Source organism: Ruditapes philippinarum, unplaced genomic scaffold (assembly GCF_026571515.1).
Source record: "Ruditapes philippinarum isolate M1 unplaced genomic scaffold, ASM2657151v2 ctg4244_1_1_1_1, whole genome shotgun sequence".
Lineage (NCBI taxonomy): Eukaryota > Metazoa > Mollusca > Bivalvia > Venerida > Veneridae > Ruditapes > Ruditapes philippinarum.
In genome coordinates, this window is record NW_026854973.1 from 130,746 (window position 1) to 202,834 (window position 72,089).

The 72,089-nt window shown below is 32.3% G+C and overlaps 2 protein-coding genes across 3 annotated transcripts; both read left to right on the forward strand.

The window, feature by feature from the left end:
• Positions 1-13,713: 13,713 nt before the first annotated feature.
• LOC132741665 (uncharacterized) lies at positions 13,714-23,190 on the forward strand. 2 transcript variants are annotated; one of them, XM_060729886.1, is made up of 2 exons: positions 13,714-15,141; positions 22,332-23,190. In XM_060729886.1, exons 1-2 carry the CDS (start codon positions 14,544-14,546, stop codon positions 22,412-22,414), a joined length of 681 nt encoding a protein of 226 aa, XP_060585869.1. In that variant the 5' UTR covers positions 13,714-14,543; the 3' UTR covers positions 22,415-23,190. The 2 variants fall into 2 exon arrangements, with proteins under 2 accessions (XP_060585869.1, XP_060585868.1); XM_060729885.1 differs by lacking the exon at positions 22,332-23,190 and adding an exon at positions 18,457-19,239.
• Positions 23,191-32,320: 9,130 nt separating this feature from the next.
• Positions 32,321-36,250, forward strand: LOC132741666 (heavy metal-binding protein HIP-like). Its single transcript, XM_060729887.1, has 3 exons — positions 32,321-32,479; positions 33,469-33,538; positions 35,289-36,250. The coding sequence occupies exons 1-3, from the start codon at positions 32,369-32,371 to the stop codon at positions 35,681-35,683; spliced, it is 576 nt and encodes a 191-aa protein (XP_060585870.1). The 5' UTR covers positions 32,321-32,368; the 3' UTR covers positions 35,684-36,250.
• The last annotated feature ends 35,839 nt before the right edge of the window (positions 36,251-72,089 follow it).

Below are 72,089 nucleotides of genomic sequence, written 5' to 3' on the forward strand. Positions count from 1 at the left end.
TTAAACCAAAAAAGTTCATTCCTTCACCCGGAAAAACATAAAAAAAATTGTTTGGGATAAAAGTTGGTTTTACAAATTGATTTGGGAAAAAGTTTTTTTTTCTTTTTAGGGAACATTGTCTGATTTTATATTTTTTCATCAAAAAATAGAAAAGGGGCCATTTATGGAGTAATGGGGACAAAAAAATCATTTTTTTCCCTTTTAAATTTTTTGGCATAATGGTGTTCTGTAAATAATGTAAAACACTCATTTCACTTACACAACAAGTAATGAACCGGTTATCTATCGTGGTTCACAATATAAAAAAAGAACAGTTTATCTTTATATTCTTCATATTCAAAAATCTAAAATTTACATTTTAAAACTCGATTCCCACTGCAAATCACCAGATAACACTATTAGCACGTCATGGAGAAAATACAATAACAGAAGAATGCGGCCTATATCGGAGCTGATTTTTTTTTGAAAAACAGATATGTCAAGTGCTTTCCTGTGTGCCTTGTTTTAAGCATGTGCTTCCCACGTTCATAAAGCTGTTGGAATGACATTACAAAGTAAATTACATTCAGCAGTTTGAACTATTTGAAGCACATAGACATTCATTTTGGTTAAATAATCACAATGCTTTTACCTAGCCAAGGCGGCTTTTATGTCCTCATTTAACTAATAAAAGATTTGGGGAAAGATGAGTTTTATTTAAGGTTTTGGAAATGAAGTTTATATTCTTTATTTTGTTTTGTTTAATGTTTTAATAAAAAGCGTATATCCTTTATTTTTTTTTTTAAAAAAACACCGACGGTCATTGTTATTTTCTTTTTAAATGGGTGGAAAAACATATAAAGGCGAAAAAAGTGGGAACGTTTAAGGGTGAAAGCGTAACCCGGGAAAATTTTAATTCAAAGGAAAGCCCGTCAAAGGGAAAAAATTTTAACAAAAAAAATTTTCCCATTCCCTTTAAAGGGATTTTTTTGTTAGGTTTCCCAAAATTTAAAATAAAAATGTTGATCAACACCAAGCGCTTTAAAAAAGGGAAAGAAAAACCAAAAAAAAAACAACAAAAACCCAAAAAAAAAAGAACCCAAAAAATTTTTTTTTACGACAAGGTGTGTAATATTGCCCGTATATTTTCAATCGAATGGTTAAAAAATACCATTTTAATAAATTTTTACTCAATTTTTGTATTTTTTTCATAATTTAAAAAACAATTTTTCGATTTTTTAAATCCCTTTTCACAAAAATTTTTTAAAAATTTCAACCAAAAAAATTTTGGGAAAAAAAAAGGGTCAAACTTTTTTTCCCAAAAAAATTAAAATTTAAAAAGTGTTTTCACAGATGGGGCCATCTTTAAAATAAAAAAGTTTTAAAAAAAATATTTAAAAATTCTTTTTAAAAAACCCCCAAATTAAGTGCAATTTCCTTTTTTGAAATACATATTCACGTTAAAAACTCAATTTTTTTAAAAAGGAAATTCAATTTTTAAAAATTATTTGGGGTTCGTTTATTTTACCTAAAGTACATGATTATTGCCAAAAAGTTCCGGATTTGATTACGCCAAACAATGTTGTAATAGGTAAATTTCCTTTATTGGCAATATTTGTCGTACGGGATAAAGTTTCGTTTTTCGGAACATTCTCATCGAAATTGTATTTGTTTAAAAAAAAAACGAAAATACAAATGTTTATTCTATATTTATTTTTACACAAAAATACGCTTATGTTATTTTGGGGGTTACAAAATTTAAGTATAAAAGTATATATAATTGGTTATGCTTTTGTCCAAAATTGTGAAACAGCTCATGCAAATAGATTATATTCAAATATATGCCTTGCACTTTTTTTTAGGAAAAACTTTATTACCCCACAGGACGGTTGTACAGATTAGCGACCCTTGTATAAAGATATCACTCGCTCAAAAAGCTTAATTTATCAAAAAAATCTGACGTTGAGGGATTCTGTTTTTCACTATATCATTTGTTTTGTAATATTTCATTTTTTGTTTTGTAATGTCGCTACGACTTTTTTATCATTTTGTTAATTAAAATGTTATATTCAATGGTGAATGTTTGTTTAGTATCCTTTTAAAAAGATCTGAATTGTAATATGTAAAACATATATGAAACTTTTTGCCAATGACATTATCTATTTTGACAACGGTATTTTATACCTGATATTGGTGTGATATAAATTTTTTACCGAACCGTTTTGATATATTGAGAAAGAGTTCAATTTCAGTTGACATGAGGCATTGAAATAGAAAATACTAACAAATCAAAGCAATATTAACAAAACATGTTAACACGATTAACTAAAAAGCAAAGCAAAACAATATCAGAATATGTCAAAAAATGTCTGAAAGATATTGGTAGAAACGTTACATTGTCTTTCATGAAGTCCAAACATGTTTCTTATTATTTAACTTTAATTACACATTCAAATATCAGTAACATTCTAAGAATCAATAATGATTTGTAATAATTAAATATTTGTCTATTTTTGTTATTTTAATCTAAGTTTTCACATGGTCTTACGTGCTTGTACATATCCGCTCTTTTTGTCTTTTAGGTATCATGGCATATATATCATTTCTCGTTAAAACTCTCATGGATCCGTCTAACTTTAAACTTTGAGATATATCATGCAACATCTGGCCTTTTGTGAAATCAGTTAATACTAAGCATGATGATGAGGACTTCGACGTACATTCATTACGTTCCCTATAAAGATATTTCCAAGTATGTGCTGCTCTGGCGCTGTACTTCAAGGAATGTAAATGATTGAAATCGAGCCCTTTCTTTTCCATACTTGCATTAATATACATCATAAACGGAGATGTTTACATCTTCCTTGTATTCTACTATCATTGCGGTTAAAAGTTAAATCTTGGTGTACCTTTGGTCGAAGAGCGTAGTTTTTGTTGAACCATATCGAGGGCACCGCAATCATGTCCGTCAAACCTTCCGTACCTCATACATACTATTAACTATTTGCAATCTACTAGGTTTTGCTGCCGGAAATCGTTCATATGTATCTTGTTTTTATGAGCGTACATTGTATCTAATGACACTTTATGCGTACTCCTAGTTACTATGAATCGGATGTTCGTTGCAGTCGTTTTACGTTGCTCCATTTTCTCCAACATTTACATTGTTAAATTAGACATTAATCACACTTACTCATATTGCATTATCATTTAAACTCAAGTCACAAGATATTTGCAGTGTAACAACATACAACATCTATCAAGAATCAAAGTGCCTTTAATCTCACACAAATGAATATGAAAATAACCTACTTTAACTTAAGTAAAGGAAATCTATCCCTGTTGAATTGTGTTTAGTTGTGTTGGTAGAAATAATGTTTGAAAGTACATATGAGAATGAGATATAATTAAATCACCAATTATAATATAATGCTAAAGACAGTGTCATAATAGATGATATAATCAAGCAATAAATTAAATAACATTATTGTTGACAATACAAAACAATTCTTAGTCAAACGTATGTTAGAAAGAAGCCGTAGATTATCGACAAGGCTCGATAAAAGTCATCCAATAACACATAATAAACTCGTACAGCTTTTAAGCCCCCCCTAACGCTTGGATATTTTTATGGTTTATTTTCGCACACACAGGCGTTAAAAAATAGCGAATGGGGGATTGCCTCAAGAAATATATACTAATTTTAAAAAAGATGACATAACACAATCAAAAAACCCTCAACGTATTTTAGATGTTTTTAAAAGATTGTGGGATGTTCTATTAATAGTCCGATAACTAAGCAAAACATTTTATGTTATGAAAAACTGAAAGAGTTCTTATAGTGTAAGGGCGGTTATTAACCCATTTCTCTGGAAGGCCCTTAACATTCATTAAATTTAATTCAGTATTAAAGGGACTTAGAACTTGATAGGTCAGAAAGAAATGGTTTCAAAAGAAACTCTTTTCGAATCGGCGGGGGTTCTAATAAGTACCCAGGATGTCGAAATATCAATGATACCAAATGCCGAGGCTGATCAAACGCTTACAAATTGTATATTTGTCCTGTTTGTGTTTTTAAGGGGGACATTTTTAAGGATCTACCAAAATGTCAAATGGCTGTAATGTGAATGCCGGTGATCTGAAATTTGTCAATTCTAACCAAAATGTTCATACCGTCACCAGGTCTTAATACACATAAAATAAATTGTTTGTATACAGTTGATGACATAATTGATCTGGCATAATGTTTTTATTTTCTTTGCTATTGGAAGCATTTTGTGCTGATTTTATATTAAGCATCAAATATATAGAAGGGCCATTTATGCAGTATATGGAGACAAAATATCATATTTTTCCGTTTAAATTATTGGCATAATGTGTCTGTAATAATGTAAAACACTCATTTCACTTACACAACAAGTAATGAACCGGTTATCTATCGTGGTTCACAATATAAAAAAAGAACAGTTTATCTTTATATCTTCATATCAAAATCTAAAATTTACATTTTAAACTCGATTCCCACTGCAAATCACCAGATAACACTATTAGCACGTCATGGAGAAAATACAATAACAGAAGAATGCGGCCTATATCGGAGCTGATTTTTTTTTGAAAAACAGATATGTCAAGTGCTTTCCTGTGTGCCTTGTGTTTAAGCATGTGCTTCCACGTTCATAAAGCTGTTGGAATGACATTACAAGTAAATACATTCAGCAGTTTGAACTATTTGAAGCACATAGACATTCATTTGGTTAAATAATCACAATGCTTTTACCTAGCCAAGGCGGCTTTTATGTCAACTCATTTAACTAATAAAGATCTGGAGAAAGAGTGAGTACTATTAAGTGTTTTGAACTGAAGTTTCATATTCTTTATTTCGTAAGTTGCAATGTTTGAATAAATGTCGTATATCCTGATGTATTTTTTAAAATATTCACCGACAGTCATTGTTATTTCTTTGAAGTGATGAACACATATGAAAGGAACGAAAACTGTGTAACGTGAAGATGATGCAGTAACAGTAAATATATATTCAAAGTAAAAGCCTTGTCAAAGACAAAATCTAACAAAGAAATGCCCATTCCATCAAAGGTATTTTGTGTTAGGTTTCAAATTTCAAAATAAACATGTTGCATCAACACCAAGCGCTAAAAAGCAACAGAAAAACACAAACAAAACAACGAAAACCAAAACAAAAGAACAATAATTTATTTTACGTACAAGAGTGTGATAATATTGCTGTATATTTGCAGTCGAATGGTACAATACCATTCAATAATTCACTCAATTTTAGTATTTTATCATAAGTGAAAGCAATTTATCGATTATACTCCATTGCATCAGAACTTTATTAAAAATGCAACCAAAAATTCAATAGGAAATGATAAACAGGATCACAACTTTTTTGTACAAGAATTATATGTCAATATTATAGTGTTTTCACAGATAGGTGCCATCTTGAAAATAAATAAACGTTTGAACAAATATTAACATACTTCTTTAAATACACCGCAAATTAAGTGCAATCCTTATGAAATACATATTACACGTAACACGTCAATATTTATAAATAGGAAATTCAATTAAACATTATGGAGTTCGTTTATTTTACCTAAGTACATGTATATGCCAGGTTCCGGATTTGATTACGCAACAATGTTGTATAGGTTATTTCCCTTTATTGGCAATTTTGTCGTACGGGATAAAGTTTCGTTTTTCGGAACATTCTCATCGAAATTGTATTTGTTAAAAAAAACGAAAATACCAATGTTTATTCTATATTTATTATTTTACACAAAAATACGTATGTTATTTTGGGGTTACAAAATTTAAGTATAAAAGTATATATAAGTGGTTATGCTTTGTCCAAAATTGTGAACATGCTCATGCAAATAGATTATATTCAAATATATGCCTGCACTTTTTAGGAAAAACTTTATTACCCACAGACGGTTGTACAGATTAGCGACCTTGTATAAGATATCACTCAGCTCAAAAAGCTAAATTTATCAAAAATCTGACGTTGAGGGATTCTGTTTTTCACTATATCATTTTGTTTTGTAAATATTCATTTTGTTTGTAATGTCGCTACGACTTTTTATCATTTTGTTAATTAAATGTATATCAATGGTGAATGTTTGTTTAGTATCCTTTAAAAGATCTGAATTGTAATATGTAAAACACAATGAACTTTTGCCAATGACATTATCTATTTTGACAACGGTATTTTATACCTGATATTGGTGTGATATAAATTTTTTACCGAACCGTTTTGATATATTGAGAAAGAGTTCAATTTCAGTTGACATGAGGCATTGAAATAGAAAATACTAACAAATCAAAGCAATATTAACAAAACATGTTAACACGATTAACTAAAAAGCAAAGCAAAACAATATCAGAATATGTCAAAAAATGTCTGAAAGATATTGGTAGAAACGTTACATTGTCTTTCATGAAGTCCAAACATGTTTCTTATTATTTAACTTTAATTACACATTCAAATATCAGTAACATTCTAAGAATCAATAATGATTTGTAATAATTAAATATTTGTCTATTTTTGTTATTTTAATCTAAGTTTTCACATGGTCTTACGTGCTTGTACATATCCGCTCTTTTTGTCTTTTAGGTATCATGGCATATATATCATTTCTCGTTAAAACTCTCATGGATCCGTCTAACTTTAAACTTTGAGATATATCATGCAACATCTGGCCTTTTGTGAAATCAGTTAATACTAAGCATGAATGATGAGGACTTCGACGTACATTCATTACGTTCCCTATAAAGATATTTCCAAGTATGTGCTGCTCTGGCGCTGTACTTCAAGGAATGTAAATGATTGAAATCGAGCCCTTTTTTTTCCATACTTGCATTAATATACATCATAAACGGAGATGTTTACATCTTCCTTGTATTCTACTATCATTGCGGTTAAAAGTTAAATCTTGGTGTACCTTTGGTCGAAGAGCGTAGTTTTTGTTGAACCATATCGAGGGCACCGCAATCATGTCCGTCAAACCTTCCGTACCTCATACATACTATTAACTATTTGCAATCTACTAGGTTTTGCTGCCGGAAATCGTTCATATGTATCTTGTTTTTATGAGCGTACATTGTATCTAATGACACTTTATGCGTACTCCTAGTTACTATGAATCGGATGTTCGTTGCAGTCGTTTTACGTTGCTCCATTTCTCCAAACATTTACATTGTTAAATTAGACATTAATCACACTTACTCATATTGCATTATCATTTAAACTCAAGTCACAAGATATTTGCCAGTGTAAAAAACATACAACATCTATCAAGAATCAAAGTGCCTTTAATCTCACACAAATGAATATGAAAATAACCTACTTTAACTTAAGTAAAGGAAATCTATCCCTGTTGAATTGTGTTTAGTTGTGTTGTTAGAAATAATGTTGAAATACAATATGAGAATGAGATATAATTAAATCACCAATTATAAATATATGCTAAAGACAGTGTCATAATGGATGATATAATCATTCAAAAAAGACAAGTAATTAAAAACAATTATTATAGAGAGAAAGCATTTCAACACTTCACAAATACATTTATGAATACAGAATATGATCGGATTATGAATACAATCGTTCATATTAATAATAATATCTGCCATATTTTGCGGTTCGGATCGAAATATCCGTCCCGAGGTGACCCGCCCCATTGGGCGGTAACGAGGCTTGCCGAGTTACCGCCAATGGGCGGGTGACCGAGGGACGGATATTCCGATCCGAACCGCAAACATATGTCAGATATTTTTTCTTGCATATTCTACCATATTCCATTATATTCTAAATTCTTTATCTTTATTTTCAATGAAAATTTATTTCATTACAACCGTAACTACTTTCATTCATTCAACAGCGTATGAATTACAAAATAATTCATAACGGTAAAATGACGTCATCTTTATCGTGCCATTGTACAGCACGCGACTCATCTGGAACTAACGGAAACGCCAGTCTTATATGCAAGAAAATCTATTCTAACTATTCACATTTTTTCTTATTGTTGTGAGTAAAAAACATGACCATGTTTCATGCAGTGATGAACATTATGATAAATATAATTGGCATTTAGTAGTATAGAAATAAGTTTGAAATTATTATGAATCAATCTTTATTTACAAGCAACTGCGTTGACATAGCGATTTAGTTCATAGAACACACTCATAAAACACTCAGTTAAATATGTTGAAATAATACAAATGTTTGATCGTATCTGTAATGTATTTTGTATGGAGATAAACTTTCAATGTATTATGATATATATATATATATATATAATATTCTAAAACAACCAATATTGGAGGGTCATTTTTTTAACATACATACTTCGTAATACATCTCTAAAATAGAAACAAAATATGAAAACAGTCACTCCTTGGTTGTTAGTTAGAAAATTCAAACGAAAATTATACTCGCAATTAAATGAAGCAATGCCATCTTTGATATGTCACTGAAAAGAAAACAACACCTTTCACCACTGTTTTTTGTTTGACAATTTATAACTTTATTTCAATTCTTAAATTTTTCTTAACTTCATCGGACTATTAAGGATTGCTTATCACGTGGATTAAAACCTCGACAGGGGACCAGCCGTTGGTGCCCATGATTCAGAAACTTTGGCTCACTGCTTTGAACTGGCTTGTTCCAGGAGCATATTAAAGTGTTTCAATAAAAAATATAGCTATCAGCAGAATAAACTTAATCAAATTGTATCAACTGACTTCTGATGACTTATAAATATAAAAATGTCATTGGAAAATATCAGTTGTATCTACAATAACTACCAACCTCCGCATCGATGTGCGTGTACTATGTTTTAAATTTATGTTTATGGTTCACCAAGCAATATGATAACATTGTGACACATTGTATGCGAAATTAAAATTAATAACACCTTCTAAAATTGTCATTTGACATTCACACAAACATTACATTCAAATCAAATCTATCATAATCGTTTAATTGATTCTGATAGACTATATACAATGTTCGTCTGCTTAGATTGATTTCTTATATCGAAAATCGAATGACCAAAAAAGATGGGCCGGATATTGGGGGCCACCAAAAAACGATAACTCGCTTTTTAATTTCCATTTTTAACTAAAAAATGTGCGTCGTTTGTTTTTTTTATTCATTTTCAAAATCACAGGAAAAAATAATGACGGTGCTTCTGTTTATTGCATTCTTCCCCCAAGATTTAAGCAAAAAAGATTAAAATGTACCATTTTTTAAACAAAAACAAAATTTTATAAAACAAATTTTTTCATGCCGAAAAATTTTAAAAATAAACCCCAATTTTTAAAAATTTAAACATAAAAGATAGAATTTTAAAAAACGCTTTAAAAATTGTTCTTCCCAAATGACATAGCTTTTTTTTTTCGAGATATTTAAAACCAATTTCATGACTTCGGCATATAAATATCGTTTTGTATATCAATACACAGGGTTTTAATTTTAACCCGGAAATGAATTTTAAAAGAAGTTTAATTTAGTATAAATTTAAAAAAATTTAAAAAATTCAAAACCCCCTCAAGAAAAACTAAATTGTTTTGGAATACCGACCAGAAACCCCAAATAAATACAAAAATGTTATACAATATAAACAAAGAAATGACGAAAGTAACATTAAAAAAGAGAAAAGTTCAAATTCCAAACTAGCTTTTAAAAATACCCTTCACAAAAGGGACAATAATTTTTAATAACAACAAAAACCACCATAAAAAGAAAGATTTATAAAAATGAATTTATTCCTTTCCGGAAAATTTTAAAATGTTTGAAATCTAAAAGTGGGTTTTTGAAACTTTGATCAAAACTACTAAAATTAAAAAGCAAAACCCAGTCACACTTTCCCTTAAAAAATTTAAAGACAGCGTATAAATCCTAAGCAAAAAAAAATCCACAAAAAGCTTTAAGATTTTTGGACACCAAAGGACCAAAAAACAACTATAATGATCACAAAAGTCTTGAAAAGGGTAAAAAAGGGGGGCGGAAAACGTCGAGCTGCCAAAGAAAAATATGCCAATTCGGTAGTGATCCTCCTGACAATGTTTTGACAAGAACTCGTTTGCGAGCATAGCATGCAAAAGAGGAAGCATTTATTCACAGGAATGTCTATACCAACGTATCAGCGAGATACTAAAATTTTTAAAACATACATTGTATGTTAATTATATACAAAAAATTGTAAAACGTTTGTAATATAGAGGAAATTTAGTTTTCAGCATCCTTTTAATAAAAAATGCATTTTCTCAAGTATGTCGTTATTTAAACTTATACATAAGCTTTCAACATAACAGGTTCGCCATATTAAAAAGAATATTTGATAGTGAGCTAAGCTTTTCTTTTCGTTTGATTAACAAAATGGTACTTAGTGAAGCATTGCCTTTTATTAACCAGCAAAACTGTTTTTATGGTTTATCATATCAAAATGTCCGGATAGATTGGCATAAAGAACTTTTTTTCCACACGTACTTTTATTGTAAATTGAATTTAAATTGCGTTTTTGCGACGTCTATTGATTTTCATGTGAATCATTCATTTAAAAGTTTAAAATATGACTCATATTTGCTACTTGTTTTTTTGGCCTTGTTTTGTTATTGCTCCGCGCCTATTTGTGTTTACTTTTTTTTTTCGTCCATGGGCACGGATTTGATCATTTAATCCCTTCGATTTACAGCTAAAAATAAATCCGCATTCAAGAACTCCTTTCGATTTCTATATTGGTTTTCCCTTCGGTGATTCGCAACATGTCATATTAATGAATCAGAACAGGTAAGTAGTTCTGCTGTACATGAATTCGAAAGCTATAAATAGCTCTAAATGTTCTGATTTTTGAAACTTAGGTTATACATTTGTTATTTCCCTTTTTTAGTAGTACATGAAATTATAATTTGTTACATTTTGAATTAATTTACTCACAGCAAACCAAGTATACTATTAATGATTGAATTTGTCAATATAAAAAAGATTTCATGAATAAAACTTTAATAATTTTGCTTTTGATAATTATTCTTAATTTATATTTATGAAATTAAATGTTTGATAATAACATGTTGATATATTGGTTGTTTTGAAAAAATGAAACTTTAGTATATAAAGTTACATTTCATTGGAGACGGAGCGTGCACGTCGCTGAGAAGGCACAGGGCATCGGCAGATGATGGAAGTTCGAGTTATAATCGTTTAAGGCGGCTGCTTCGTTAAGTTACCTGCCGGTGTCCTGACTAATGCCGAGGTGAGTGGCCCTACAAAGTAGGCTGAGACGGCGAGGATGGTGTACTAGGGTGCGTGAGCCCCTAGTACAGATAGACGGCTTGTAAGGCAGGCCTATAGCTGGCACCAACAGCCCTTTTCAGGGCTAAACACCTTTCCTATTGTCACAGGTTACTGTACATTTAGGTTCTCATTGACCGCCGTACAGTGACCTACTTTTGGCTCAAAATTCATATCTTTGGCTAATACTCCGTGGAAATTGCATGGAGGTAAATTATTACCATTTTGTGCTTCAAAATTAACTCTTTAAGGACATGACTGGTGACATGTCCGGGGTCCGTACTCGACAGCGCAAGCTGCATTTTGTGCCCGAAAGGGCGGATGGACCCTCATTAAGCATTAACTAGAAGAAGAAGCGACAGTGATATAGCACACCACTTTGTGCTACAAAAATAACTCATTTGGCCACTATTCCAATGGTACGAGACCCGCATCCGTGTCCGGTGTATGTCCGTGAGTATTATTCCACGTGTACGTTATTTTCTTATAGAATAGCGAACAGAGGCTAATTATTTTTAGAAATGATATAATTTCATTTAAATACCAAATCCAGTCGTAACATCAAAGAATTAGGTAAAAAGAAAAAGGAAAAAGATTGAATACCAGTTAGGTTTTTGAATAACATCTCTTTAGCAACCGAAGACCAGATGTTGTTGTTTTAATCTGTCATTGGTGCATCATAAACTTATGGGTTCCAACACTATTTTGGTGAGCTTCTTAGTATTTTCTTTCGAAAACGATAAATTATTTAATTTCGTTCGAGGCATTTTGTCGTGACGCGACCTGTCCGTGACTGTGCGCGTCCGTGAAAAATAGTTCGTCCTGCGAAGGGTATGCCACAGCGAAACCTGTATTTTGTGGCCTTACGAGCGGATGGACCCTCATTAAGCATAGGCTATAGATAGATAGCATCATTGATTTGATCTGCATTTTGAACATGAAATGTTATGTTTTTTATGAATGGGTTTAAAGCAATTCAACAATTAAGTAGATTGATCTCCAAATAAATCAATTAACAAAAGATTGTTGTTAATATATATCACCAATGTCAAATAGCTTCTATATCTTTGACTCGCACGAACATGATGTTAGTCAATTTCCTCATACCTGACTAAAATTAAGGTAACAGTCTTCTATTATATTAATAAATACTGTATCACCATGTTACGCGTGTATAACAAACAAAAAATTCCTGAATTTGGTTTTTTTGAAATTCATCCCATTTTTACATTCCAGAGTGTATTCTACTTTCAGTATTGAAAGAAACCATTTTTTTTAATTTGACATGAAAAAAATGTATGTTATATTAGTATATTATAATATAAGTCCCTTTTGTTACTATTTGTATATTTGTTACAATTATAATAATACAAAAAAAAAACAGACCTTGATATTTTTATCATCTTATGCTACTGACTACAGTAGTGACACAAACAGAACATAGTACAGTCATGTCACATAACATTTACAAGTCTTGTAAGACTTGTTTGTATTCAATGGAATTACTTTCCTTACGAGGTAGGCATCAGTGAAAGCATTTTTTTATATTAAATATCTTTCCCCTCTTTTTAATTATGGACAGTGCATAAGATAAGTATAATTATGCAAAAAATGGTTTACAAAACATTCGTAAAAAATCTACAATAGTACTTAATCTGAATATAACATGACCTGTGCGTAGGAATAATTTGGTAAGGTATCTGTAATGAGCGCATTTTTTGTGCGGAGCTTCTCAATTGCTGCATTGCAGCAACATTTGTACTTGTATGTGTCATATTAAATTGCGATTATTTTGCATTGACATTACGTATTTTAATTGATCGATACCATTGTTTAAGAATTTAGCTATAGAAAAATTGTGTCACATAATTTTGTCAATAACTGTAATTTCATGGTTGTTTTTTTATTTTTAATGAATTGATTCATTTGCCTGATCTGATTAAACAGCGTGCATGTTGTCAAAATATATATGCAGAATTTCATTGTGTAATATCACATCGCGTTCCTGAACCATTTTTTTTTGTTTTGTAAATATTACCATTCATAATCTTAAATCATAAAAACCATAAAATTTGAATTTCTTGCAAAAAGTCTACAATATTATATAGGAATACACAAACCTACAATTGAACTAAAAATTACTATTATTTTTTTTGGGGGGGGGGAAGGGGGTTCTAAGTCTGATTTGAGTAAAAAAAAACAACGCTTTTTTCTTCTTTTTATTTTCGTAATTCAACATATGATTATCCTGAAAAAAAAATAATACAGTGAACGGTTGATCTTAAATTTTGTATACACGTTTCTGTCCGGACATCCATCAAATGGTTGCAATTTTCGAAGAAAAAAACAAAACAAAAACAAAACAAACAAAAAAAACCAAAAACATTTTAAGTCCTTTCCATTTTGACCACCAGCATAAATTTCCTGTCATTTCAAGCGTGTCTTTAAATGATAGTAGTTATCACCAAGGGCGACAAATCTTCAGACCTTATTTCAATTACGCACATGGTGGCCGCATGGTACTTGTGACGTCATTATGAATTTCGTCATAGCGTAGCCAAAAGCTGAGAACGGGGTTCTTTTTCGTTTGGACATAGAAGAGAAAGGTTGGAGAAAAATATTTTATTTTTATTTCTATTTGTTTTAAATTTCTGTAAAAAAAGAAGCTAAATTTACTTTCTTTAGATAAAAATGTTTTGTGCTTTGTCAGGAAAAGACTATAGTTCATCAGATTTAGCTGGAATGTAAGATCTACATTAAAATAAAAATAAAAAAATTTGGCCTCGTGCTTAGCAATGGAGGCAGATCTAAATGAATGTTGACTGAAGAAATAGACACGGTTTGATAAAAACCTATTAAATGGGTGTAAGTATAATGAAATATTTAGCTGGACAAATAATTTGAGATTATTCCAGCTTGTCTTATGTAGTCTATAGGTCAAAGAAAGTTAAAGTGATGCTGAAGCAGGTTTGCCGGCAGGGTTTTCGGACCTGGTAATTTTCAGGCCGTATGTTATCGCATTGGCAATTAGTATAAGATCTACGAAAAGGCGCATAAAATTTTTATAGCTGAAAACTGTTAACATTTATACAGTAGATCTACTGAAGTTTATACAAAATAGATTCAGACTTGCCTAAACCAAATTCGATATAGTTCTATGATGAATTTGCTGTTTTTGGTGTAAATTTACAGTCTATCTTTTATTTTTTCATATATCCTTCTGAATGGTTTTGTATTTGACTGAAAAATGCCACGGAAAAGAGCACTATTGGCGACTCAAGTCAACCAGAAAAGGGCAAAACGTATTAGATCTAATAGTAATACAGCAGGTATGCAGCAGAATTCTTTCGGTGTACAGTGCTCTATGGTCACAGACAATTCTCTAAATAGCACTATACAAAATCAGACATTGTCATCGGAAACAAATCCAGTCACCAGTCAGAACATGTCTTGTTCTACAGAACAACAACATGGAACATGTAGTTCATTCTCAGGTGGTCCTTCATTCACAGGTGTTGATAACCAGGGTATAACACCCAATGTGCACTGTATCACATCTCCTTATTTGGGCACATCTACAAGGGACTATGGATACCAATATAACCTTGGTTACGAACAAAATATTGGCACAACTCAGTACCTGGACACAACAGGTTATTATTATCCACAACATCAGACACAGACAACACATGTTAATTATGGTCCAGTATGCCAAGATGGAATGTACACCTATCCCCAGGCTCAGATAGCACCTACATATTGTCCAGGTGGTAATCCAATACAACAACATACCTTGTGGCAACCACAGGCTCAGACTGCATCAGCTGACCAGACTGCTATATCGGGTAATAGTTTTAATAATAATTCGATAAGTAATACTAACTCGCCTTTCAATTCTGTTTGTAATGATTTGTCACTTCATATTCCCAAAAAACTTAAAGAACAAATATGGCAGGGGGAATTCATTGATTTATCTATTCTCTTGCAAAAAGAAGAAGATGGACAACAATCCATCAAATTAGTGAATGGCGAGTTGGTGCTATCTAATGCCATTAAGAAAAATACAGTTTTAAATATCGAAAGGTGGACTGATGCCTTTTTGATTTACATACATATTATGGTTACAAAAAGTCCATTATTAGCTAAACATTTATTGCAGTACTTAAATACAATACGTTTAGCTGCTAAAAGGAACCCATCTGGTTGGGCGCAATATGACAAAATGTTTAGAAGAAATATTGCGCAACATCCGGGGACGCCTTGGTCAGTAATTGATGCTGAGCTTTGGCTCATTACAATGACAGCAAATCATAATGCTTTTGTACCACAGTATACCCAAAATATATGTTTTGATTACAATACAAAAGGCTTTTGTAACAAACCAGGTTGTTTTTATCAGCACAAGTGTAAAAAATGCAGGGGCAATCATCCTTCGTATGTATGTCGTGCACCCTCCATTCGACCAGACCTGGGTCGGGGTTCAACCAGTATAACAAATTCTTTCAGACCAAGATTATTCAGACCGGAGATCCAGCCAAGATTCCAACCTAATCAAAAACCTTTTGGTATTAGGTCAAACACCAATAGACACGAGCTCCCTAAGTAAATGGCTCAGTAATTATGATCAAGAAAAAGCATGCTTTTTATTAGATGGTTTCAAAAAAGGTTTCAAACTCCAATATTTTGGACCGCATTATTCTGTTTTTTCAAAAAACCTTAAATCAGCTTCCATGCACCATGATGTTTTGCTACAAAAATTGAGAAAGGAAGTAGAATTAGGAAGAATGTTGGGACCTTTTAATAGCCCTCCATTTTCTAATCTGAGGGTAAATCCACTTGGTCTTGTTCCAAAGAATTCTGGCGGTTGGCGGCTAATCACGCATTTGTCTCACCCTGAAGGCTTAGGAGTAAATGATTTTATAGATCCAAATTTATGTTCAGTGAATTATTCAAGTTTTGACAAGGCAATTGACATAGTACACAGGCTCGGAAAGGGGGCTTTAATGGGAAAAAGAGATATAAAATCAGCATTCAATCTATGTCCAATACACCCTGATGATTTTGATTTGCTTGGTATATATTTTGATAATAGATTTTGGGTTCAAAAGATGTTACCACAAGGTGCATCAATTAGTTGTGCTATTTTTGAAGAATTTTCAACATTTGTACAATGGGCCACACAAACATTCAGTCATAACTCTAACATAGATCATTATTTGGATGACTTTTTCTTTGCGGGTAAAGCATATTCAAATGATTGTTTAACACTCATGTCTAATTTTGAATATGTTTGCAAGGATATGAATATCCCTATAAATGAAGAAAAATCTGAAGGCCCGTCAACAGTTCTAACCTATTTAGGTCTTGAAATTGATAGCCAAAAAATGACTGTCCGCTTACCATCAGAGAAAATAGTTAAAGCTCAATCTCTTATATTAGATGCTATAGGTTCTAAAAAAATAAGGCTGAAGGAACTGCAGTCTATAGTGGGGATTCTAAATTTCTTTACAAAGGCTATCCCATCAGGCAGGGCATTTAATTGTAGGTTATATCAGGCTATGGCTCATGCAAAAAGACCACACCATTTTATTCGTGTCAATAACCAAATGCGGGAGGATTTAAATATGTGGTTGTATTTTTTGAAAAATTTTAACGGGATAACAATATTTAGTGATATAGATTGGGTTACAGACACCGACCTAAATCTTTTTACTGATGCGGCAGGTAATAAGTCATTAGGCTGTGGTGCATATCTGGACGGTCAGTGGCTATGTCTTAGATGGCCAGATTTTTGGGGAGAGGAAATCTTAAGAGATATTACATTTCTCGAGTTAATACCTATAGTGTTGAGTTTTGTAACATGGACTGGACAATTTAAGGGAAAAAAGATCATAGTTCATTGTGATAATGAAAGTTTGGTTCATATTATTAATAAGAAATCATCAAAAAACCCAAAAGTTATGTTCTTAATTCGGAAATTAGTGTTAACACTTCTTTTCAACAATATTCAAATTAAGGCAATGCATATACCATCTGCCAAAAATGAAATATGTGATGCAATTAGTAGATTTCAAATGTCAAGACTATTCAAATTGCTTCCCCCTGAAGCATCAAAAACACCTGTAAAAATTCCTGTTGAATTTCAGATACTTTTCAACAGGAAGTGTACAGCTTGGTGAATGGGTCCCTTGCATTGAACACAAACAGAAATTATAATACAGCTATTTCTTCATTTGAAAGATTTAGGGTTGGAATGAGATATACACATGTTTGGCCGCCAACTTTACAGCACATTATAGAATATATTGCCTTTATGTCTCAATTGGGATATGCATATAAAACTGTAAACTGCCATATTTCAGCTATCAGTTTCAAAAACAAAATAAACAGCATGGTTGACATGACTAAGGTTTTTATAGTAAGAAAAATGTTGGATGGAATGAAAAAGATACAGATGAAAAAAAGGAATATTGTCAAGAATTGTTTATAGCTTGTCACATATATGCATGTCCCAATATGAGGTGATATTATTTAAGTTGGCTTTCCTGATGGCTTTCTTTTGTCTGCTCAGAGTAAGTGAAATTAAATTCAATGCAAGTGACCTCCAAATTGTACAAGGTCATTTAGTTATTTATTTCAGGCACTCTAAAACAGATCAGTATGGAATAGGTACTTCTGTTAATATAAATTTGAATAACTGTTCCTTTGATAATATTTCTCTTGCCGAAACCCTGTGGTCATATAAAAGACTAAGACCAAACACAAGTGTGCAATTTCTTTGTCACATTGATGGTACACCACTGACTCCTTATCAGTTCAGATATATGCTAAATAAGTCACTTTCATTTATTGGGGAATCAACACATCAATTGAAATCTCACTCCTTTAGAATAGGGGGTGCCACATATTTATATTCTAAGGGTGTCTCTGAGCAGAGAATAAAGGAAATAGGCAGATGGAAATCACCTGCTTTTAAAGGCTATATTCGCCCTTAATCTGTATGGTGCATTGGAAATTGGAACAATTTTAAGTTATTTGACAAAATAATTTACAAACAAAAAATAAAGATCATATAAGAATATAATGATGATATATACTTTAAACCTTATTATTACTATTTTGAAATACTTAAAAGTTTAACCTAAATGTTTCTTTATTAGGAATAAGTAACACACATGTGTGGATTATTGGTTCATCTATTATAAGGGATGCCTTCTATCATGCCAAACAAAGGTATGGGAAGGACCTCGGTCTAGAAAATACAATTATTACCTGGAAATTTAAGCCTGGTTTGCTGACTGAAGGCCTACTTCACGAGTTTAATACAATGTTGAATCGTAATAAATTACCGTTTGCCATAATTATACATTGTGGAGGCAATAATATTGGGAAAACCCCTTTAGACTATTGTAAATGGCTGCTTACAAATAATTTTGCCACTGTATTATCTAGTATTCCTGGAGTACGTATTGTCTGGTCCGGGGTTCTTCCAAGATTATATTATAGAGGAGAAAATAACCACAAAAAGTTGGATAAGGCTAGAAAAAGATTAAATAGTTCTTTGGCTAAATTCTGTATTACAAACGGTGGTGGATATATTAGGTATCCAGATATTCAAGAGTCTCAGGAATTCTTTAGAGACAATGTTCATTTATCTGTTAAGGGTCTTGACATTATGGTTGACACTCTCAGGAATGGGATTTACAATATCATCTTTACAGGCAGTAACTGTTTTCCGTAGCATATTTAAATCCGGCTGACAGTGACAGCTTCCGAATCATCACCCCCATACGGTTAGTTTCTTATGGCGGGGCTTGCTCTTTGTTGGCTACTTTCCAGCCAAATGAGCTGCGCCTTTGGCTTAATGTCGATTCGTACTGTCACTTATAACATTACATTATGTTTATGTATAACACATTTCATATATATTTCATACAATCGCAGGGTAAATATTAAGCTTTATCATCATTGATGAATTTTCAATACATTAATGCAGTGTAATTTTAATTACTTCCGATATTCCGGTGTTCGGCATCCGATTTTCCGGAGTAATATTACAAGCTTCCGATAGTCCAGAGCCAGTTCTTCTCCCGATTTTCTGGAGTAATGTGATCGCTTTATAGCCTTTCTTATAAGGAAGCGCGATTCACATCTTATGTTTAGCTCACGATGTTCCGGAGCTACTCTACTATCTAAACGTACTTCCGATTGATCCGGAGTTACTACTTTACGACTACACTGCAGTTTCTGAAATCTAAGTTTAAATAGTTTCCGATATTTGAATCTTACATACACTGCGATTGTATTTTTAGTATCATGTTTTAGAATTTATGTCAGCCATGGCCATGTCTTGCCAAAATATCATTAAACATAAATAAGTTAAACATCTTTGTTTTTTGTTCCTCTTGTGATAAATTTCATGTCATTTCAATCGTGTCTTTAAATGATAGTAGTTATCACCAAGGGCGACAAATCTTCAGACCGTATTTCAATTACGCACATGGTGGCCGCATGGTACTTGTGTATGGAGGCTATTCGTTGCCAAAAATCCAGTCTTGTTGATCTGAGTTGAACAGTTTGTTAATGGAAAAAATACAATTGTATTTCTTTGTATGTAAACTCCAATGTTGCATACTTCGATTGAGTTTGCCGATTTAACATTGTAAACATGCATTTCAACAAAATACATTTTGTTAAACGACAAAACATTAACTGATAGTAGCAATACCAAGTGTTCGAATACTCAAAACAGAAGTTACATTCTTAGCTTTACATTGTCGAACCATCATGATTCAGATCAGCATAATCCAGCTTTACACGTTTTTCAATAGGAGATAAAATAAGCTCCGCCCATTTCCCCGCCCACTAAATCATCGTAAATAAACGTATTTTCCGCTCATTTTCGGTATTTACCGTCGGCGACAAGAAGCGGCGTAGTTTCCGTTTATCATACATTTTAGGTGTTTAGTTCTACAATCAACATCAGCGGACTTTAAAGGAATATAGGCATATACGTTTTAAAACGTTGTAGACACCACATTTCCTGGAAAAAGAAACTTAAACCCCCCCCCAAAAAAAAACAACAAAAAAACACCAGGTTACATACTGTCTGAGGTTAAATATTTTTCAAGGAAGTGAAAACTATTGAAAAGACTATATTCAACGACAAATAGATTTTACTGATGGTATTCCAATTTGCATAGGAATGAGTAACATTTACAGTTAAGCTGCTACCTTACCACTTTCAAATTTTCATGTCAACATCTGATAGAGATTTTGATACGACTAATTACTAATACAGACCAAATTCTGGCTGTTGTCTTTCCTAGTAGTACTATTATATTAGTAGCCTTATTTCTAGCGTATGACTTGACAAGAAAAAAACTTTTAACAAAAGTAAAATTATAACCAAAGTTGTATGTACCCTTTCGTACATAACTTTTTATTTTTACCATATATTTTCCCATTTTTCCCATTTTGTTTTTCAATAAGTAAAATTTAAATGAGTCCAAATGTATGTATGTTGATTATCAATTTATGTATACCTTGTTTATTTTATCTCTTAGAAAGCCATCACCTACAAAACTTAATAAATATTCTGTGTAGTATTTCATGTACATAACAGTAGTTCTCTGTTTTTGATTATATAGACAGAAAATCTAGACAGCAAATCTAGGTAACAGCTAATGACAGCATGTAGCATGTATACACATATTTTAGAGGTGCTATTGATTCAGCACAATGCATGAAAAGACCTTAACCTACGCCAGCTTACAAATATTTAACAATAAAAGGCTAAATCACATCCTATGACTCAAAATACCTCCCAATGGAGGTTAACAGAGTTGCCAGGATACACTGAATATTTATTTCAACATTAAAATGGGACAAATTCACAAGTTTTGGTTATACAACGGAATTATCGATAGTAAACTTTGCATTGTTTCGTGGTTATACACTTGGTCACTACAATCCAACATAGCCCTTTAAAGAAAGAAGGCACATGCTTATTGTTCAGTTCTCTTTATTCGTGTTGCCAAAAGTGCCTTCCATGTATCGCATTCTAGTACTATTTGCTGAAGGTAAAAAAAATAGATATGCTAAAGAGTATTGCCGTGGCTCACAAAACCCTATTGTTGATATCAATGAACAGTGATGTATGTCATTATATATGGGAAACATTTCCTTATGTTATTGCACCAACTTTAGTTTTTGCATATTATTATGCTCATTATCAGTATATACGTTGTTACTTTTTTACATTATATCTTAACCAATTTTGCATTACTTGAATATCCTGTACTAGAATACGTTTTAACAAAATCAGAGGATGTTCAAAGTCAAGATTGATGTAACAATTTCTATATAATTTGAAATATTTTTGTACCAGCAAGAGTTACCTCTCTTTATATTCTGCTTTCGTGAAATTGGCTCCGCCTATTAATTTTCGTCTATTTCCGTGATAATTCCATATATGGAAGTTGCAAAATCGTTTACAAATGTTAATCGCGTTAGAATGTAAAGTGTGGTGTTGTAAACCTGAGTGTGTCAAGTTGATGCAGTTACATTCTCAACGTCATGATGCACAGCATTAAACGTATTGTGTACGTTCTATCGTTTACATTTCTACATGTCGCAAAGTTGAAAGTATACATTTATAAATACAGTTTGCAATTTATCTAAGTTGCATGTTAACTGCTTTCATTTTATCAAATCGAGATAATCAAAATGCTTAATACCAGTGCAGTATGTAACTCTCGGATCGACAATTAGATTTTTAATAATCTGTTTAGTAGAACCGAAGTATGCATTGTCAAGTTTCAAAGGCTAGATTTTTGGCAACGAATAGCCTCTATACTTGTGACGTCATTATGAATTTCATCATAGCGTAGCCAAAAGCTGAGAACGGGGTTCTTTTTCGTTTGGACATAGAAGAGAAAGGTTGGAGAAAAATATTTTATTTCCTACCCATCCAACCCATATTATATGCAATTTTATGAACAAACTTCTCTCTGCCTCTAATTTTATTTTTCAGAATTTGCTGCACAAGTCAACTACGTTTATATATGTGCATGTTGCATCAACATTGTCATGGCTGACGTTGGAGGGGCTTTTTGAGATCTGATGTCTTGTTCGTGAATATAGGACATTACTGCAAAGGAACATTCATTGTCATGTTGCTGAAGTTATATAATCATAATGTGTTAAGTGCATGTTTTACATACATTATAAGAATTTCATCAGATCACCCTCTAAAAGAATTATAGTGAGATTTACGTTATTATGAAATAGACATATGCATGGACATATACAGTGAACTTATAACTACGGCTTAATGTCGTGTCGGCTTAATGTCGATTCGTACTGTCACTTATAACATTACATTATGTTTATGTATAACACATTTCATATATATTTCATACAATCGCAGGGTAAATATTAAGCTTTATCATCATTGATGAATTTTAAATACATTAATGCAGTGTAATTTTAATTACTTCCGATATTCCGGTGTTCGGCATCCGATTTTCCGGAGTAATATTACAAGCTTCCGATAGTCCGGAGCCAGTTCTTCTCCCGATTTTCCGGAGTAATGTGATCGCCATATAGCCTTTCTTATAAGGAAGCGCGATTCACATCTTATGTTTAGCTCACGATGTTCCGGAGCTACTCTACTATCTAAACGTACTTCCGATTGATCCAGAGTTACTTCTTTACGACTACACTGCAGTTTCTGAAATCTAAGTTTAAATAGTTCCCGATATTTGAATCTTACATACACTGCGATTGTATTTTTAGTATCATGTTTTAGAATTTATGTCAGCCATGGCCATATCTTGCCAAAATATCATTAAACATAAATAAGTTAAACATCTTTGTTTTTTGTCCCTCTTGTGATAAAGTTTATTATCAAGTTGTTTAAACATTTCTTTATAAATGACAATAATTTGTTTCAAAAAGAGGAATTTTTGATTATTGAAAAAATTTATACGAACATGTAATTTGTCTTGTTATGATTCGTTTTTGAATTGAATATATTCGTATAAAATAACTTACTTAGAGATACTTGCTGCTCACAGGCGTGGTTTCCAATCACGGCTGTTTATCTAAAAGACACATAAAAATCCGCACATGGTCTTAACTGTGTCGCAAGAAGTTCAAACACAATTCTAATGCCATTTAATGTCAATTTACCTTACCGCCGTACAGTATCTAAATTATTTGTATAGTAACGCACATGACTTTTTGTTACCTCTTTTTGAGTACTTAAATGATGAATTTTAACCATTGTTTGTCCTGATGAAGATCATTGTAATAATCAAAACTAGTAGACTTCATTAAATAAATTCAACCTATTAGGTGGTGATGTGGTTTCTCTAAGTTCTTCTCTGCCTTCAATGTCTAAATCAGTTCAAAATGAATTTATGATTTTAACCTTTTGTGTAACTTTGACATTGGAGAAAGTCGAACTTGCATGTGTGGCAGTTATTATTTAACACTATCATCTTCGATTCATGATCAACCACACACATTGAGCATGGAGCAGTTTTAATTTTGTGTGACAATTGATACTAGTTAACATACAGTGCAATATAAGCTTTATAAAGCGATCACGACGATTAAATGTTTTCTTTAATTGTTCATTGAAATGCTAAGGCAGATGATTATCCTTTCTCATCCTTTGCTTAAGATATTTATAGCTCATGATCACTCAATATAACAACCAAATTCTAAAAGAAAACTTCAAAACAAAGAGAAAAATCAACAACAACACCCCAAAACAAAACTGTTCTGGATCTTTCAAGGTTATTTTTATGTTTAATATTTTCATCAACTCATACGCAGTTTTAAAACTTTATATCAACATAACAAAATAATCTATTTATTTAAAAGAATGTATAAAGAGCAAACTATCAATTTAGTTTGAAAAAATGTAATTTTTATTCTTTTGAAGCATTGAATTTTTTATGAATAATTAATTTAACACGGTTCAACAGTCGTTTTGCCAATCGATCAATTTTCATTTTCTAAATGTTTAAGAGTCGAAAATATTTTCTTTTGTGTAAACTTTTAATAAGAGTCTACAAAACCAGACATATAAATGATTAATAGTTTTAAAAAAATTAAAATATTTGTCTATGATAATATCATTGTACACAAGTTCCAAAATCTGTTTAAAATCAAATACTTATGCTCACAGTTTACAATTTCGTTTTGTGTACACATTTGTTAGTAATGATTATAAAAAAGTACGAAAAAAGTACGAGATGTAGTGTAATGCAAACCATTTAGAAATTTACTGGAAAAATATTTCTAAAATCTATATTACTTGTGTGTAAAGTAATACATGCATTGATAACTGAAAATGTTACGTTGTGTGTGACTAAATGGATAAACTCTAATAATAAAAAAAAATGACATCTAAACTGTCAACAATAAATTAAGTGTGTATGATAGAAAATCTACAAATGTTTTCATAAAGGTAGGAGAGAACACAAATCTACAAATGCTTTCCTAAAGGACATCCCATCTACCTATCATCGACTTATTGTTCTACAAGAATAACGTTTACATGAAATTTTAGAAGCAACACCTCGATGGTCTTTATCACGAACACTTTACTCGGAAAGTACAAAAATATTTAAATGCATCGTTTTATTTTTAATCGTAGTGCAGACGCAAGTATGAAAAAAGGACTTAACTCGTTATCCATTTGTTACAAATAGTAAGTCATATTTAGAAAAGTAAGGACACACACGTAAATGACTTTTTTATATATTGGTTTAAGACTGAGACACCGGGACACGTATTGTAATGCCCTAGAAATTTTACCTTTTGTGATTTCACTATTAGATCTACTTATACTTTCATTTGTGAAGCTTTTACAGGTGAATCTAGTTGTGTTCTATTTAAAAGTATCATGAATAAAGTAATATTTGAAATATTTTTTTTTTACTCTTTCCTAGTTACTGTAGCACAAAAGCGCTGGAAATTGTTTACTCGAACGGCTTTCATCGTTATTCTTTTCGCCGATGAATAGCCGTCGATGTCATCATCAAAAAGAGGTGAACGGCTGATGACGTTATTAAAATTTTGATGACACTCAAACTTAAATACCCTATAACTTTAACAGAAAAAACATTTTTGAAGGTATGGTTTTGAATATTCAATGACGAAATGTTGACGTTTACGAATCGTATGATAAAAGGATTTATAATCTTGAGAAAATATAAGTTTTTGCGACTTAAAAATAAAAATGCCGCATCTCATCGGGTAGTGTGATTATTTTCACTCAAAATTCCCGTGAAGTAAAGCTTGCACAGGGCCAGAAATTTGTTAGTATGCTCCTTTGGATGATGACTATGAATCCATAACATTGATTTACTCGAACACGGTGGAGATATGTTAAAAATAGATGAATACTTACCGTCAGTCAATTGTGTTTCGTGCGCCGACATGAACATACTAGTACAGCTATCGACGATTGAACTGCTGTCTGCCCATTTGATTGTACGGTGTTCAAAGGACATCAACTTAAATCTACGTATTGTGCCAGAACTTTAATCCTTTCTGAATCCAGAAGCTTTTCCCTAAATTTTATTCATGGTAGAATCATGTGGTTTCGTGACTTCTGTCAAAATAGTTTATTGTACTATTGCACATCCTAGATGTTAAAGTTTGATTGTATATGATGCAGCCTCATTTAATATGTGTAGATGAATCCATCTGGATATAATTGAAAACACTGTATATTTACGAAATTTGTAATGTATATTTTCCATGTTGGCCATGTTGGACTGTTTCGTTGACTTACGTATTGAATGCATTGGATAGTACTTTACTCCTTTCTGATGATTTGTTTACTAATAGTGTAATTAAGAGATGTGATATTGAGATATATTTATTCTTATTACAAGTTATACTTTATGCATTTTGCTGATTAGGTGCCTATTTCGGCGAAAGTAGATACCCCACTTAACTATTTAGTAGGAGCCTACGGAAAATATTTAGGGGTCTCACAGAAAAAAAATTGTGAAGCAGTCACCCCCCCCCCCCCCCGAAAAAAAAATAAAAAACGCGGAGTCTACAAAATATTTGTCGAGAGTTCTTTTCCACAAAGTTGTGGATAGTGTGGGGACTGTGGCATATAAATAGCCAGCTCTCCTTCATTTGGGAGTTTCAACATCCAAAATTTCACTTTGTGCACCATTTTGGCTTTTGTACACTTACGCATTTATTTGAAATTATTGTGGTGCACAACATTTTATTAATTTATCTTTGGGATTTTACGAGTTTAAATGATCTGACATTTTAATGTCAAATAACAAAATGTACAAAGATTTTACCATTGGAGTTCATCTATCGTTTGCTTTAAATATGTATACCTGCATGTTTTATGCAATAAATATATTGAATTGAATTTAATTTAAAATTGTACGCCCCCCAGACTAGCCAAAGTAAATTAAAAAAATAACTAAGATTTTAAGAAAAGTTAAACCTTTTTATATAATTCAAGCAATACTTTACATGTTACATGCAAAGATATGACTGATTTTGCAGTATTTATCATCATATTCTTTCTACGTGACTAACCCAGTAAGTTATTTAAGTCTGAATTTTTTTAATTTATTTGGTAATTTACGTGGATTGAAAGTGACGTTTGCAATGTGTTAATTACATTCCTTTTTTCACGTGAAAATAATTAACTTTTTTAATATTTTTTTTTGCATTTTCATGAAAAAAGCATAAATCTGGTGCCAAGATTATGTAAGCATTTGAGTGATGTATCCACCAATTGATGAAAGTCGTGTAGATGAAATAGGTCAAATTGCCTTCAGTTTTGATACAACGTTTTATTGTCCAATAAGCAATCGGTTTGCATTAAATGTTCATATTTACTGGTCCTAAGCATCATTTCTAGACCAATTAAACATATTTATTTGTGTTGTTGTGTTATTCTGTTAAATATTGGGCAAATTGAAAATCATTGTATTTCTTTAATTAAAGTTGAGTAACTTATCATTTTAACAGATTAAAATTTACAATTAGCTATCCATAAAACATTATTCTATTTATTTAACAGGTGGCAACAACATATTCTTTCTGATCTTAAATTACCATTATGCCACATATATTCCACGTTTAACTGTGAAATCCGAAATTGAACGGTTTTTCCATTTATAAAAAACAATGTATATTTGTTATTGAAATGTATAGATATAGATATATTCAGTCTACCAATTAGTCGGAAATATGTCTAAGAAGACAAGATATATTACATATTTAAGACTTTTTGTCTTGATTCGTCTAGATATAGCCATACCCGTATCTAAACAACTGTTGGCGTACATTCGTATCCCCCAACGTTTTATTGTAACTTTAATATTTTGTAACATCCTCCTGGGCACCGTATTTAATTAAGTTTATACATTCTCTATTTAATTTGCATGCCGTATTTTGTTGTTATGTTTATCCACATCATTTCCCTCAAATATTTCAATCTAGCTGATGACACTTATTTAAAAGAAAAGTAGTTTTAAAATATTCAGCCGGATATTTCAAACTGAATTATTATCATATTTTTTTTTGAATATAAAATTTTAATGTTTACTTATTTTCTCTTACAAAATTATTCAAAGAGCAATCTTGCATTATAACTTGAACAATTGTTAGATGTTATTCATTTGACGCACTGAAAACTTTATAAAATGAATTTGAAAGAGTTAAGCTTTTTTTTCATTTTATATTATACTAAATATTATAAAGTAAAATGCAATTGCTTGACGAGTAAAGCTCTTTCAGAATATTTTTAATGACAAACGAGACACGATACATAGATAATAAACTGGAAAACTTGTTTACATAAGTTTTGAGTGTGTGCTTATAATTGCATAAGTTTTTGTACATTTGAATTGTTATGTGAAAGCTCGTATTTTAATGTAATGTTAATTGTCCATATGCAAATAAATGCATTTATATACTATTTATATGATTATTAATATGCTACTAACGTCGCGACAACTTGTATGTAGATTAACTTTTAAAGCTGCATGCCTGAAGATGAGCAAAAATATTTCAAGAAAATCAAACATAAGAAAAGTACTAAGATTGCAAGAAAAGGAAAAAAGTTTCAAGGTTCACGTAATAATTAACATGTTATATGTGGTTAATGACTGATTTTGCAGTATTATCCATTGCATTCCTAACACAGTAAGGGCTATTTGTGCATTTGTACGTGGATTTTAAGCTCCGTTTGTAATAGGTTATTCACTTTACATAGATCTCCTTACAATATTTTGCTTTTAAATACATTTTCAAAACTTTCATGAAAATAATCATTAATCTAGAGGCATGTTGCTTCAAGATCTTATGGCATCCTAACCTGGCAGTTTTAAATAAAGCTCTTCATTAATTATCATTTAGAGATCTTGTACAAAAATAACATGTATTCAGGCTAACCATCTAATCAATGGGAAGGGAATGGGGTATATCAGGTGTTCGGATTCCTCTTCTGTCCGTTAAAAGAGACCTACGGATTCATCAGGATAATGGGCCTATGAGTATATTATGAAATTATCTCATGACAATTTGTAACGATTTAATATATGCCAGTTATGTCAAAAGTATCGTCAGGTTGTTTGTCTAAGAACTTTAAATTCGATGACAACGTAAACCTCGAAATGTTTTTTTCTGTATGCTTTCAAAAGGGGCAATAGTAAACAGTGAAAGGGTAGTCACAAAAGTGAATTAGTCGGTTTTATTTGATTTATAAACTTCATCATTATTAGTATTCTGACTTATAATCCCAAAACGAGAGGGGGTCTAATGTTTTGACATTTGGAAATGATAGGTTGTAATCGCTGTGTTAGAATCGAATGCGTCGCATCTTGTGGCCAATGGAAGTCTCTGTTTCTGTAAGTTAGTACATTAATAGTCGAGATTTTAACGTAGCGACAAAAAATGAACTGCACCCGACCAGAAAGTAAAGGTAAGGGTCATGAATGTGATTGAAATACTGTGGACCCATGAATCTGAGAGTTAGGAATATTAATAAAAGACGATACACGATAAAATAATCATAACTTTGACGCCACAAACAACATTTGCTTGGCCTTTATTTTACAATAGTTTTGCAACAGAAGAAAAATCAAGAAATTCGAAAATGCATGTCTATGTGCGTGCAAAGTGAATGAGAACATTTAAGCTAACGCGCCGGATTTTTTTTTCAATTTCTATCTACTGCGTGGGAACGTTAAGCGAACTGATCAGTCCGAGCTGATCAAATGAGATATAGAGGATATTTGTTTGTTTGTGTGTAAGATGAAATTTTATTTCATCGAGTGGGTTTTAAAACAGTATTCTCACGAGTGGCGTAGCCACGAGTGAGAATACTGTTTTTAAAGTTCACGAGATGAAATAAAATTACATCTTACACAACAAACAAACAAATTTTCTTATTATTTAATGCTAAAAAACAAGTTTAAACGAAATTTCCATAATATTAACATAAATATTAAAATCTGTTTCCCCATAGAGAGCCCCATTTAGTTCGAATTTCTCATTGAAAACAATAAGTCTTGAGCTGAAAAATAAGTCCGACAATCAACGTTAAATGACAGTGATATTATTTATTTTGTTTAAAAAATATGAATGATCGCTTGTTTTAATAATAAAAACAAACAATTCTTGTAGGAGGAAATTCCAACCATCTATCCATATTTCTGTTACTTACTGCGAATTTATATTAGACCTGGCTTTGTTAAATGTAAGCGGCAGCCATTTTTTAAAGTTATGTATTTCACGGGAGGAAAATAATTGTGTTTGATTCAGAGGGATATCATTTGGATTTGTTAGTCATACACCTTTTTAAAAGAAAGAAAACATATTTGAGGATTGAAACAGACAAAAAATAAGTGTTGACAGATGTGAAAACATGAAAAAAAGCAGCTATGAAAATGGAAGACTTGGAACTTGCTCGGAACGCTGGGTGGTTTACTTGTTCTACGAGCTGTAGCTGTCATTGCTTTTCAATTTTTCATAAAAAGCATACGGCAGTTATTACTCGTAGGATACTTTAATATGCCCGAATGTCATCAAGAGCAGTTTGCATGTGGAAGGAATGTATTTTTCAGACTGTAAAAATGAAACAAAAAATTTAGAGACGAAATTTAGTGATTGGAATTTGAATGAATAGTTTTCTTCTTCTTATTACTTTTGATATTTAAGTTATTTATCAATTTCAGCTTTGCGTTTTCTTTAAACAGCCTGACATTGTCAGAATTGTCAGCAAAAATAAAATTGAGGTACCACATGGGAAAAATCTTAAAAAAGTAGTTTCTTCATTGAAAAGTGTAAAATTATATTTTGATAACTTCCACTGTGAAATTATCAAACATAGTTTTCACGGATAAATCAGAAATCCACTGAAAAGCATAAAATAAAAAGGTATATTTTCAACTGACGCGCCGTTAAATTTATAATAACTTTTTGTTGTTTAATTTCTGTTTTTTTTTTACTGTATTCGGTTGGGAAGCTAGCGCATTTCAATTTGTTTTTTTTGTGGGGTGGGGGGTGGGGTGGGTGGGTGGAAGTTTCGTTTCACCTATACAGAAGAGGTCATATTGTTACTTTCCAGCTTAAATGGCGAGGAAGACCTCATATGTCCCTCTTTACATTACTTCAGGCACAAACGGACACCTGAGTGGAACTGTCAACGTTCCTAAATCATTGGATAGCTTTCTTACATGAAAGAATATGACGTTCTTTCAGAGATTCGAACCCATTATTTGTGGGAACAAGTGATATCTCCTTGGAGATTTTGGTTGATCAAATATCATTTATAAGAAAAAGTACAGAAGGATGGTTAAAATGGTTTTGATGATGTTCTGAGATATCATTAATTTAAAACAGCGTATCTACCGTCAACTGTTATATATATTCATTGTTAACTGTTATAGATTTTCCATGTCAATAGTTGTGTAGGTATTCCCTGTCAACTGTTAAAGATATTCACTGTCAACTGTTATCGATATTTCATATCAATTGTTAAAGAAATTCACTGTCAACTGTTAAAGATATTCCACGTTAATTGTTGTAGGTATTACCTGTCAATTGTTTCAGATATTCCATGTCAATTATTATAGACATTTAGTGTCAACTGTTATAGATATTCACTGTCAACTGTTATAGATATTCACTGCCAATTGTTAAAGATATTCCCTGTCAACTGTTATAAATTTTAGCTGTCAACTGTTATAGATATTAACTGTCAACAGTTATATATATGCATTGTCAATTGTTGAAGATATTCACTGTAAACCGTTTGGCGCTTTGTCATGCTATCGCTAGCGACAGCACGACTCACATAAGCGTCCCAAATCAGCCATCATATATATCTCTTCATCTACAACGTCTACAGATATTAAAACAAAACGTTTTACCAAGAAATTAGCAAAATGACTGCAAATTTTTAATCATGCTTCAATGACTTCCATGAATTAAGCAAATATTAATTGGTCGCGAAAATTTGCAGGTTTACAGTATTATCTTGGTAGGTTTTTATCGCTTGCTTGAAGATGTTTTGGATTCCGCTTGCATGGTGCAGTGCGTGTTTGCACGTTTGCCTGTGTGAAGGTGTGTGGCTGTGTATTTTCTTAATATGGAGACTACGATTGCTAAGCAAATTTAGCCAATTTATTAAAAAATAATATCCGGATAAAATTTCGACATCCATGACAATGTCTGACATTTTTATAACAGATATCCGGGATAGATCTTTTTAATATACTGAAAGCGTGGGATTGAGGGTTACCATAAAAGACATGTGCGAGCGGCGGCTTTCAACCATTTGGTATTGCGCAGTTATAGTGCATCGTATGTGTGTGTGTTTTTTTTAATATGGAGACTACTATTGTTAAGCAAATTTCGCAGATGCATAAAACATCTAATATTCAAATATTATTACTATCCGGGACTTTAGAACTTCGTAATAATGTCAAAATAATTTATATGATTTTGCATAATACATAGATCCGGGATGGATCTCTTTGATATACTGAAAGCGTGGGATGGATGGTTAGTTTAAAAGACCTGTGCGAGCAGCAGCGTTCGAACATTTTGGTATTTCGCAGTATCCAAAGCATGACAGGAGCTACTATGATTGTTACGCTGTTTGCAGTCTTGGTAATTAAAACATTTAATTTATTACTTTTCATTTTATTTTATTTAATTTACGTTATCATTATAATTCAATGTTATTATGCTTTAGGTAGACAAAAGTTTATACGTTATGTTCATGTATATTTATGCTGTTAGTTTGCAGAAAGCCATACGATATTATTTTTATTTTTTTAAGTTGTTTTGAAAAGAAGAATATTTTGACAAAATAACTGTGTTCTCTAATTTTCATCATTTGACATGTTTAAGGATTTGTGTATTAAGTTCGCGTTTGCTCTAACAACATAGTGCATTGATGATTTATTTTGCTTGATATTGCGATAAAGTAGTGATTTATCTTATGTGCATACCTTTTGAAATTAGTAATTTGTTATTTGTCACAAATCATTGAAATAAAATCAATTCTTAGATATACCTTTGTGTATTAGGAAGTAGAAAGGAGACCGATCGTTAAAATTTTAAGATCTTTAAACCGGTCCTAGCGCTTGTCATTATTTCATAAACCTGTTGCTTATATTTATATTTACATGTTAATCTGTAAAGTCTGATTTTACTAATTACCAGTCTTGATTATCTTGTCAGAGAACTCGTCTAAACATCTATAATTGAAATTTTGAAAAAATGTTCCAACGGTCATTGCAGTACTTTAAGATCAAATAATTAATAACATGACATGAAAGTATCTAATAACCTGGTGGGACTCGACCAACAGTGGTGTAGGGCAAGTGACTTAAAGTCAACGAGCTTAAGCAATCATTCACGGACGGCACTATAATTATATAATATTGATGCATTTTAAAACACTCTCTTTAGCTATCATCATAAGAAGATGAAAATAGAGCGATTGAACAATGTTTAAAATTCTACAAGTATAATACACCTGTTAGAGCTTTAGAATTTTTATACACAATTTAAATCTATCTATTCTTTTATTCTAATTATCAATTATCTATCCGTATTTTAGTGACTTACTTATTTTCGTAATCTGTTTTCAGGGGCTATTTGCCTCGTTTGCGAGCTGTGACATTACCAAAGAAGACGTTGTTGCCCGGGGAATCGAAAGCAGTAAGTATTTGTTAAGTCATAAGCACAAGAGCTTTCACACTTGTTGCCAGTAAAATGATTGCCAACTAATAAAACTGAAGACTGCAATTCATAATGAAATCAATGTTGATTTTCCATCACATTTTTATTACCTTAACTCTGCTATATTCTAAAATTGACTTGTTCATCTTCCATTTTTGAACTGTCCATTATCATCTTTAAGAATATGAAGATGAAAATTTTATTTTGACCTGCCAACATTATTGAGCTTGGTTAGAGTGACCCAACCCTATATTGATCGCAAAGGATAGTCACTTACGTTTCAAGTAGTGTAAAGGTTCTACATGTAGGAATGTGTCTGACCTGGTTTAAATTGAAAGTGAATGCCATCAAAATTCCTACTGGTAGGTTACCTACACTTATTGCTACGTTTAAAGTTTTTTTTGCGCTGCGTTTTAATTTAGATTAAGCATGACTCGTATGCAGAAATTTCAAATGAGCAACAACAATGTTCTGGTGACTCACAAGCATTTGTTGACAAGATAAGAAGTATACTTGTACCTGTTATATTTCGAAAAGGAACCTGAAATTACAACTTCAAACTTCCTCAATTTATTTACTATATTATTGTGATTACCATATAATCACGATTATAGAATAAACTATCTATACGGTCAATTATCGATCGCATTAAAGCCATTTTATTTTATGTTTTTTTAGTTTTTGAGTGGATTACATACATATGAATCAATTATATATTTAACAATTTCGCAGACGCGGTTTCTTTATTAATATACAACAACTCCTTTTTGAAAAACGATGTAGGATAATCCTTGCGCTACTTAAATGCAATAAACAACTTAATGAAAAGATAAGTAATACGATGCCATATTAAAAGTCAATACAGTTATTAATGACTCTTTCACGATGCGTAGATTTGATTTAATAAAATTACTTTATATAAAATTATAGGATTAGACCTTAGTGCATTCTAAAAATGATCAATTATAATATTTCGACTTTTTCGATTTTACGACCATGGCAAATACGTATTAATAAAGCAGTTGAATAATTGTCAGATATACCTAACTCTTTAGATAATCTATTTAATAATGTTGTAAAGTTATATGATCACTGAAATCAATTTCAAATACATTATTCTCATGTTGAATTTTCATAAGTGTTTAAACCTTAGTTGTCTAGGAACGGAAGTAACTAGCCTTTGCCACCTGACTGTATAGAGACAGGCCAATCCCTACATCCGCATGGTCTGATCAGATTCTTTATAGCTGGCAGACCTCATTTCCATCTTGATGTCCCCAAAATTAAAAATGGATTATTCTTAACATGCAAACTGGACATTATATACACACCGGTTTCTCAGTTATTAACACACACATAGAATGTTTTAGGGGGTAAAATTGAAAATTGAAAATTGAAACCGATTGTTTGATCAGTCAGATATGCGGCTTCAAGACACTTAAACTATTTCTTTTTTTTCAAGGCAACTCTCTTTGTTAAAGTTGAGAATGACAGGCTCTAGCTTATATTCCGTTAAAACTAACAAAATATTAAAAATAATTTTGGCCGATAGTTAATTCTCAATACTTTATTGAAACTTAGCAAAACGTCACGTGGTATAGGCGCCATATACATGCAATAGAGCAAAAATATATAGCAAATATTAGATATTACAGTGTTTGAAACACTGATGTTGATACTTTCGATAAAGTTGTATCATTCAATCATGAATATATTTTTTTCTCTTCAGGGCCGATTGCGTTTCAGGCTCAATTGAGATACAAGCAAGCATTTTTCCCCTTAAACGTGCCACTGGTTTTTCCCGTGTGTACATTGAACGAAGGCAATGGCTATAATGCGAAGACTGGTGCATTCACAGCACCTGTAGCTGGTCTCTACACGTTTAGTGCTCATCTATGTAGCAAACCTGGCAAACATATGAGGTTTGCCATGGTGAAAGGCCCCGCTATATTAGCAACTTCGGGTACCTATGAGAATACCGCCGTTGGATGTGCTTTTGTCAACACCATCGTTAGGCTTAAGAGGGGAGATAGTGTTAGGGTAGTGGCAAAATGGATCAACAGCCACTTATGGGCAGACATTTACCGTTGGAATTCATTTACTGGCTACCTTATAAACGCTTAGATTAAGCTTTAATTTCTTGTTTAAAGAAGTGCTCTGTGGCTTAAATGCATATTCACATTCCAATTAAAACCTGTTTTTAATAAGTAAAACAAAACAATTGAAAACACTTATAAAAAAACGCTTGGAGTGATAAATAACACAGTTACATTTTACAATTATTTTCATTACATGGATATTTTACAGAATTAGAAAAAATGTATATAAGTGTACATACTTGCAACATTTAGTAAATTTATAGATCGAAAACAACTACATTTTAAATCAATAATACGTATGCAATTAGTATACAAAAATACGTTTATATTGGACTTCATGAAAACTTACACTATTAATGTTACATAATTCGCATGCAATGAAAGGAACCATGAAAGGAAAAAAAGTAAAATATAACCAATAACTTATAAGAAAGTTGCCGGTTGAGTATGCTTATTTTATATTTCTACACCCGATTTCTTTTTATGTTGTTGTTGTTGTTGCTATTTTCAGTTTTTACTTATCTTGGAGCGTCTTTTTTGCTTTTGTACTGATATAATTACCCAGAATCCTAATAAACAGATTTCGTTACAATTTATGTTTTTATAATTTTTTTATAAAAACATCACATAAATCGCACAAATACCGGACACATCCTATATCACTCTAACCTTATACACATTACAAATACCACATGCATCACATATCGCTCATAACTCACAGACATCACACACGCGTAAACCATAAAAATCAGATCACATAAACCTTATAAATCAGATACACCACATACATTTAATATCCATCATACCTAAGATATATCACTTATACAAACACATCATAACTCTAATACATCACATACATCGAATACATCACATATCTAATACATGTCACATACAACACATTTCTCATAAACGTCACACATACCACAAACCACATATTCATCATAAACATTGTTAATGCAATACTTTACAAATAACTAGCGGTAGCGTGTAAGGAAATAAATTTTGTCGTGCATGTCAAGATACAATACAGTAATCGCCTTGTCCGTCAGTTCTTAATGGCATCCGGTGTCACACAATTAAGTGACTTTCAAAGAAAACTTACACCTCATTTATTATACTATGATATTTCTATCAAACCTACGTGATGTTGAACATTCGACCATTTTAAGCGTTGCTTGAAAGGACACTATTGACATTTTTAGTTTGACTATACGAAATATATAGTGCTGTCCTACTCATCCCAACACTGGCGCCTGCGTCCTCGGTCAGATTTCAGATTAAAGTGTTTGTGCAGTTAAATATTTTTAATATATAGCTTATATTTCTTAAGATATCAACTTTAAACGCAATTCTAACACTCACATGGTATTGTCACTATAGACAAAGAAGGAAAAAACTGGTGTTAAACTGCCAATAAACACCGGTTAGGGACTACTTGTATATGCGCTGTTATGTTTTAACCCTCGATTGTATAGTTTACAAAGCATTTTAAAGCGACAATAAAAAGCATTTTTATTTATATTTTCAGATCGTATAATGTTTTCTTTTCATACAATACCGAAATAACATCTCACATACACTAACACCACATATTAGATCCATATCAGTTAATAAATATTTTGACAAAACGGCGCCAATCCGTAAGCAGCGTAATGACGTCATCCTAAGTAAACAACTCATTCGTAAACAAGCTGACGTTATTTCATACATACAAGAATTATAAATGGGGCACTGATGTAAACACAATACGACGTAAGTTTTGATTGATGAAAACTTGACAAAATAACGTTTTTGACTTAATATTTCTTTTGTTTGATAATTTCTATATCTTCGCAACAGTAGGGTGCGAATATCGAACAGCGTTATACGGAAATCGGCACCGGAAGTTATTTCCGCTTGAAAAAATAACATTAGTGATTTTCCTTATTTTATCGTGTTAGAATCGAAATAACATCGGCCTGAGGGGTGTATATCGGCTATTTAACACCGGTTTTGTCGTTTTGATGCGACAAAATTAACTACTCAGGCCTACGGCCTTTGTGGTCAATTCCTACGCATCAAAACTCCAAACCGGTGTTAAATAGCCGATATACACCTCTCAGGCCGATGTTATTTCTTAAATATATGTTTCTATAATCAAGCAAATCATATGCGACAAGGGGCATAACTCTAAAAACAAAAATTTGACAATTAACGTCCCTTGAACTATAAAGATATCACTTATAACTCTTACTTCTTTATATTGTAAGGGATAAACTCCAAACTGCAAATATATAATCAACTTCATCATATGTAACAAAGTTCATAACTCGAGACGCAATATTTTCAGTATAATCCCCTTTGAACTATAATTTTCCTTGACATGTTATGTGACAAGATTCTTAACTCGATCAATAACACTTCAAGAATTATCTCCCCATGAACTTAAAATTTCCTTTTAACTGTAACTTCTATATTTCAAACGTGATTTACTTAAAACTTCACATATATGCTCCTTATCATCAACCATATCATATGAAAGGGTTCATTTATCTAGCATCAATATTTTCAGGAATATCTCCCTTGAACCTTAAAAAATGTTTTTTACTCTTACTTCATTATTTAATCATAATGGATTTACTTCAAACTATAAGTGTACGTTTGATATAATTTCTGTATCATATGTTTATAACGCTAGTGTGAATATTTCTATAATGATCTCCCCTTAAACTTAGAATTTTCCTTATTTTCTGTTACTTAATTATTTCTTCAGGTATTCAATTCGAACTTCAAAAATATGATTGATATCATTTTCTACATCATATGTTATAAGATTTATACATCTAAAATTATCTCCATTTTGAAAACTGTAATATACATTTTTTAACAATTATTTTTGTTATTATAAATATTTTATTCTTTAGACCTAAGATATTCGTTCTTTGCAATAATTCACCTCATGCATGACAAGGAACCCTAACATCTTTATTTCAAGAGTTGTTTCTTCTTTGAAATTATAATCTGATATAGTTTTTTGTCAATTTTATATAATTTTGAACATTTAAGTGCTTTCTTAATACAAATACAGATATATTCATCGTAGTTGGTTTTTTTCTATACCTTTGTTTTCCTTTATTGCGTCCAATATTTAATAAGCCGAGAATGTTGTCTCCTCTGACATGTCTGACAGGTTTCTTTTTTACAGGATTGGACATACACAGCCTTTCGAGATGAATATTCCATATGATGTACGTATAAGCCAATAACTCGTGTGCAAAATTTCTGATCATTCGCTCTATCAGTTATTCCAAAATAGTTTTAATTGTGAAAAAATGACCCAATATCGAAAAGCGCTGCGATGCTTTTCACTCAAACTGGGCTAAAATACCAACAAAGTAAGACTTTCAATTTATCTCTTGCATATTTTGTTTTTGTTTTAAGTCTCTCAGCTGATCTGTCTTAGAAATTTAACTTTATGTTCTTAGGCTTCTGGACCTCAGCGTAGTTTCTTAAGTACTTTTATTTGAAAAAGAATAGCACAAGTTACCTGCATAAATAATAACATATTTAATGTGACATCCTTGTTATCCTTGCCATTAACTTGTGATCACATCTTGAGCGTGAACATCGGAGCAAGGTTAAACATTTGTCAAAACGCCGGTGTCAGCACCATTTGTAAGATTATTTAAACACAGTATATCTTGACAATAAAATAATATTTACTTTTAGAAAATGATAAAAAAAAACTTTATGAAGTAGATTTCTGAATATATATAATGAGTTTAAGTACATCAGTTTCATTAAAAATACATAATTATTTTAAAATGGAGTTCTTTAACAATGTTAATTAATATATTAAGACGTGTAACCTAAGATACTAAAAAAACATATTTATATCATAATGCTAACATTTCTTTCAACACTTTGATAGAAAGTGATGCGATATCAGTAAAATTTGCATCTTTACATTCTCAAATAAAAAGAATTCTAGCATTAACAAAATAAATGAATAAATAAATAAATTAATCAATTAATTAATAAATTAATAAAAATGTTTAATAATTTTAACTTTGCTTAGTAAACATTTTTCCATGGTTTGACAAATACTTGTTCTGACAGTAAAAGATGTATTTAAAAAGTAAATAAAATTGTTTAACAATCTGATTAATTCCTATTTAACTTTAAATCTAGTTCACAATTGACATTTCTATTTTGAGAATCAAATAACTTTGTAACCTTCACAGAGTGTGTCCAAGAGTGATGCCTCACTTCCATCAATGACCGTTTGTCACTGAAACATCACAACCGACAGTCTCTTACTTATTTGAAAATCAAAATGGCTTTTCTCATACCTTCCACTAGAGCATTTACAGTGTCACAAGCTATTGCAGAGTGTCTTACATTAAATATGAAACCTTAAAGTACAGTATAAAAACGTACTTAAGGTGTTGCAGTCACGTTATTTTGCAGTGTCTAGAAACCAAAATCTGGAAAAGTATATTGTAGTGATGTACCACAGGACATTTGAGACAGTTATACTTAAAGTTTCTAAAGGGCTTCGCCTTGCAATGAATCAATATTTATCTGTAAATGAAGTAAATGCACTCATTAGAAAATGTTGAAAGCTGGTTACTGTATTTAAACAGAGTTCTCTGAAAACAACCTGATTATATGTTGCAGAAGAAAACCTTGATCTTAAACAACTGCATACTTCAGGGCGTTGTGACGGTATGGAATTCAGCTCTTTTAATGGTCAGACTCTTCTCAAAATTCTTCCAGGGCTGTGTTATACAAATATAAGAAACATGCACATTGACATGTATGCACATAACATTAATAATTTCCAGTTTCCATTAAAAATAAATATAACGTTAATCCTATAAACATATCGCCTTTAATTTTCTACCTTTCATTATTACCAAAATTTATTTTATTAACAATTTATATAATACATAAAAAATAATAATTAGTTTCACATAGTGATTAGAAGATCCTGCAGCAGAATATCTGTAGGTATGTACTTACTAAACAAACTAGAAAAATCCAGTCTAAGGCATATAAAGCCATTAAAAATATATCAATATTCACTCCTCAGGGCCTTTATGTTTTTGATGACCGTACAACTGGTAAATTTTATACAACGAAAAAAGTAAGTTATACCTAAAATAGAACAAATAATTTAGTAAACATGAGTTACTTCCCCTCAAAATAGAGACCTTGGATGGTACAGAAAAATCTTTGAAAAATGCGCTTTCGGTATTAAAATTCTATGCCAATGCCTCCGGCCTTCGCATCAATATAGAAAAAAACTTAAGGTTATTTGGTTTGGAAGCATGAAGGGTAGCGATATTAAATTTCAAACTGAAGAAAATATTTCATCGGAAAATGAAAATGTCAATGTTCTTGGAATAAAATGCTCGCTCAATCTGAATGAGATAATCAATCTTAACTATAACGAGAAAATAGCAGATATAAAATAATAATAACAGCAATGGTCGAAAAGAATTCTAACCCCTTATGGGAAAATAACTGTTATTAAAACATTTGCTTTCTCAAAAATCAATCATCTACTTATTTCTCTTCCAAATACGCCCAACGAAATAATCAAAGAACTAGAATCTCTATTTTTTAATTTTTTTTGGAATTACTCAAGGGACAAGATTAAACGAGAAGTTATAAGTAAACCGATTTCAGAAGGTGGCTTCAACATGGTTGAACTAAAATCCGTCATTCAATCTTTAAAGTTGAGTTAGATAAGACGTGTGTTCAATGAAAACAAAAAATGGAAAAACTAATCGAACAGTCCTTTTCGGATATATATAATCTTTCAAAATTGGATCTTGACTTTTTTAAAAAATCAGTTACATAGAATCGATGATCCGTTTTGGAAAGATGTTTTCTTTTCATGGAATATATTTTATCCGAAAGTTCAAATAACTAATTGGGAAGAATATCTTAAGCAACCAATCTGGTTCAATCCAACAGTGAAGGTCGGAGGTCGATTTTCTATAATAATTTGTTTCAAGAAAGGTATTACCTTTCTTGCTGATTTGATAGATGGTCATTTTCATAGTTTACCATCTATTCAAAATATTCTACAAATAAACATGAATTTCTTACAGTACGATGGACTTTTAAGACCCCGATCAAATTTTAGAGTTAAACATGAAATATGTACTGAACAATTTAATACTTTGAAACCAATCATTCCCAAACAAATTCAAGATCACACAAAACATAAAAGTCTGTCATACTATCTATGAAATATTAGTTAACAATAAAAAAACACCCAACAACTCAAGATAAATGGAAACATGAACTATTATTACCCGAAATTTTCGATTGGAGTACTTCCAATACAAATTAATAGATAGAATCCTAGCAACAAATACTTGTTTAACTAAGATTGAAATAAAAGATGACAATACGTGTTCTTTTTGCAGGGAAAATAACGAAACACTCTAACATCTTTTTTATGAATGTCAGTATGTTAGTCAATTTTGGTAGACTTTGAAATGCTTTCATTAAAACTAAATGTCCGAATATTACCGATTATGAACTCTCAAAAGAAAATTTTCTTTTTGGTATAACTGATGAAAAGAAAATGGATGAAACATTAAATTTTATTTTTCTTGTTGCAAAAAGATATATTAACAAGTTTTTGTATAATAACCAAAACTTCAATATACAAACTGTTCATAATACGTTAGTTTTTCATTGTAATGTAGAAAAGTATATCCAATATTCTTCCTGTAATCGGGATAAATTTAATAATAAATGGTCTCCTTATCAAACTCTTATCAATATAACAGCTCCTAATTGAATGATTATCTTAATGTACTATTAACGCACATTAAAACACAAGGGATTTTAATGTTCATAACAATCTTAAAAACAATAACAATAAACTATAATACCATCCAAGAGAGGTGTCATATGCATGTACAGTGTTTTTCTTATAGTCTTCATTCATTATAATGTAATACATATATTGTTTGGTGACAAATCACAAAAAAGTTTCGGGCCATCAGAACATCAAACATACATATTGTACACTCCCAACACAGATGATATTTGCTCTCATTAGGCTCTTTTTAGAATCGTGTGGTAGAAAATGTTTTAATTTCAAACATTTACATGATTGTATGTTGTTTTTACATCAACATACAACATTATTTCGATATTGAGATTGATGGAGCTGTCACAAACATGCTTTACTCATCGTGAAGTTTGGGGTACTCCTGACTACCGACCTTCATTAGGGGTCGAGGGTTAGGAGTGCAATTGACACGGCCTGGGGCGCGCGTTGCCGCAGAAAGATCGTTTTGAAGCTCCTAGGTCCCAGGTCGTACTTTGGTTGAGTTCAGATCCACGATTGAGTAGGCGGAGACAGTTCTGGTTGATTTCACTATTATTTGTTTAAATCTTTATTGTGAATTTTGAAAAATAACCCTTAAACCAGGAAGAAAAACTAAGCAATTTTGCTCTTCTAATAAAGGGAAGTAAATTTGTTAATATATATTAGGTCTAGTAGATATGCATTTGTCCATACAGCAAATGCGGACAATTTTAGACTTGATTTTGTGTATTTTTTTGTTTTAACAAAATCACACTGTTCTCAAATTTTCTAATAAAAATAGCTTTTCTGATGTACAACATGTCACTGAGCTTTAAGGGATTCAAATAAACGTCTAACTGAAATGATAATGACATGTTTGAATATCATATTCTTTTAATCATTATCTAATTTTGTCTACACAATAAATAACATGCCAATAAGCCAGTTTATAGTCGATCTTTCTAAAACTTAACCGTTGAAAGAGGTTACGACTGTGCCAGTGTCACTTACTTCATTCGTTCAGCCTCTGTTGAAGTTCGGCTCCGCCTTAAATTGTGGCAAAAATTTAAAATGATGCTCCGTGTGCTAGCATTTAGTCTTCGTTGAGTGGGCAGAAGGGAACCAGAACAACTTTGATAAATATCAATTGTCGAATCATTAAATTACAAGTCACAATGCATAAACAACGCCCATTATCAGAGAGGCGGTTCTTTCCAAACCGTAAACTCGTTACGCTAGGGCCAGTAAGTGGAGATCACTGCAGACCAGTTCGTCTTCAAAATCATTCGAACATTATGCAATTCGTACCAATATTAAAATGGATATATTCACGGCATATGTTGTCTTGAATTCATTTAAAGTATACCAATCATTTTGATTTTACTTGGCATTACCTTGTGAATTTATGAATAAGGTTCTATTTTTATCACAAAGATATGCAACTTTAGTATTAAACAACGAGCTTATACCAAGACCATGGAGTAAAAAAATATTTGTGCTTCGGTTATTCAACTGTAATAGAGAACGATTTTCAATGCTGATTGACTGTTCACATTTGGCAGCGTCTTTGATGTGCAGCATCAACATTTAACTAGGAAGCATCCTTTCTGTTACACTTTTTGGCCTTAAAATAAACAATAAAGCAAGCGCTCTTAGACCAGACATAGATTGTTCTCTATATGAAGACGATTTTCTTATCTGCTATCGATCGAAAAGTATGAGAACAATTGAAAGGCAACTTCAACAAAATTTAGATAGAATTCAAAAGTGGGCAATAGAAAATTGTTTTAAATTTTCAAAGTCAAAAACTCAATGTGTTCATTTTGATCGAATGCGGAAAAACCATAACCAAACTTAAAATATCAGGTTCTAAAATTCCAGTAGTTGATCAAGCTAAGTTTTTATAAATTATATTTGATAAAAAGACTTTCTTTTATACCACATATTTAACATTTGAAAACTAATTGCCTAAAAGCTTTAAATTTACTAAAGGTTTTATCAAGTACAAATTGGGGATCAAAATCCCCACATTATTAAGTTATTACCACATTTCTGAAATTATACAAAAGTCTTATCCGATCAAAATTAGATTATGCTTCTGTAGTATATGGGTCTGCAAGAAAATCATATCTTCAAATGCTAGATACCATACATCACCAGGGTTTACGTTTAGCTTACGGTGCTTTTCGCACCTCACCTGTAGAAAGTCTATATGCGGAATATTTGGAACCATCGCTTCATCTTCGTCGAAAAAGCTATCACTTCAATATGCAACTAGAATTTCATCTAAAAGCAAAATCAAATCCAGCTAGAAATATTATTTTAGTTATACTGAAACATTTGTTAACAAACTAAAGGAAATTAAATCATTAGGCCTTCGTTTAAAAGATGATTTAGATAAACTTAAAATTAATCCAGACAGTTTCCTTCAAAATGACGATAAAGATATTCCACATTGGACTTATAATTCCCCGAAAATAAATATTAATCTAGTTTCTAGCAATTAAGGAAGAACATGAAGATGTAATACATATTTATACGGACGGTTCAGAAGAAGGTTGCAAAGTTGGTACGGCTGTGTTTAAAAATAATTTTACATCTAGTATGAGGTTACCAGAAAATGCATCAATTTTTACTGCTGAAGCCAAAGCTATAGATTTAGCATTGTCATACATAGCACAACATACCCATGATAAATTTGTGATATTTTCTGACTCGCTTTCTGTTTTAATATCCATTAAAAATAAAAAATCTGACAATATCTTGATAAGGAAACTTCTTTTATGATTTCATGATATACTTAAAACAAAATCTGTTAAATTATATTGGATTCCAAGTCATGTAGGTATACGAGGAAATGAAAAAGTAGATGCTTTAGCTAAACAATCATTAAATTATCAAAAACTGACTTATTGTTACCTGCTTGTGATTTTAGACCGGCTATAAATAAACTCGTATCATTGGAATGGAAAGCAAATTGGGACAATGCCGTTTTAAGTAAACTTAACGATATAAACCTATCCATTGATGTGTCACCATCTCTATCTCTGTCAAACCGCCATGATCAAACAGTTCTTCTTCGATGCCGCATTGGACACACTAAAATTACCCACTCCTATCTCCCCACGAATGACAATGCCCCTTTCATTTAAAGAACTCTTTAATACCATTCCATCAGAAACATCATTGATTATTTGAAAGAGATTAACTTGTATTCTATGATCTAATTGGCTCATTTTCATTGTCATTTACAACGTTTAACATAACAATTTAAGCCTACTATAGCATTCGGCACGATATGGCCAGTTATGTGTTGACGTGCCGTAAAAATTGAAACAAACAAAAATTATTCCAATTCCTGAACAAACAGATTTTATTCACATGCCTGTCACGGACGAGCAACACAGGTATAGGGATAATTAACCTATTCACATGCCTGTTCCGAATCAGAAAATCCGGAATTAGAACTTGACTCATCAGGGACGAGTGCGTGGAACGTATTCACATGCCTGTCCTGGCCGAACACACGGAACTCATACTCTCATTTTTATTTAGGGAAGTTTGATTCTAGCTTTAGTAAATACAATATCACTCAGCTTTCGTTGGCATATTGTTTAACCCATAACTGTATGGGCATATTATCAAAAATGGATGTATTCATTAAAAAGGCTCCTGTTACAAGTTCAAATTGCAATAAAACTATAAAAATGGATTCAATACTGTTTAAACTTGGCACAGATGTTAACTTGACCATAATCTTTGTAACGGCATACTCAATCTTAAATTTCCTATTAATATGGCAACGAGTGGACATCTCAAAATTGCCAAAGAACACTATTTTATATCAAAACTGTGCTGCAACTTCTCAATGGATTGAGATAGAGTCAAACGATTTTCAGCGTAAGTTATACGTTTCCTTAAGGTCGGCCTGGGGCCATTTTTAGCCTCTCACTGGTCCAAATTTTGATTTTGCAGATGAGGGGTCTGCTGCCCCCTTCATACCCCCAAGCAGAAGGTGGCACATCATCTTGATAGGGGATGGCTCGGAAAAACTTTTTTAACACCATTCTTAAACAAAAACAAGTGTTTGCGGTCTAAAAAGGGCATTTTTTACCATTTTAGGCCTCAAAAGGGGGATGGTGAAAAGGTCTGAAAAGACGTCTTTGCGAAGTAATGGGTTAAACTGATAGAACAACATGCATTAAATAAAATCTGTAAGTAAAAAGGTAGGACTCGATTTTTTTTATCTATCTTATAACCGTCTGATAATGTACCGCATTCTAAATATACCAATAATGCTTGAATGATCTTATAACTATATTTCTGTGCCCATATACAATTGCAAGGTCTTGACAAACAATGTAATAAAAAGGTTGATATTTGAAAATTAGGAAACTCTGGTGCTGGAAATGTATACCAAAATTGTCCAAACCGACATTTTTTCCACACACTTAACAGTGTATCCCTATAAGGAATGAGGTGCATGTAGAGCATGTGTTAATAGTATATATAAAATATAGTCAATATAAGGGGTATGCTATGTTTGTTGTGTATGTGATATATAACAACAAATTACACGCATAGGACTTCAAATTACCAGTTGGCTTAACGGCTATTACATTATTACATAATCGGCTATTTAGTACTGTTTACCACTTATTTGTTATGATTATATTCAATAATTTTTCTAACATTGGTTTAGCTTAGCCGTTAATTATATTAAAACACTATTATGATGTTGAATATAAATGTATATTTTTGTATACAAAATGTATTTATACTTCTTGATTCAAAATGTAGAGGTTTTCGAAACACGAATTTAATAAATCTTGCAAGTATATACTCGCATATAAATCATAATTTATATATATATTCCATATTTCTAATTCTAAAATGTTTCCATGTAATTGAAATCAGGTTAAAGTAAATCTAATGAATGTATCACTTGAAAAGGGTTTGTAATTAGAATATTCAAATTGTTTGTTCTACTGATTATAGATAAGCTTTCACCCAAATACGTAAATACATATAAAACAAAGCCCCTTATTAGCAACAAACTTGAAATTAAACTAAGCGTATACAAAATAGCAAGTAAAAGAATTCCAACGGTGAACATTCGCAAATAAGTGATTGTTTGTCCATTTTGCCACTACATTGACAGCATCTCCACTCTTAAGCCTCACGATGGTGTTGACAGAACCACATCCGCCCCCAGAATTACAATAGGGAGTCGAAACTGCTAGTTGAACGCTGCCCTTCACGATTGAAACACTATGTAATAGTTAGATTGGTGACAAGCATGTCCGCAAGAAAACTACATATATTTACGCTATTATCTACGTTACGTCTTACCGCGCTATTTGACGTCAACGTCACTTCTGACGTATGTTGTTTTTGTTTATATATTACTGTTGAGATTTTGTACACATTGAATCGAGAGTCAATACAGATCGAACCTACACAACGCCTTTGTATTATTACTTCCAATATACGAAATCACTTCCACATTGGTGCCGTTTGTATAGCTATTGACTAATCATGAATCTACAGAAGCTTATTTCAACAAGAGAAGGTCATCGCAGAATTGTTCAGAGAAAATTAGCCGCAATTGATCAAAATGAGGAAATGTCGTCGCTAGAAATTTCTTCACTCATAGATTATCTGACAGAAAAAGCTACGATAATTAAAGGACTGAATGAAAAGATCATTAATCAGTGTGACGATATTGAAACAGAAATCGTGGAAAGTGAAGAATATTCATACGATTTGGATCTGAGGATTCAAAAATTAAGCGAGACTTACCGGAAGCATACTCAAGACTTTACAAACAATAGTTCCGTTGCTCAAGAAGAAAACCCTATGGTACCGCGACATACGAGTTCGAGTACATTTGCGCAACATAAACTTCCAAAACTTACCATACCTAATTTTTACGGAGATCTTACCAACTGGCAGACTTTCTGGGACTCTTATGAGTCATCTATTCATCTGAATTCTACGTTATCGGACGTTCAGAAGTTCAACAACTTGCGATCTCTGGTTCAAGGTATAGCAGCACGGTGTATAGACGGGTTTCCTTTGACGAATGCGAACTATTCAAAGGCAGTGAGTCTACTAAGGGAGCGCTTCGGACAACCACAGAAGATAATTCATAGATACATGCAGTCCTTGCTTGAACTTCCAAGACCTAGCAACAATGTAGTAAGTTTGCAATGTTTTTATGATAAAATGGAAACTTTTATCAGAGGTTTAGAATCACTTGGGCAGTCACAGGAATCTTACGGTAGCTTATTAAAACCAATACTTTTAGAGAAGTTACCGGGCATAATGAAGCAAAATATGGCACGTGAACATCGCAGTGTAAACTGGGAATTACAAGAGTTAAGGTCAGCTATCTGTAAAGAAATTTCTTTCATGGAAGCAGGTATTTCTACTAATGATATTAACAACCGTGAACCTGATGTTCATATTCCCACAGCGTCATTCTTTACTGGAACTAGACAAAGTACAAATGAACGTAAAAATGAACGTAAGAAAGACGTCAATTCCCGGAAAACTTTCAAGAAAGTTTGTCCTTTTTGTAATGAAGAACATTCCCCAAACGAGTGCAGAAAGGTTACATCTTATGAATCGCGTATAGACATTGTAAAAAGAGAACATTTGTGTTTTAACTGTTTACGGAAACATCAAGTATCGGCATGTCGTTCCACAAATAGATGTCGTCACTGTCAGCGCAAACATCATTCAAGTATCCGTGACAAATCTGCCAAGCAATCAAACTCAAAGCTCAGTCCCAATGCCGCAAGTTTCACCATACCAGCTACTTCCGGTGTTTCAAATCAACCCGAGGCTGCAATTCTACACTCTACCACTCAGCTAAGACATGACGTTCTTCTGAAGACAGCCGTTGCAAAGATATGTTTTAACAGCGTTTCAATTGAAACAAATATTCTTTTTGATGAGGGAGCTCAGCGTTCTTTTATCACTGAAGAATTAGCGGAGAAACAAATTGAGCAGACCGGAAGTGAAGTCGTTCATTTAGCATCGTTTGGTGATACCAACCAAAGAGTACGACACATGAGGAAATGTTGTATACAACTTATTACAGACGACAATGAGAAAATATGCATTGATGTTTTGATTGTTCCAAAGATAGCCGTACCGCTGCGAAATATTAATCAGAATATATTAGCCCTCCCATACTTGCATGGTTTAAAGTTAGCTCATCCAGTTACAAATGACAGAGATTTTGAGATATCGTTACTGATTGGAGCAGATTCATATTGGAAAATTGTTCAAGATAAGGTAATCCGAGGGAATGGTCCAACAGCGGTGCAGTCGAGACTTGGATATCTTTTATCCGGTCCACTTCCGGTTTCCAACTTTCCAGCGTCAAGACAACACCAACTTCCGGTTTCTACACTTCCAGCGTCCACATCCCAACAGCCTCCAGTTCCCGCACAAGAAACGTCCACCCATTTATTGAACATTCTAACGTCCTCCCCAGATTCCTTTGATATTGAGAGATTTTGGAAGCTCGAGTCTCTTGGTATATCTCAAGAAGAAGAGAACACTGAAGCAACATACCTAGAAAACTACCAGCGTGATTCTATCACCTACAATAACGGACGTTACACAGCCAAACTGCCTTGGAAAGAAGATCACGCTATCTTACCAACGAATTATGACATCACCAAGAAACGCACTGAAAGCGTAATCAAACGTTTACGTCAAGATCCTAGAAGTCTACAAACGTATGGAGAAATAATCAATGATCAAGAAAAGAGAGGTTTTATTGAGAAGGTAGACGAAGGTATCACACCCCAACACAAGGTACACATTACATTCCCCACCACGGCGTCAAGAAAGACTCAGTCACAACACCGATACGCATCGTATATGATTGTAGTTGTCATCAGTCACGTAACCAACCAAGCTTAAATGACTGTTTGAAGTCTACGCCACCAGAGCTAAACGATCTCACTCAAATTTTTATCCGTTTTCGGTTACACAGATATGCTGTTACTACCGACATAGAGAAGACTTTTCTACAAATACAGCTTGCAGAAGAAGACAGAGATGTTACAAGATTTCTTTGGTTAAGTGACCCCAAAAATCCCGACAGTACTTTGATCACCTACAGGTTTAAAGCAGTTCTGTTTGGTGCAACATGTTCCCCGTTCATTCTTAATGCAACGATTTTAAAACATCTAGCAAGTAACAGTGATGTATGGGTCAGTAGTATTTTAAGAAGAGATTTGTACGTGGACAACGTTTTGTCAAGCTTTGAAGATGGAAACCAGGCACTTGCTTACTTCCATGATTCACGAAAGCTTATGTCGTCTGCAAACTTTAACATACGCTCTTGGAATTCAAATAGCCAGAAACTAGGAAATTTAGCCTTAAACTACGACGTACAAGATACAGATAAAATCACAAAGATACTTGGAATGCGATGGAGTACAGAGACAGATATGTTGACTTTTCAACAAACCTATATACCAGTCACAGATTCTACAACGAAACGAGAAATCTTGCGACAGACGTCAAAAATGTTCGATCCTCTTGGTCTACTTAGTCCGGTTACGGTACGTGCTAAGATTATATTGCAACAAATTTGGGAAGAAAAGTTTGACTGGGATACTCCACTTCCAGCAAATATACAAAAGAGGTGGAAAAATCTTGCTGCAGATTTCACTACACTATCCAACACACAATACAGACGTTGCTATTTTCCCGGAGCAGACGAGAAAATTAGACAAGCAGACGACCATTCACATACTACCTTACACGTGTTTGTAGATGCTAGCCAGTCATCATATGGAGCTGCAGCTTACCTTTCCAATGCTCGAAATTTATCACTTATTATGGCAAAGAATCGTGTGGCACCTATTAAAATTTTTTACATCGACTTGAATTAATGGCAGCTGTAATAGGTGCTCGACTTTTAAGCTACATTAAGAAGACATTAAAACACACAAATTTCTATCTTTGGTCAGATAGTCAGATTGTTAAACATTGGTTGGAAACAGTTAAAACTTTACCCCGCTTCGTGCAGAACAGAGTCAAAGAAATACAAAAACTGACCGGGGACCGGAAATGGAAATACTGTCCAACCAACTTTAACCCAGCAGATTTACTTACCCGTGGTATAACAGCGACCCAGTTTGTCAATAACAGCCTTTGGCAATATGGACCATCCTGGATCAACAATCAATTAAAATGGCCTACATGGAATCCAAAAGATGCAACAGTGCTCACAGCTTCCTTATATGACACTTCCGGTCATGAAACCAACACTCTCGGTCCAGACCCTAGCACTATCAGTACTGTTACCACAACTAGCGAGCAAGGTATTCATAGAGTTATTGATATTGACAGATTCGGTTCATACCAGAAACTATTACGTGTTACTGCATATGTGATGAGATTCATACAAAACAGCAAAAGTTCTAAAAAGAAACTCGAACCCCTGTCCCCAAATGAATTACTTCAAGCTGAGAAATTATGGCTAATAGACTGTCAGTCCAGTACTTATCCAGCAGAGATCAGCAACATGAGATCAAGTAAATCCCGCTCACAGCTTGTCAAACAACTTCGACTATTTTTAGATAACGATGGCGGAATCCGTTGCGGAGGTCGAATTCACAATGCCCCATTGGTCGAGAGTTCGAAATTCCCTTACCTGTTACCATCAAAACATAAGTTGACCCGTTTGATTGTACTTCATTACCATAAAAAAAATACTACATGCTGGAGTAAATTCTACAATTACTTATATACGACAGAAGTTTTGGATACCTGCTATTCGTCAATGTGTAAACTATTAAGACAATTCTTCGAAAATGTGTCACTTGCCGGAAAGTCGTTGGCCAAGTATACTCACCCCCAGATCCTCCTCCGTTACCCAGATATCGAGTAGAAGATACCGTGCCATTTACAGTGACAGGTGTAGACTTTACAGGCGCACTTTATGTCAGAATTAAAGACGGAATTGAAACAAAAGCATATATTTGTTTATTTACGTGTGCCTCCACACGAGCGGTGCACTTAGAACTCGTGCCAGATTTGACAGAAGACTCCTTTCTACAAGCATTTAGAAGATTCAGCAGCCGATAATCTTTACCACATGTCATGATCTCTGATAATGCTTCAACATTTATGGCTGCATCCAACCATATAACACGTTTGTTCGAGTCCCGACATGTACATGACACACTTACCAGTCATGGTACCACATGGAAATTCATTCCTAAGCGTGCACCTTGGTATGGAGGATGGTGGGAAAGGCTGATTGGACTCACAAAGACAGCACTCAAGAAAACCCTGGGCCGTACCTACGTTACATACGACTCTTTGCAGACTGTCATAACCGAGATAGAAGCCGTTATGAATGACCGTCTGTTAACATATGTCTCATCCGGCAATCGCCCAGAACCAGAACCATTAACACCAGCCCATCTTTTATATGGTAGACGCATTACTACATTACCGTATCCTGACACTGTTGATGAAACGGACCTAGGTTTGAGCCTTGGGAAACAACAGAACATAACACAACGTGCCAAAGTTCAGATTAAAATCATAGAAGACTTCCGTAAGAGATGGAGACATGACTACCTAACTGCTCTTCGTGAACAACATCGTACTTCCGGGAAAAATAAACAATCCATATCAGTTAGTGACGTATTACAATTTCACGATGACATACCACGTGCACAATGGAAATTGGCGGTCGTTGAACAACTCGTGAACGGGAGAGATGGACTCGTTCGGTCGGCGAAAATTAGAACAAACAGTGGTGTTACCAATAGACCGATAGTGAAACTTTTTCCTTTGGAAGTTACAGAACTTTAACTATGAAATAATATTCATGCATAGTGACACTTCAAAAGACTGTATTAATAACGATAATAACCATAATATTTTTGACAAATGAATGCTTAGAGACGATACTTACTTATTTAAATTACTCTTTGATATTGCTGATAAGTTATTTCTGAACATACTGCTTAAATGTTCTTAAATCTTTGTGTAATAAGTGTTAAACATTTCGCGGCCCCCAGTATGTCCGCAAGAAAACTACATATATTTACGCTATTATCTACGTTACGTCTTACCGCGCTATTTGACGTCAACGTCACTTCTGACGTATGTTGTTTTTGTTTATATATTACTGTTGAGATTTTGTACACATTGAATCGAGAGTCCTTATATTATGTGCATTAAACGTGTAAACACCATTTATAGGTGCTGTGAATTTACCAGTCTTGACATGATAGCCATTGCCCTCGTTCAGTGTAAACTCGTGAAAAATAAGTTGCGTGTTCAATGGAAAATTTGCCGTTTTATCTTCAAAGTGCGCCTCAAATGCAAAACGCCCTGAAGAAAAATACGTATTTATTAACTATTTCGATTGTATCAAAATCAGTGTTAACAAAACTGTTTTATATCCAGTATTTGCTCTTTTGCGTGTGCAAGATGCCTATAATATACAACAGAGTTAAGTGTGGAAACTTCTTCTCATTGTAGTAAGTAACACACATAGGGATAAAGTAGAAATTAAGACCGATTGTTTCAACAATTTGAACTACACGGTTTTTTTTATTTGTTTTTTTTTTTGTATAGGTTTCTGGCTAGACCACGAAAAGGATGGATCTTCACTTTATTTCGTACAAAATAATGAATATGAAAATCAGTTATTGCAGATACTACATCATAGACCGTGTTTTGTTTTGTTTGGGGTTTTCCCTATGCAGAAAAGATATTCAGAAACACGTATTATGTTCGAACGTTAAGTCTCATTCTCCTATTTCATTTCTAAAATTCTATATGTGTGTTACTTACTAGAATGAGAGGGTTCTACACTTGATCTGATTATAGAGCATTAAATATTTAAAAAATTATGGTAGATTAAAAATCTAGACTGTGTATTGGTTTGGTTTTATACGCCATCCAGATCCTAAAATGTCACGTGGTATGGGAAGCGTGAAAAATAACCATGAAATAAACATTTGAAATTGTACATCTAACAAACGTTAATACAATGAAGCTAAACATGAAGTACATAAAGCAAAAAAATCATTTTAGACACAAAGCATGCAATTTGCCTCAATCTCTGAGAATAGTTAAATTGTTTTTTTTTAACTTGGTTAACATTTTTTGATGTTTGTTTTCAAAATTTGTCGACTCAACCGAAGTCTGGAAACATATAAGCAGTGAAATTAGTTGTATTTAAATATGTTACCTAACTGAAGTACCACAATAAAGAAAAATGTAAAATTCAGAGATAAAAATGCTAAAACAATATAAAAGCTAACAAAATGTTTTACTCAGTCTGACCATGCGCTTAGAGTTAGAGAAAAAAACAAAACAAAACGTTTCATCATGTAACTGACAGATTTCTTTAAGTGTTCATGTCTGGCATTAACAATTTACTTATTTTGGAATTTTAAAATGGAAATTTAAAGTTAGTCAGCCAACAGTAAAGTGCCTTGATAGACTTCACGGATAGCGGTATATTTTGGCAATTTAGCCCGGCAATGACAATTCTGAAATTCAGCTAATGAATTTCAGACATATATTTCATTTTGAGTTATCAAATAGAGAAAAACATTATCCCTAAAGAAAGCCAAACACAACAAAATTGTAAAATTGTGCAGGCTTGGATTGATTGAGCCTGTTCATGGACGGTATTGGAAAGTGCAAAATACCGTCCACGCCCACTAGCACCGGCTTAAGATAATAATACACCTGCTTTATGTTTATATGCGTTTGTGTGGTTGTTGTTGTGATGATTAAATTGAAATAATATCCGTCATAAATATCTCACTAACAACATTTATAACAAAGCCTTCATTTATTATTGACTTGTAACAAGGGTGATCAAATTTGTTCACGACAGTAGGCGGCGCTTAAAAAGGCAGCGTAAACTGTATGAAGAAAACTACTTAATGGGTAAAGGGAATAATTATTAACTCACTATCCAGCAATTTCAATGGATGAACAAGACGGTGATTTACTAGTTTGCAATCATTTCCCTGGAAACAAATGTGTTAGCACTTAACTTCGATGCCTTATAATTCTACATTTAACGGAATACTTACTGCTTTGGGTTCTGCGGGCAACCACGAGTAATGTCACAACTTTCAAAGGAGGCAAATAGCCCCTGAAAACAGATCATGAAAATACATAACTGACTAAAATATGGATATACAAAATGATAGTAAGATCATTATTGTAAATATGTTTAAATTTGGTATAGCAGTTCTAAAGCCATTACCGGTGAATAATATTTTTAGAATTTCAAAAATTGAATAATCGCCATGTTTATATCCTTAATTCCTATGATTTAAATAGCTAGAGAGAATGTATTATTTTATTGAAAGGGTGTCCGTGCCTGAGTGGTTCAGGTCTTTGACTTCAAATCCCATGCTTCTCATCGTTATATGTTTAAATTCCGCCAGGGACTTTTCATTAAACTATCCAGTTAACTTCTGAGGCCAAATAGTGCGAGCGGTCTCTTTACTACAGATAATACTACTATAAAAACACAAATGTAACAACAAAGAATTTTATAATATGCTGATGATAATTGTAAGAATTTCTAGAGTTATTCATATTAGATAAATTACTATTTATTTGCAATATCAAGCAAACAAATAAACGAGTATTGTTTCTAGAGTCCAAATTTAAAGAACAACCATTCAAACCAATATCCCAGACATTTTTGTCCGGAGCATATCTCTAAAAGTGTTTGAGTTATCAACTTGAAACTTCATAGGATGATAGACCTCATTGAGGAGGAGTGCAGTGCACAAGAATGATAACTCTACCCTGCATAATTTTTGAGTTATTGCCCTTTGATATTTTTCAAAATTGATTTTTGTCCAGAGCATAACTCCAAAAGCCTATGAGATATCAACATGAAACTTCATAGGTGCATATATCTCACTCAGAAGGTGTGCAGTGCACAAGAATGATAACTCTACCTTTCATAATTTTTGAGTTATTGCCCTTTGTTATTTTTTATACTTAATTTTTCACCTGAGTGGAGCAAAACTCAAAAAGTTTTTGAGATATCAACATGAAATGTCATAGTTGGATAGATCTTATTGAGGAGGAATGTTGTGCGCAAGAATGATAACTCTTCCCTATACAATTTTTGAGTTATTGCCCTTTGTTCTTTTTCATGCTATTTTGTCCAGAGCTTATCTCAAAAAGTATTTGAGGTATCAACTTGAAACTTCATAGGTGGATGAATCTCATTGAGGAAGAGTGCAGTGCACAAGAACGATAACTCTACCCTGCATAATTGTTTAGTTATTGCCCTTTTTTATTTTTCAAAATTAATTTTTGTCCAGAGCATAACTCAAAAGGCCTTTGAGATATCATTATGAAACTTCATAGGTGCATAGATCTCACTCAGGAGGTGTGCAGTGCACAAGAATGATAACTCTGCTTTTTATAATTTTTCAGTTATTGCCCTTTGTTATTTTTCATACTTAATTTTTCAATTCAATTTTTTTCTCAAAAAGTATTTGAGGTATCAACTTGAAACTTCATAGGTGGATAGATTTTACTGAGGAGGGATGCAGCACACAAGAATGATAACCTACCCTGCATTATTTTTCAGTTATTGCCCTTTGTTATTTTCAGCCATCAGTATTCACATAGGTTTCAAATCTGTAATCACTATAGCAATCAGTTTTCATTACCAAAAGACCTCTTAAAATGGAATTATTCTGCTCTACTACATAAACATTCTTCCAATGAGCAAACACATTCGGCGGGGGATGGCCATGTTGACATGACTCTTGTTCCTTATAATTTCACTCGTATGACGTCTGTGAGTTCATTTGATGATAGTTTTTGTAACTTAATCTCGAGTTTAAGCAAAAAATTATATTCTTCAGTTATGTAGGTTCATCTTTGTGTGAGTTACGACATTAGTTGATTGTGTACTGCAAATTTGTGACTTATTTTCTAAGTTAACTACAAGTTTAATATGTCAAACAACAACAATAATAATAGTAATAATAATAATAATTATGATGATGTCACTGACGTTAACGTATAAAAAAAATGGCCATTTACGTGATAAGTAGCGCAGGAATATATCATGCAAATCTACGACAGCAACATTGACCATAACCAACAATGAAAATTTGCAACATTAACCATCACCAACAATGAAGTTCTGCTACATTGACCATCACAAACAATGAACATTTGCAATATTGACAAACACTAACATTGAAAATTTACAATATTGACCATCACCAATTATGAGCATATACGACAATGGCCATCACCAACAGTGAACAAGTGTATCATTGACCATAAAAAACAATGAACATTTGCAACATCGACCATCATCGACAATGAAGATCGAAACATTGACCAATACTGACCATGAACATGTAGTGTAGCATTGACAATCATTTACAATGATCAACTTAACATTGACCATCAACAACATTGAAAATCTTCAACAACTTGAATCGTGAACATCTTCAGCATTTAACATGTACAACATCTTCAAAGTTAAATATAACAGCAGTGAATATTCTACATTCAACATCTTCAGCAGTGAACTCATGCAACATTGACTATCCATAACAGAGACAAGTTCAAAAATGAACATCGATAAAAGAGAAAATCTACAAAATCGAACATCATCAGAAGAGATGATCTGAGATTGTGAATATCTCACCAGCAATGAACTTGGAAAACAGAACAAGGGAATATCTATAATTGGTACCAATGAACAAATGCATTAGCTTGTATTGAATATGTACAGTTGTTAAAAGTGAATACTTACTCTAGCGTACAAAGAATACTTATAAAAGTTAACAGTGAAAATCTAAAATTGTTACCAGCGATTATATACAGTAGTTGACAATGAATATCGACAACAGTTAACAATGAATATCTATACATGCTTTTTGAGAATATCTGCAATAGTGAACAGTAAATGTAAACAAAACGTAACATGGATGTCTACACTATTCCAAAATTAATGTCTACAACGGTTCACACAAGTAAGTAAATAATATATACAACACTTAACAAATATCTCCAACAGTTAACAGTAAATATCTATGATAGTTAACAGGAAACAACTACACAACCTATCAGTGATTTTCAATGACCACTGACTATCTACACTAGTTAACATTGAAAAGGTACAAAAATTAACAGTTAATATCTACAACAGTTAACAGGGAATATCTACCATAGTTAACACTGAATATCTGTGATAGCTATCAGGGAACAGCTACACAAATAAATATTGATTTTCAACAATCAAATTACAGTAAAATAAATATCTCCAATTATCACAGTAAAAGCTACAATAACAGTAAATATATATGATAATTGACTGTGAATATCAGCAAATAGAATGTAAAATATCTAAACAAATGATCAGAAAATAGAAATAAAAGTTAACATTAAAAATCTAAAAAGTGAACAGTGAATGTCTACAGTAATGGATAGGGAACTTCAACGACAGTAAATAGTGAATAACTACACAAGTTAACAGTGAAAATGTACAATAGTTAAAAGTGAAAATCAACAATAAAAAACAATGAACATCTACAACATTTAAATGATCTACAAATCTCAACATCTCAATGTTGATTTCTTAAAAAATATTAATTAAGAACGTTGTTTTCGAAAATTATTTTTACTTGAGCAGATTATTTAAACCACTCTAAACCACTTTGTGTTATACCTGCTATTTTTTCAATCCGGATTTTAAAGTGTTATAGTCTAGTTACCCATCCAGAGGATAAAACAAACGTCATTTATTAAGTAAGCAAATAAAATTGCGCGTCAGTTATATACTTGTATGTAATTTGAACGACCCGGATCCGCTCGAATTTCATATGTAGATGAAGAAATAAAGCGCGTCTGTTGGAGCCAACGCAGAGCTCATCGAAGCTGCATGCAACATGCACCTAGACATGCGTTTTCGAATTCCTTCCTTAATATTCTGCAAGCAAGGTCATTTCACTTATAAATATAACCCAAACGTATTGTTATTTGTGGCGTGAAAATGCACGATATTTTATTTTATCATACTACCTGATAAAATCGTTCCATCACATTCACGCGCTACCTCTGCTGTTTTCAGGAACCTTTTGGTTTTTACCTTGAGTCCGACTCTATCTTTTCCCTATCTCACAATTTCTATCTTACCGAGACAGAACCTTAGTCCGAAAGACATGTTTTCGCTATAACGCATCTCTCAAAGTTGGCAAAGTGTCTTAAGATTTAAACGAAACATTTCCCCAGAAAATTTCTGACATGGTATTTCATGTAAGTCTCCTTTTGGAATTTACAAGATATCATGCCAGAATTAACATATTTCAGATCTGATTTTGTAGATTTCAAAGTCATTAAATCCAGCTAAACTATATTACATATGTAAGTGGAAAGGGACATTGCTATTAAATAAGTCAGGTGAAAAATGAAACATGGATTATTTCCAAAGAAAAAAAAAAGTAGCCGAAAAAGATTTATATTAATAATTAAAAGGTTAAAATAAATCAGTTAGCTGATACAAAAAAAAACTTAACAAAACTTTCAAGCTATGCCTGTGACAAGACAGTAATCAATGTATTGTACCTACCATGTAAATCAAAGCACAGAAGGCGCTGAATTTGTTTGGGTCTCACCATTGCTTTCCAGCGATTTAATTGTAGTAAATTGGCTATAAGACTGATTGCAACACTGATATTCAATCCAATGTTTATTTGACTTAAACAATTTGAAAAAAAATGAGTTGCCTTTACTGGGATTTGAACTCAAGGCCTCTCGCTTCCTAAGCGAGCGTGGAAACCCTTCAGCCACGATGAATTTATATGTGAACGACCTGAAGAAAACCATAATATTCGATCTAAATTAGGGCTTGTAACGACTTTAACTGTTGTTTAACACAAATGTAAATAATCCTGGAGCTTACTATAAGCATGTATATTTATAAAGAAGCAAAGGGCTGCAAGTTCTGAGGTATTTTCTGATCTTTGCAATCTAAATCGTACTGTATATCTGTATGTATTTTCCTGTATAAGTTTATTTTTATGTATTATAATTCATTTTGCTAGGCACTAGAGTTTGATACAAACGGAATTCTACATAACTAGAGTTGCATCAAAAAATCATTTATGTTCATTTTTTACGACAGCCACACTTTATCATTGCATATCATGGCTACTTCCTTTCCAAGGACACTGAAAAAAGAATTAAAAAAAAATTTCCTCGACTGGAATTTGAACTCCAGACCTCTCACTCACTAAGCGAGCGCGTTACCCCTGCACCACGGAGAAGTTATACAAATAGTGACTGAATAACATCAAGTCATTCTAAATTTAGAACTTTCATTGCATTTCGGGTTTGTTATCCTTATTAATTTCGAGGAATTTTGTCCAGGATAAACCTGTTGTTTAAAACTGAAGTAAATAATTTAGCGAAAATCTTCTCGCCCAAACAGTCCGACATGTAGACTCTTTATATTCCACTACTCGGTTTGTGTAGTATTCGGTAATCGACATCGCTAAAAATAGTATTTTCATTGATAAAATCATATTCATCCGCGTAATTTGTGATTGTGCATTTATTGACAATTCTATAAGCCAACGCTATTTTTAAACTTTTAATGCGTTGTAATTTGTTTGATAGTTGTAACAAAATGAAAATATTTCTTTCTTTTAAATCGCTAGTTTAAAGCTGTTTTGAGAACTACTTGTTGTTAGGTTTGTCATAAACTTCTGTGTCAGAGCATTCGGGAATTATTTTGCTTGAATATAGATGTGTCTGTTTTTGACCATCTTTACGCAGTGATCTCCCCTGAATTTTTCGGCGTTAGTGTTACATATAAAGGGAAGTAACCGCTTCAAAAAAGTGGACTACTTTCGGCATTTGCAATTAACAACATTAGACTCTGAAATTTCGCTACCATTATTTGTTTGGTCTGACGACCCAAACAAATAAAAACGGTGGCGGTAAACAAGTATCAGTGCATAATTTGGTCAACGTTATGTCGCTTTGTCTGGAAGTAGATATGTTAACCCTATATTTAATGATTTTCAAAAATGTCATATACATTTTGTAATAATATATTATATTTCTTGCTTGTCTTACATAAAAAAACTTAACACGTGAAAAAGTTGTTTTCCTACATAACTTGCTAAAACAAGCCCTTTCTATAGATTTTATAAAGCTTGTCAGTACGTTTAAAGGAGCAAACATTGTATTGTTGATAAAGAATACCGGATGTCTATTTATTTAAACATTTGAATGTTTCCTCTTACAGTTGTATGTGCCATATTAAAATTAGTTGACTGCAATGTTATTATAATCAAAACATCGGTGTCAAATGACAGAGCAATTTTATCTGATGAGAAAATAAAGAAACTGCGAAATAACCGAATTAGGGTTCTCAACTTTTGCAACAAAAGTACTTATGCACCTATTTTTCGTGGACTAATGCGTTTGCATACATCTTCTTGCTTCTGCTGCTCATAATATAAGTAAACAGAGGTCTACTATTATTAACACCTAATGTTATAATAAAGAAACAACTTTACAAATGTAAATAAATGTTTTGAAAATACTCGTAGTTTTAAAAGATAGGGATCAGCTTTAAATCCTACATTTAAATATCGGGAGGGGGGGGTCATCAGGAAATGGCATAGAATACATAATTATGCAATACTTTTGCATAAACATTTCAACAAACTTAAAATTGCAATTATATATAAAATCTTGCACAAGTCGTATCTATACCTTTTTACTTTTCCAGTCGAATATCTCATTTAAAATCTATGTATGTTGAAGTCGGATTATATAATGTATGCAATAAAGATGTTTAAATACTTCTTAAATTTTTATGTAGCTAAGATATATTCGACTGAAATAACTTTTAAGTGATAAATAATAAGTAATATATTATAATTGATAATCATATAAAGTAATAAATAATAAGTAATTAATAATTATTTTCCTTCCAGGACTTCGGTGTTTTATGACCTTCTATAAATGATGTTCTCCTTCATCTTTTTCTTCATTTTAACAGAGTTTATCCTGCCAAACATGTCACCATAGTGCCCCTCGGTAGAAAACCTGAACGAAAAGTGTATACGAAAAACAGATTAGGTCTTCCGTGGAATATGGTTTAGAAAATGAGTAAAGAAGTATAATATGAAAATATCATGTTATGTATAGTTCACATAATTAAATATATAGTAAGTAGAGTTATCAACACCATGGACAACGATTATCTAAAATAAAATAAAACACAATTCCAAGCCTCTTAACGAAATAGTTTATCGACATATTTCTATAATCTTTTATATATCTTTATATGTATTAACAGAGTAGCTAAACAAAGACAACATTTCATGGTTTCTAAAAAGAAGGATAACTGCTATAATTTACATACATATGTTAACAAATTTACTCTCCTTTATTAGAAGAGTTTAGTTTTTCTTCCTGGTAAGGTAATTTTTCAAAATACAAAATTACATTTAACATAAAAGATTTAAACAAATAATAGTAAAATCAGCCAGAACTGTCTCCGCCTACTCTATCGTGGACCTGAACTCAACCAGAGCACGACCTAGTACCTAGAAGCTACAAACCCGTCTTCCTGTGACAACGCGCGCTCCAGGCCATGCCAGTTGCACTCCCAACCCTCGACCCCTAATGAAGGTTGGGAGTCAGGGATACCCCTGACTTCACGATGAGTCAAACATGTATGCGACAGCTCCATCAATCTCAATATTTAATAATGTTTTATGTTGATGTAAAAACAACATACAATGTACATGTAATTGTTTGAAATTAAAACATTTTCTACCACACGAATCAAAAAGAGCCTAATGAGAGCAAATATCATATGTGTTGGAAGTGTAAAATATGTAAGTATGATGTACTGGTATTCCGAAGCTTTTAAATGATGTGTAACAAAAATACATGCATTACATTCTAATGAAAGAAGATAATAAAAAAACACTCTACATGTATATGACACCTCTCTGACTCTGGATGGTATTATAATTTATCATTATTATTATTTTTAAGATTGTTATAAACATTAAATTTCCTTGTGTTTGTATGTGAGTCAAGGGTATATTCATATAATTATTCAATTAGGAGCTGTTATATTGATAAGAGTTTGATAAGGAGACCATCTATTATTAGATTCATCCCAGTTACAGGAAGACTATTGGATATACTTTTCTACATTACAATGAAATAGTAACGTATTATGAAAAGTTTGTATATTGAAGTTTTGGTTATTGTCATCTTTTATTCCAATCATAGTTAAAAAAAGTATGTGTTGCTAGGATTCTATTTATTAATTTGTACTGGAAGTACCTTAAGTTAGTATCTGACGTAATTTTGTAAACAGTTGTATAAACGTTTTTCCATTTAAAAGTTTCGGATAATAATAGTTCGTAATTCCATTTATCTTGAGATGTTGGGTGTTTTTATTGTTAACTAATATTTCATGGATAGAAAATGTGTAGGATGACAGCCTTTTATGTTTTGTGTGATTACTTCAATTTGTTTGGGAATGATTGATTTCAAAGTATTAAATTGTTCAGTACATATTTCATGTTTAACTCTGAAAATTTGTTAGGGATCTTAAAAGTCCCTTGTACTGCAGGAAATTTATGTTTATTTGTAGAATGTTTTGTATAGATTGTTAACTATGAAATTCACCACCATTATCTATCAAATCAGCAACAAATATAATACTTCTTTGAAGCAAATTATTATAAAAAATCGATGGGCCTCCGACTTTCACTTTTGGATTGAACCAGATTGGTTGCTTAAGATATTCTTCCCAATTAGTTATTTGAACTTTCGAATAAAATATAGTCCATGATAATAAAACATCTTTCCAAAACGGATTATCGATTCTATGTAACTGATTTTTTATAAAGTCAGGACCCAATTTTGAAAGATTATATATATCCGGAAAAGAATGTTCGATTAGTTTTTACATTTTATTTTTATTGAACATACGTCTGATCCAACCCAACTTTAAATATTGAATAAAGGATTTTAGTTCAATCATGTTTAAGCCACCTTCTGAAATCGGTTTAATAATAACTTCTCGATTAATCTTACCCTTGAGTTATTCCAAATAAAAATAAAAAAAGAGATTCTAGTTCTTTGATTACTTCGTTGGGCGTATTTGGAAGAGAAATAAGTAGATAAAGCAAATGTTTTAATAACAGTTATTTTCCCATAAGGGGGTAGAATTCTTTTCGACCATTGCTATTATAATAATTTTATATCTGCTATTTACCTATTATAGTTAAGATTGATTATCTCATTCAGATTGAGCGAGTACTAGTATTTAATGTCAAGAAAATTGAAATTTCCTTATTCCCATGAAACATTTTCTTCAGTTTGAAATTTAATATCAATACCCTTCATGCTTCCAAACCAAATAACCTTAGTTTTTTTCTAAATTGATGCAAAGGCCGGAGGCATTGGCATAGAATTTCAATACCAAAAGCTCATTTTTCAAAGATTTGTCTGTACCATCCAATGTCAGAAACGTGTCGTCTGCATATTGTGAGACAAAGTGTTCTTTATTGTTTATTGCCTATTTTGATAAAAGTAATATTTTCATTTTTACGTATTAAGAGGGCCAATATTTCTGCACAGAGTATGAAGATATACGGGGAAAGGGGCTCTCCCTGTCAAAATATTGTCACATTTCAATAATTGTTAATGGGTTAAGTAGATGTACTGCTCATTGCATTAGTTTGATATTTTCTTTCTTTAATATTTCATTGGTCCAAATGATCCATTAAGAAAAACATATTCAGTGTTAAGCATATACATACAATATTGATAATTAATTGTTTAGCTGAGAATAACAAGTTTAGCACCTCAATACTTAACAAAAGATGTGTACTTTATGGCAGTACCATTACATGTGACATGGAGGCTAGTAGGCCAAGTTTAAAGAATAGACTCTTTCTTGCAATGGTGCAAAGATAATTTATAGTCAATTAACCAATCACTTATTAACCAAACCACAAAATATTTCCCTACTATATTGATTTGTGTCCTTGAATGTCTTATGTTTAAAGAGCATAGTGAATTAAACTCAAGGTTATATGCAGTCACAGGGTGAGAAAAACTTTCAGCTTGACCAGAACTCGAACCTTTGATCCACAGAATAATGTACCGCTGCTGTAGCGATAGAGCTATCTCGCCGCTTATACATTTTTCCCCTTAAATAGTGAACAGTTCTAAACCGTGACAGTTACGTTTAGATTTTTTAATAAATAGGTAGATTAATTCTTAATTAAACAAAAAAGAAAAGAAAACTTACATACTCATAGTCTTAATCAAAATAACAATTTATATACTGTATAATTAGTTTTACTAAAAAAGGAGCTTAGCCAATTATTGGTTGTGCCATCATTTATACATGTAACAGGCCAATTTGAAAGTGAACATAACTGTACTAATACATGCACAACATCTAATTTTTGGTACAGATAAAAACCTAACCCCTTTTCTTTGGATACTTATTTGTATTTTGCAAAAAAGGGCACAGGGCGAAAACATGAAAATACAACAAACGAACCACTTTGCATTTTCATGTTTTCATCTGGCGCACGCTTACTGTTTGTAATTTGTCGGTTTTCATGGTGGAATTGCACCATGGACCCTGGCATCACTAGTAATGGATACTGATTTAACCGTCAGTATGTAACCTGCCAAATCTCACAAGTTCAGAAGATAAACCACAACATCCAGGCTAATTCACCCTTTACAATATTCCTTTAACTCTATTATAGATACTATTGTTAGCCAGCTAACACTGGGTATAAACCTTTAACCTGTATACTAATCAATACATGTATTATCATTTATAAACTTAAATGAAAGTATCATCCCTTTGATAATAACGTCATAACTAGCAACTCTTTAAATACAGAAATATTATAAGTATTATCATATCCATAATAAGATATACATGAATACACATAACAATAATAATTCCCAGCTATACTTATAGATGGAATTCAAAATCTAGAAGAAATAAAACAATAATGTATAAACTCTATTATAGATACTATTATCAGCCAATAAAGTATAAACACCTATAACCTGTACACTAAATCATTTACAACTTTAGATGCAAGTCTTATCCATCATAACTGTAAATCTTTAAATACATAAATATTTTAAGTCACATTATATCCATATACTAAGATACACATGTATGCACATAACATTAATAATTCCCAGTTTCCATTAAAAATAAATAGTACACCCTATCAACATATCGGCTTTAATTTTCTACTTTTCATTTTTACCAAAGTTTATTTTATTAACAATTTATATACAAGCACAATAACAAAATAATAATTAGTTTCACATAGTGATTAGAAGATCATGTAGCAGAATACCTGTAGGTATGCACTAACTGAACAAACTAGAAAATTTCCAGTCTTAGGTATATAAAGCCAGTAAAAAAATATTTCAATATTCACTCCTCAGGGCCTCTATGCTTTTGATGACCTAACAACTGGTAAATTTTATACAACATGAATAGTAAGTAATACCTAAAATAGAACAAATAATTTAGTTAACATGAGTTACTTCCGCTTGAAAAAGAGAAAACCCGACCTTTAACAGCAAAATTATGAAATGTTGCTGGCTCAGTTTTATTAACCCATGTAAAGTAATGGTAAAGTATTCATAAAGAAATTAGATGGCCATGTGACAACAGTAATTACAGAAAATCGGATAGCTTTGTTAATCTGGATACTAGTAAACTTTGTAAAACCAATCATTATGTGCAATAGATAAACGTTATATGGATAAAATCAATAGGTTAATCGTTTACAACAGTTCCATTACCAATCCTAATACTCATTTGCAGAAAACCGTTCTTCTTCTAGGATTTTTTTGAAAATATAAAAATGAATGAAAAAGAATACGGCATAAATGTAAACCACAACGTTATTTGAAATCCGGGTTTTAGTATTGCCAACAAAGATATGGGATCAGCTGTTAAACTGAGCCAGCAATTTCGTGAAAATAAAATCACAATGCACTTGCTTTTTAAAGTTATTAAATGCAAATATAAAAAAAATATTTGTTTACTTGATTTGTACGAATCAAAATAAAACTAATTAACACAACATGATATTAACTGCTAATAATAACAGCTCATTCCATAGGCCAAAATAAAAAGCTTTCCATAAGAGACGACGCCGCTCACCGGTGTCGCCAATATTTATGTATGAAAGACCGGTGGGGACATTTCAACTTCATGAATTCCCGATTCCAGCTTCATGAATTCTCGATTTCAGCTTCACGAATGCACGATTTCAACTTCATGAATTCCTGTTTATTGTTAAGCTTTATTGTACAGACACTGGCGTATTGACAAATATCTAACCTTGCCCCGATGTTTACGCCAAAGATGTGATCACAAGTTGGTTGTATGACCGCTAAATGGCAAGGATAACAAGGATGTCAAATTAAATATGTTATTATTTATTCAGTTAACTATTATTATTCAAATAAAAGTATTAAGGGGACTCCGCTGAGGCCCAGAAGTCTGTAAACATAATGTTAAATTCCTAAGATAGATCAGCCGAGGGACAAAAACAAAATATGCAGGAGATAACTTTGTTTGTATTCTAAGCCCGGGTTGAGTGAAAAGTATTGCAAAGCTTTCTGATTTGGGGTCATTTTTTTCACAAATAAAAAATATTTTTGAATAACGTAAAGAGCGAATGATCCGAAATTTTGTACACAAATCATTGGTTTATACCTAAATCATATGGAATATTCATGCCAAGTCATGTAAAATAGCAAGAGTTGTCAGAGGAGACAACACGCTCGACTTATTTAATATTGGACGCAGTAAAGGAAGGCAGTACTATTAATAATCAATTATGATATAAAATATTTCTGTACTATTCAATATTTCTGCACCACATAATATGCATGTGTTATGTCAATAAGAATTAATCAGAAATGTCCAATGGGAAAATACGACAATTTGAAATCTAAAGTCAATCCCTTCAGTAATTAAAATGGACCAAAAGTATGTAAGGTTTTAAATTGTAATTATAATTACAAAGAGGAAATTACTCTTAAAATTTAGATGCTAGGGTTATGAACCTTGTTGATGTAACAATGATCTTAAGTCCAAAGTAGATACCATTCATATAACAAATATAATTGTTATAAAAATATATTACAATTTTCAAAATGGAGATAATTCTAGAAATACAGGAGCTAGACTTAGAAATCTAATTACATATGATGTAGAACATGATAACAGAGATATTTTTGAAATTCGAATTAAATCCCTGAAGAAATATTAAGTTACAGAAAAATAGAGAAAATTCTAGGTTTATGGAGAGATAATTCTGGTGATATTGACGCTAGAGTAATAAACCTTGTAGCATTATTATGATACGTGAAATTATATCAAACTGACACTTATTGTTTATAGTAAATATTCAATGAAATAATTAGATAATGAAGTAAGAGTAAAAATAACATTTTTAAAGGAAAATTCTTTAATGTTTAAGGGATATATTCCTCAAAATATTTATGCTAGATGTGTGAACTCTGTCACATGTAATGGATGATGATAAAAAGCATATATGTGAAGTTTTAAGTAAATCCCGTTTGAAATAAAGAAGTTATAGTTACAAAATAATATTTATGAAAGGAAATTTAAAGTTCAATGGGAGATAATTCTTGAGGTTTTAGTGATTGAGTTAAGAACCTTGTAACATATGATGTTGATGATGATAAGAGATATATATTTAAAGTTTGAAATAGATACCTTATGAAAAGAAGTAAACATAACATGTCAAGGAAAATTATAAGTTCAATGGGGGATTTTACTGAAAATATTGCGCCTAGAGTTATGATCCTTGTCACATAAAATGTGGTTGATGATGAGAAACATTTATCTTAGTGTGAAGTTGATAACTTATTATTTAAAAAAAATAAGAAATAAGTGATAGTAAAATATTTAACCGCACAAACACTTTAATCAGAAATCTGAACGAGGACGCAAACGCTGACCACAAGGTGAGTAGGACAGCATCCCACACATTTCGTATAGTAGAACAAAAACATTACACTCTCGTATAAACCATACTGGTATAGAACAAGGTCAATTATGATTAAACTCGTTGTCCTGTCTTCTGGCAGTGTGTTTCTTTTATGTTGATTGGCAAGATATCTAATCATTTAAGCTTTCAAAAAAAGAAAGAGTCTCTTAAATGAAAACTTGATAATTAAGATACACGAAATTAATTCAATATTTTGTCATATCGAATAACCATAACTATATTTCGCTTTCCTATATTCCTTTAAATGTACTGGTAAGAGTTTCTACTACTAGGTATATTACTAAATGCTTTATTATAAATAAACACAGAAAATACATGTAACACACCACCCAAGCAGGGCAAAAAATCTGACTCAAGGGTAAATAAGGATGAATATTTTGAATACTCGTGGAAGATTTCTGCTGGATTCCGCTCGAATATGGCAAATTGTGCTGAAAAATTATTTGAATATTCATGGAAGAAACCTACTAGTGTCAGAGGAGATTTTTTTTAAAAAGTGATTTCTATGTAAATTTAAGTAAAATCCACCACCTCCGAAGCTGTGTCAAGTTTCATGAACATATTTTGGACAATGTTGGGAGAAATCTACTGGAAATTTTTGCAAACAAATATGTAATTTAAAGCCAGTGTAGTTTTAGAAAAAAGATTGTTTTAGAATTCACTATATATCTATGTATCGAACATCTATGGCCCCTAATACTCTGCATAGTTTTAGTAGAAGACATCTAGATAAAGGTAAATACCAAATATGAAATATATATTTCAGGGAAGAACGTATTTGCAATTTTCTTTTCTAAACATCATGACCCATGTGAGCAACTTTGATAGGAGATCACAAAAAAAATCTTGTAAAGTTTAGTATATATACAGTCGGTTATTGGTTTCAGAAGACATCTCGTTAGAAAAAAGGACACTTTTCTGGTAATATTGATGCTAGAGAATAAACCTTGTAATTATCATAGTTTGGAGACCATTCTGCTGAAAATGTGAGTTAAATCGTATACATATACATGCACAGTGCGTTAACTGGAGTGCACACACTTTGTAAGACGACGGACAAACGGTTATCACAATAACTTCCCTCATTTTTCACAGGTATTTCTAAAAGCAAATACATGTATGTGTTCGTTTTAGTGAATTCATCTTTGTCCGCATATGGTATGCTTAAATTTTTTTCTTAATCATTAAAAATCTAATGAAGGATTTTTTCATATTTTTGACTGTGTCTGTTGAATTTCCTATAGAAGCACCATAATACTCCATTGGGGGTTTTCTCTGGAAACAGCAGGGGGATATTAGATTTTATGAGAAAGGGGCCTTTTCCCGTTAAAATACTGACCTGTGTCAATGTTTTTACATGTAACAGTACGAAAACTCATCAGGGGCGTATCAAGCTTTTTCCAGCTTAAAGGCCCATAATAGCCAAAAACAAGTCTAGATTAAAAACTGAAAACTGCGCGTTACATAAAGTTTTAAAGATAAGCATATCAAAACAATAATTTTCAACTAGAAATTCTATGAATTTGATTACATTTAAATACTACTGAGGATGGCGTGGTTCGATCCAAGGGAGATGCTTTGGTAGTTTAGCGCGATGAAAGGTAGTTGAGTACTGGCGTAACTTTCCAGGAACGATGGTTAGGAAACTACCCGCCTATATGACTGAACTATTGATGGGAAAATGCGTAAAATGAAACCAACAAACAGACAAAATTACTGCAGACGATTAATAATGCATAAGCCTAAAACACAAATGATTCAACAATACGGTTTGAACACAATACCTACCCCACCTCCGCTTGTTTTATTGTATTTTTGGGACTTTTGAAAATGTCAATTTCTTTGGTTCGGGCCTACATGGCTAAATAGCAGCTACGCCTCTCGGAGTCATTGAGTCATTACGAAAACATCTTTAAAAAACACGGGCTATTGCATTATCATTGCATTGTCATTTTTTTAGCAGTTATAAGTAATTTTGTATTTTATAGAAAAATGATCACCTTTTTCTAAAGTATTGTAAATGAGGTGTTATTTGTTTTTATGAAAGTCAATTAATTTCGTGACAACGGATGCAATAACAAAATGACGGACAAGGCGATTACTATATTGTATCCTGACATGCTTGACAAAATTTATTTGTGTCATGTAAACAGAGTTCCTTACACGCTACTGCAAGTTATCTGTAAAGTCTGGCATTAACAATGTTAATGATGAATATGTTGTATGTGGTGTGTGGGATATGTGTGACGTTAATGAGAAATGTGGTGTATGTGACATGTGTTAGATATGTAATATATACGAAGTATGTGATGTATTAGAGTTATGAGGTGTTTGTATAAGTGATATATATGAGGTATGATAGGTATTTAATGTATGTGGTGTATTTGATTTATTTGGTTTATGTGATCTGATTTATATGGTTTACACGTGTGTGGTGATATGTGATGCATGTTGTATTT

Bases quoted from the DNA above. Each gene is read 5' to 3' on its own strand.
- LOC132741665 (XM_060729885.1), top strand. From the start codon at position 14,544: ATGCCACGGAAAAGAGCACTATTGGCGACTCAAGTCAACCAGAAAAGG. The intron at 15,142-18,456 runs GTAATAGTTTTA...TTTCTTTATTAG, and splicing joins TGACCAGACTGCTATATCGG to GAATAAGTAACACACATGTG.
- LOC132741666 (XM_060729887.1), top strand. From the start codon at position 32,369: ATGGTTAGTTTAAAAGACCTGTGCGAGCAGCAGCGTTCGAACATTTTG. The intron at 32,480-33,468 runs GTAATTAAAACA...ATCTGTTTTCAG, and splicing joins TTACGCTGTTTGCAGTCTTG to GGGCTATTTGCCTCGTTTGC. The intron at 33,539-35,288 runs GTAAGTATTTGT...TTTTCTCTTCAG, and splicing joins TGCCCGGGGAATCGAAAGCA to GGCCGATTGCGTTTCAGGCT.